The sequence below is a fragment of the Erythrolamprus reginae genome, chromosome Z, assembly GCF_031021105.1.
Source record: "Erythrolamprus reginae isolate rEryReg1 chromosome Z, rEryReg1.hap1, whole genome shotgun sequence".
NCBI lineage: Eukaryota > Metazoa > Chordata > Lepidosauria > Squamata > Dipsadidae > Erythrolamprus > Erythrolamprus reginae.
This window is the reverse complement of record NC_091963.1, coordinates 104,829,300-104,901,388: the sequence shown is the minus strand read 5'-3', so window position 1 is coordinate 104,901,388 and position 72,089 is coordinate 104,829,300. Positions and strand designations below refer to the sequence as shown.

Sequence of the window (72,089 nt, the reverse complement as noted above, 5' to 3'; positions counted from 1 at the left end):
ATATCACAAGAAATAACTCTTTTTAGTTGTTAAAAGCCACCTGAGAAGGCTGCCAATGGCAATTATAAGACATGAGATGCTGCAATTGTAAATTTATGATAGTTGCCATGCACCCAAATTGTAATCATATGAATGTGGGGAGTCATAAGTGTGAGGACTAGTCACAACTCATTTTTTTCAGTGTTACCATAATTTTGAACAATTGTTAAACAAATGGCCATTAAGTGAGAACTACTTCCATTTATCATGTCTATGTTCAGTTCCATTTGGAGAACATATTGTTTTTGTAGGATCACATACATTCAATACAGTTCAGGGGTGTCAAACTCAAGGTCTGCAGGCCACATCCAGCCAATGGGTGCTTGGATCTGGCCTGAGGGACTGCGCTGGAAACAGTGAAGGAACAGCCCACGCGGTGCCTATGCCAGTGAAAATGGAGCTTGGGAGGGCCGTATGTGGCCTTCCCGAGCTCTGTTTCCACTGGCAGAGGGTGCAGGAGGCCGTCACAGCTGAAAGTGTAACTTGGGAACTTGTGCCACTACAGACATGAGTAACATCAAGCTGGTCAGACACACACCAGCCGCCCCCTCCCCCAAAGTAAAACTCAACCCTGATGTGGCGCTCAATGACATTGAGTTTGACACCCCTAGTATACCTTACATGGTATCGGACCAGAATATCTCCAAGACCGCCTTCTGCCGCATGAATTCCAGCTACCGATTAGGTAACAGAGTTGGCCTTCTCTGGGCCCCGTCGACTAAACAATGTCGTCTGGCGGGGTCCAGGGGAAGAGCCTTCTCTGTGGCGGCCCTGGCCCTCTGGAATCAGTTCCCCCTGGAGATTAGGACTTGCCTTCTGCAAACTCTTGAAAACCCACCTATGTCACCAGACATGTGGAAATTGATTCCCCCAGCTGTCCCACGTTATGTATGGTTTGCTGAATTGTGTGATTGTTTTAATAAGGATTTCTTAATATGTTCTGGTTTTTAATATTGGTTTTGTAAATTGTACTGTTGTTGGAAGCCGCTCCAAATCCTTGGAGAGGGGCGGCATACAAATCTAATAAACAAACAAACAAACAAACACACACACACACACTCACACACACAAACATACCTCTTATTCTACAGTTATGCTTTGACTGTAATATAGAAGTTTCTCTCTACCCTTTTGGACAATGTAGTACTAATAGAATAACAGTTGGCAGGGACCTTAGAAATTCCCAACTCAGGAAGGAAACCCTACTATTACTGGTTTTAAGTGTGCAAAATGGACATAAGACGCTTGTTTTCAGTGCCATTGTGATTTTGAACGGTCATTAAATAAACTGTTGTAAGACATGATCTGTATTAGGAAACCTCTTCTCATAAACATGATAAATCTATAAATCTTACTTTGAAGCTGGCTTTTTAAATATTTGTTACCACTTAGTTCTCCAATATAAAACCAAGCTTGATAAATTGTCAATATTTTTAATTAGAAAATCATAGAAATTATATACTGCTCAAAAAAAATAAAGGGGACACTTAAACAACAGAATATAACTCCAAGTAAATCAAACTTCTGTGAAATCAAATTGTCCACTTAGGAAGCAACACTGATTGACAATCAATTTCATTTTGTAGCCAGCACATCCAACTTTGTATTCAATGAGAACATTTCATTCATTCAGGTCTAGAATGTGTTATTTGAGTGTTCCTTTTATTTTTTGGAGCAGTGTACATTTCAAAAGCAGAGCTGGGTTCCTACCGGTTTGGACCAGTTCTATAGAAACATTATTTATTTTTTATTTATTTATTTATTACTTAGATTTGTATGCCGCCCCTCTCCGAAGACTCGGGGCGGCTCACAACATGTAGAAACAAATCATAAGCAATCAGACAAATTTAAAATATTTAAAGATTTAAAAAACCCCATATGCTAACAGACACACACACAGACATACCATGCATAAATTAAACGTGCCGAGGGGGAGATGTTTCAGTTCCCCCATGCCTGACGGCAAAGGTGGGTTTTAAGGAGTTTACGGAAGGCAGGAAGAGTAGGGGCAGTTCTAATCTCCGGGGGGAGTTGGTTCCAGAGGGCCGGTGCCGCCACAGAGAAGGCTCTTCCCCTGGGGCCCGCCAACCGACATTGTTTAGTTGACGGGACCCGGAGAAGGCCCACTCTGTGGGGCCTAATCGGTCGCTGGGATTCGTGCGGCAGGAGGCGGTCTCGGAGATATTCTGGTCCGATGCCATGAAGGGCTTTAAAGGTCATAACCAACACTTTGAATTGTGACCGGAAATTGATCGGCAGCCAATGCAGACTGCGGAGTGATGGTGAAACATGGGCATACCTAGGTAGGCCCATGACTGCTCTCGCAGCTGCATTTTGCACGATCTGAAGTTTCCGAACACTTTTCAAAGGTAGCCCCATGTAGAGACCATTACAGTAGTCGAACCTCGAGGTGATGAGGGCATGAGTGACTGTGAGCAATGAGTCCCGGTCCAGATAGGGCCGCAACTGGTGCACCAGGCGAACCTGGGCAAACGCCCCCCTCGCCACAGCTGAAAGATGTTGTTCTAATGTGAGCTGTGGATCGAGGAGGACGCCCAAGTTGCGGACCCTCTCTGAGGGGGTCAATAATTCCCCCCCCCAGGGTGATGGACGGACAGATGGGATTGTCCTTGGGAGGCAAAACCCACAGCCACTCATTAGCAGGAATTTCCTGCCACTTGCCAAACCAGCAATTCTGGCTGGCTGGACATGCCCCCAAACTGGTCCTCCAGCTTGAAATCCATCTACTGGAGCCAAATTTTAGTGAAAATAATACCGTGTACATGCTCAAAGCCTCCTGCACATGCACAGACCAGTTTAATCTGAGAGCGACAGAAATGCGCACACTTGCTACACTCACACGTGCGTGCAAAACACGTACTTCCGGCGCAAATCTGAACTGGTAGGGGAGGTAAGTAGAACCCACCCGTATTTGCAAGTGTATGAATGGTTTCTCAGACTAGACAGTCATTCATGGGATTGTTGAACAAACCTTCTCATTATTAGTAGAAGCTGGGAAGAAGTGATGACCTTGTTATTCATCAGAAAGTTGCTAGAAAGAGAAAGCCACTGCTATAATTGACATATTTTGTTGCTAAAATAAAAATAGTTCAGCTGCTAGACTTACAACAGGTCTTCTTGGGCTTGTTTGGAAAATAATTTTTGATCTGGGCCAGAAAACATAGGCCATCTTGAACTCTCTGTGAATGATGACTTCTTTAAAGGTTCCTTAAGAGCTGGGCCTTCTGCCGCATGAATCCCAGCGACCGGTTAGGTCCCACAGAGTGGGCCTTCTCCGGGTCCCGTCAACAAAACAATATTGTTTGGCGGGGCCCAGGGGAAAAGCCTTCTCTGTGGTGGCCCCGGCCCTCTGGAACCAACTCCCCCTGGAGATTAGAATAGCCCCCACCCTCCTTGCCTTTCGTAAGCTCCTTAAAACCCACCTCTGCCGCCAGGCATGGGGGAACTGAGATATTCTTTCCTCCTAGGTCTTTACAATTTATTTATGCTATGTTTGTCTGTAGGGATGTTTGGTTTTTACAATAAGGGTTTTTTAGTTGTTTTAGTATTGGATTTATATGATGTTTTTTATTACTGTTGTTAGCCGCCCCGAGTCTATGGAGAGGGGCGGCATACAAATCCAATAAATAAGTAAGTAAGTAAGTAAGTAAGTAAGTAAGTAAGTAAGTAAGTAAGTAAGTAAGTAAGTAAGAAAGAAAGAAAGAAAGAAAGAAAGAAAGAAAGAAAGAAAGAAAGAAAGAAAGAATATTGCTAAGGACTTTTGCTTTTGTGGCTCCCATTAATCTTTTTGCATTCTAGAAGTTGCTTAAAGGAATGTTTTTTAAAAAATTGGTAGGTATCAAGGAAATATAAAGATGAAATGTAAACTTGTATCAGCTTAGAAGAATATTGAGTTTTTCTCCTCCCCTTTCCTGGCACTCTACTTTTGGATTGAAGTATTTAGAAGAGACTTCATGATTTCCGGATCCAGCATGCCCTTTTCATAACTGTACCCAGCATGGAAAGATCATTGTATTTTCAGGAGAGGAACAGACATATTCATAACCCTCTTGGAGAACTATTTCATGAGAACAGTCTGCCTCCTTATGTAAGGAAAACAGAGAGGGCATTCCAAGAAAGTGTCAAAGAGAAGTTGCTTTTTCCTAATCTTCCTGAGAAAAAGGAAGTTTTCAGATCTGACTCATCAAGTCAAATGGAGTCCATTAGCCACATATGCCCATCATATTTTGCCATTGGCCTTGTTAGCTAAGTTTTTTTAAAAACAAAGCAAAACCCTTATTGATAAAAGAAAAAAATGTACAGGTCTTGGCAATATCTTCATCATATGAAGTATAACATGTCTCTTCTGTATTCTTTTTTTCCCCTTCCTTCCTTCCTTCCTTCCTTCCTTCCCTCCCTCCCTCCCTCCCTTCTTTCTTTCTTTCTTTCTTTCTTTCTTATTTATTTATACATACTTCTATGCCGCCCTTTTCAACTGACTCAGGGCAGCATACAACATAATAAACACAGTACAAAGTGTATAATCTAATATTAAAGTTAAAACTAAAATTTCTAAAACCCCATTTATCCTAATTACAACCATTCACATTCATCCAGTTGGGTCTAGCCACTCATAACATTGGCCAGAGTTACCTGTCAACACTCATGGGCCCCCCATGCCCACTGGCAAAGATGAGTCTTCAAAGCTTTGCGATATACATTATATATACATTACTTATTACTATTTACTACTTACTAATTATTTATATACACAGGCTTAACATCATATACATGCTTACATTTATGTACTATATTGCATATATTGGCTTTTGTTTCAATCTATACAGCCTTGTTCTTACTTGTTCCGACTTTTATTCGTTGAATCTAACCATTGGTAAAATCTATTCCAAATCTCATAGTATTCTGTCTCTTCTTTATTTTTCAGTTCTATGGTCAGTCCATCACATTCTGCACAATCAAGTATTTTCTTTATTGTTTCCCTTTCTTTCGGTATGTTTTCATTCTTCCACTGTTGGGTATAAACTATTCTCGCTGCTGTTATTTTATGCAATATTACATTTGTTCATTATTTATTTATTTAATGCCGCCCAATCCTGAAAGGCTCTTTATTTAGATCTTCTTCTATAATTCCTAATAGAAATAATTCTGGTTTGCATTGCAATCTCTGTCCGATCATTTCTTCCAACCACCTTTGAATCTTTCGCCAGTATTCTTTTGCTATTCTACATGTCCACCACATGTAATAGTATGTGCCGGTGTTTGGTCACATTTCCAGCATTTTGATGGTAGGTTTTTATACATTTTGGCTAGTGTAGCTAGTGACAGGTGCCACCTGTAAAACATTTTATATAAATTATCTTTGTATGATATTAACTTCCTATTTTTGTCCCACAATTTCCCCCACTTTTCTAATTCAATATTGTACCCAAAGTTCTTTGGCCATATCACACTCTTTAACATACTCTTTCTTCATTTTGTATCCTAGTAAAAATTTATACATTGTTTTGATCATTTTCTCCTCTGTCCCCAATAGACATTTATCTAATGTCAATAATGCCCCACATTTTAATATTTTTCATATAACGTGACTTAATTTGTAAGTATGACCACCATTCTAATTCCAATCCTTGTTCTTTTAGTTGCAGTACCGATTTTAATCCCCCAATTCATCTAATACATCTTTATATGTTACAATTACATCCTAGAAGTGGTTGTGTAATCTTTTATTTCTTAAAGTTATCCATTTTTTGACCCTGGTGGTTGCTGCTGCTTGCTAATATAATTTCCAATCGGGCAAAACGAACCCACCTCTTTTTTTTGGCTTCCTGAAATAATTTCAATTTAAGCCTGGACTTTTCCCCCTGCCATATGAATTTCAACACAATTTTATTGACATTATTTAAGTATTTTCTCTCTAATTTTATAGGTACATTTTGGAATAGGAAACGGTTGCACGCCCCATTTTGGGAAAGTTTGAAAAGATTAAAACTGGTCTAGACCTTGGGTTTCATTGATGTCAGAAGTTTCTCCAAGAAATGCCTCTTAATTATAGCTTTTCCTTTAGAAAACCTATATTTAGGGATGTCCTGGAGAATGTCCTGATTTTCATTAATGGAGTCTGAATTTATTAGACTGAAGTTTACAATCAGCATTACAATGTAGATCCTGCCATCATGGCAATAATCAATTGAAATAAATATTTATTTCACAGCAGAGAGCCTTCTCTGTGGCGGCCCCGACCCTCTGGAACCAGCTCCCCCTGGAGATCAGAACTGCCCCCACCCTCCTTGCCTTTCGTAAAGTTCTTAAGACCCATCTCTGCCGTCAGGCTTGGGGGAACTGAGACATCTCCCCTGGGCCTATATAGTTTATACATGGTATGTCTGTGTGTATGCTTGCTTTTAATAATGGGTTTTTTAGTGTTTTTTAAATTATTAGATTTGTTCTTACATTGTCTTTGTTATTGTTGTGAGCCGCCCCGAGTCTACGGAGAGGGGCGGCATACAAATCTAATAAATAATAAATAATATTATTCTGCTTGCTCCATCATTAGATAATTGATGTTAACATATTAAGATACAGAAATTTAGTAGCTGGAGCAGTGGGGTTATGCAGTGAACCAGAACACATAGTTGTGGGGGATTAGTTGTAGATTCTATTGGCCTGTAAAGATAGCATGATGCTATTGAGGATTTACTGGGGCTCATTTTAATGAGACAAATTATCTTTCATGGAACCTAAAGATGAAGATGTTACGGCTATTCATATCGACACATTGATTAATATGGTTATCGGTCGCTGGGATTCGTGCGGCAGAAGGCGGTCTCGGAGATATTCTGGTCCAGTGCCATGAAGGGCTTTAAAGGTCATAACCAACACTTTGAATTGTGACCGGAAACTGATCGGCAGCCAATGCAGACTGCGGAGTGATGGTGAAACATGGGCATACCTGGGTAAGCCCATGACTGCTCTCGCAGCTGCATTCTGCACGATCTGAAGTTTCCGAACACTTTTCAAAGGTAGCCCCATGTAGAGAGCATTACAGTAGTCGAACCTCGAGGTGATGAGGGCATGAGTGACTGTGAGCAATGAGTCCCGGTCCAGATAGGGCCGCAACTGGTGCACCAGGCGAACCTGGGCAAACGCCCCCCTCGCCACAGCTGAAAGGTGGTTCTCTAATGTGAGCTGTGGATCGAGGAGGACGCCCAAGTTGCGGACCCTCTCTGAGGGGGTCAATGATTCCCCCCCCAGGGTGATGGACGGACAGATGGGATTGTCCTTGGGAGGCAAAACCCACAGCCACTCCGTCTTATCCGGGTTGAGCTTGAGTCTGTTGACACCCATCCAGGCCCCAACAGCCTCCAGGCACCGGCACATCACTTCCACCGCTTCGTTGACTGGGCATGGGGTGGAGATGTAAAGCTGGGTATCATCGGCATATTGATGATACCTCACCCCATGTCCTTGGATGATCTCACCCAGCGGTTTCATGTAGATGTTAAATAGCAAGGGGGTCCCACAGAGTGGGCCTCCTCCGGGTCCCGTCAACTAAACAATGCCGGTTGGCGGGCCCCAGGGGGAGAGCCTTCTCTGTGGCGGCACCGGCCCTCTGGAACCAACTCCCCCCGGAGATTAGAACTGCCCCTACTCTTCCTGCCTTCCGTAAACTCCTCAAAACCCACCTTTGCCGTCAGGCATGGGGAAACTAAACATCTCCCCTGGGCACGTTGAAGTTATATATGGTATGCCTGTATGTGTGTATGTTAGTATAGGGGATTTTCTTAAACTCATAATATTTTAATTAATTGGATTGTATTGGATTGTTTTTCACTTGTTGTGAGCCGCCCCGAGTCTTCGGAGAGGGGCGGCATACAAATCCAAATAATAAAATAAAATAAATAAATAAATAAATATATATGTTTTTTTTCTGCCTTGATACTATCATTCATTAGAATCGCAAGGGGTATAGTGTATAAATGTAAATGTAAAATCCTCTTTTACTGTTTGTATGTGGTATTTCTGTTTTGTCTTTGGGTTTTTTTGTATGTATAAAGTTATTTGTGTAGCAAGTAGTTTTTTTTCTTTGTACTGTTTTTAATGTACGGTATATAGATTAATTAAAATTATTTTGAAAACAAGATGATGTTCTCCAGAGGGAGGATTTGTGGAAAGTTGTAATCCTAATCCTTCAGCAGATCTCAATAATGAGGGGCAAAGACAAAATTAAAAAGCACTAGCCAGCATAATTTTGTGCATGGGAAATAGTCAGGAAACACATGTGCATTGGCTTGCATCTGCTCGAGAATGCTGGCTGGACTTAGGTAGAATTTATGTATGAGAGACTGCAAGCAGCAAAGTAACTTTCACCAGAAAACTTTATAGGGCAAGGCTACATTCTTGAAAAACTACAGTTCATGAGAAAAACCTTCACTGAATTAGAAGAGCAGGATGTGATGTTTTCAGAAGCACACAAAGTGTGTGTTGTTCTTAGTTCTCTTGATGATGTTTGGAACATGTTAGTAACAAGCCTTGAGTCCATGGGTGATGACTGTGATTATAACTACACTGCTCAAAAAAGATAAAGGAAACACTTAAAAAACAGAATATAACTTCAAGTAAATCAAACTTCTGTGAAATCAAATTGTCCAATTAGGAAGCAACACTGATTGACAGTCAATTTCACATGCTGCTGTGCAAATGGAATAGTTGTGCAAATGAAATATTCAATGAGAATTTTCCATTCATTCACATCTAGGATGTTTTATTTGAGTGTTCCTTTTATTTTTTTTGAGCAGTATATAAGCTCTGTAACGAGGGAACTTTTGGAAGAAGAGATAAAAGACTAGAAAGAGGCAATAGTAATTTGCAACTCAGTCAGAAAGGAACTGCATTCCAGAAAGATAACAAGTTGGGAGAGAAAGTCTATAGAGTAAAACACTCCTTTGCATATGGCTCTATTTAGGACACCCAGGGAAATTGCCCAGTAAGAAGATTAAATTATACAACCAGGAGAGGAAAGTACAATGACAGAAAAAGAAAGACACACAGATTTCTATGATGACAGCCGCCAGGAAAAGCACTGAAGATATTTGGTTAATTTTATTTATTTATTTTATTTATTCGATTTTTATGCCGCCCTTCTCCTTAGAGTCAGGACAGCTCACAACATGTTAGCAATAGCACTTTTTAACAGAGCCAGCATATTGCCCCCACAATCTGGGCCCTCATTTTACCCACCTCAGAAGGATGGAAGGCTGAGTCAACCTTGAGCCGGTGATGAGATTTGAACCGCTGACCTACAGATCTACAGTCAGCTTCAGTGGCCTGCAGTACAGCACTCTACCTGCTGCGCCACCCCAGCTCCTGGTTGGTAGACTGATGGCCAAATGGGCATGTTGTAAACAATTCAAAACTTTTTTCCAATCTGGGACCAGCTACCAAGAAATATATAAGGCTAGCAGATAGTGATTATTCTTTTATACATGGGCAAGGAACAGTATACAGTGTTCCCTCGATTTTCGTGGGTTCGAATTTCGCGAAAAGTCTATTCCACGGTTTTTCAAAAATATTAATTAAAAAATACTTTGCAGTTTTCCCCCCTATACCACAGTTTTTCCCACCCAATGGTGTCATATGTCATCGCCAAACTTTCATCCGTCTTTAATAAATATTTTTTAAAATAAACTTTAATAAATAAACATGATGAGTAATAATCTAAATGGTTGCTAAGGGAATGGGAAATTGCAATTTAGGGGTTTTAAGTGTTAACGGAAGGCTTGTGATTAGTGATGGGCGAACCCAACGGTGTTTGGGTTTGGCAAGTTCGGCCGAATTTTACGCAAAATTTGGCCGAACCCGAACTCGAACCTGAATCCAAATGGGGAATCCCTCCCATGAAGAGATTCCAGGGGCGGAGCTTTGACGTCACCGGAAGGTTGCTCAGGATGCCAAGGTGATCACTTCCTGGATTCCATGGAATCCAGGAAATGATCACCTTGGTGTCCTTAGCAACCTGCCATTGATGTCAAAGCTCCGCCCCAGAATCTTTTTGTGGGAGCGATTCCCCAGCTCCTTCAAATGGAGGTGTTCACATAAAAATAAACATTGTTATTTTTACGAAAAAGGACACTGCAGTGGCGCTGCGAGCAAAGGGTGGTCCTTTCACGTAAAAATAAACATGTTTATTATTACGTGAAAGGACCGCCCTTTGCTTGCAGTGTTTATTTTTACATGCAGTGCTTATTTTTATGTGAAGACCTCCCTTTGAAGGAGCTGGGGAGTCCCTCCCACAAAGAGATTCCGGGGGTGGAGCTTTGATGTCACCGGGCAGGTTGGTAAGGACACCAAGGTGATCACTTCCTGGATTCCATGGAATCCAGGAAGTGATCACCTTGATGTCCTTAGCAACCTGCCGGTGACATCAAAACTCCGAATGCCGAACACAACCCCGAACTTTGGAAAAATTTCGGGTTCGTGTTCGGCTTACCGAACACTGCAAAATTTGGTATGGATCCGAATTGTGCGGGTTCAGTTCACCCGTCACTACTTGTGATGCTGTTCATAGCCAAAAATAGTGTATTTACTTCCGCATCTCTACTTCGTGGAAATTCGACTTTCGTGGATGGTCTCGGAACGCATCCCCCGCGAAAATCGAGGGAACGCTTTATATCACCATGTATTGGTAAGTTGTTTGATTGGGTTTTATGTGTGCCAGATTTTGATCACAATTTGCTGAATGTATCTTGCTTAGACAATGAAGGGTATGATGTAATTTTTGCAAAGGGTAGATGTAAGGTCAAAAAGAATAACAGGATGTGTGTACAACAGGGGTGAAATTCAGAAGGTTCTAACAGGTTCTGGACAAAGTGCTAGCAGACATTTTGAGTCGTTCAGAGAAACAGCAAATACCACCTCTGGCTGACCCCAGAGTGGAGAAGGAATGGGGATTTTGCAGTATCCTTCCCCTGCCACACTCATCAACCCACACCCACAGAACCGGTAGGGAAAAAAATCCACTCCTGGTGCGCAAGGTTTGAAACTATCCTAGAATACAGCTCATCTGTTTGGAACCCATACCGCATTTCTGACATTAATACCCTCAAAAATGTCCAGAGATACTTCACCAGAAAAGCCCTTTACTCCTCTACCCGTAACAGAACACCCTACGAAACTAGGGGATGATACTATAGAGCCCGGTAGTGAATTCCACGCTTCGACAACTCGATTACTAAAGTCGTATTTTTTACAGTCAAGTTTGGAGCGGTTAATATTAAGCTTGTATCTGTTGTGGGCTCTTGTGTTGTTGTGGTTGAAGCTGAAGTAGTCTTTGAGAGGCAGGACATTGCAGCATATGATCTTGTGGGCAATACTTAGATCATGTTTGAGGCATCTTAGTTCTAAGCTTTCTAGACCCAGGATTGTAAATCTAGTTTCGTAGGGTATTCTGCTTTGAGTGGAGGAGTGAAGGGCTCTTCTGGTGAAGTGTCTTTGAATGTTTTCAAGGGTGTTAATGTCTGAGATGCGATATGGGTTCCAAACAGATGAGCTGTATTTGAGGATGGGTCTGGCGAAAGTTTTGTAAGCTCTGATAAGTAGTGTGAGATTTCCAGAGCAGAAGCTACGTAGGATTAGATTAACAACTCTTGAGGCCTTCTTAGCGATGTTGTTGCAGTGGGCTTTTGCACTTAGATCTTTAGTTATTAGTACTCCGAGGTCCTTGACCGAGTGGGGATTATCTGTGATAATTTGTTTATTAAGTTTGTATTTGAAGTTCTGATTCTTTTTGCCAATGTGTAGGACATAGAAACAAAAAAAACACACAGACACACAAAAGAAACATTTGCTGGTTGAGATTTGGAGTTGCCATGTGTTGGATCAGTCAGAAACTGAGTCGAGGTCTTTTTGTAGAGTAGTTGTGTTATCAGTGGTGTTGAAGCGTTTTACGTCTGCAATTAGACGATTTTACATTCAAACATTTAGATTTGAATATAAAAGATTGTGACAATTATTTGGATTGTGCTATTTGCAAAGAAGAAAAATTGAAAGTTAGGGAAAGCTAGGGTTTTTTCAGTTACTACATTGTTGATTTAATTGGTCCTCTGTCCATGTTTGCTTTGCTTTGCTAATTGTTGATGTTTTCTCAAGTGTTTCGTTATTTACTAAAATAATAAAAATGTTTCAAGAATTTAATTTAATTTATTCGACTTCTATGCTGCCCAATCCCATAGGATCCCGTAACTAATGTTCATAAATAGAAGCAGGGGTGGGCTACTGCCTGGATGAGGGGGACACGCAGTGGGGTAGCGAAAATGGAGCGCCACCCCAAAGCACCCAATTTGCACTGAAAGATGTTGAAAGAAAACGCAGGGTGTCCTGCATAAGCCACGCCCACAGTGTGGTAGTAGAAAATTTTGGTAGTCCTTCACTAATTAGAAGGTATAATCAATGTGTAGGTCACAAACAGACAGTACAGAGTCAACATTTTTTATAACACATAACACATAAAAATATAAACCCCTACCTTCCGGCAGAAAATTGAGTTCTTGAATACAGAAATGGTGCATTATAGACTATGAAATATGCATTACTAGCAGATGCAGGAATGAGTAAGTTGTATTGGGATGAAACAATTTTAACTGCCAATTATTTGGTCGATAGTCTATGGAGTTCGGCAATTAATCAAACTCCATATTACATGTTGTATAAAATACAACCATCTTTGGCACATTTAAGAATCTTTGGCAGCAATGCATGGGTGCCCATTCCCAAAACAATTAGGAGAAAGGACAGCCAAAGGCAAGAAAATTGAAATTTATAAGTTATCAATCAGGCTCAAAGACATGTAGATTTATAGATGGACACAAAAATGTTATTATCGCACATTCTGCAAGTTTTTCTGAACATGAGAATTGAGAAAAGATACAGCCCAGTAGTGGATTGCTACGGGAGTGGTAGTGGATTGTGCACTGGTAGCGGCTGCCATATTGCGCAATTTGCACGGGACCACTCGGGTGGCAGCCCTATGGGCGCCGCCATCTTTTTTCTTCAGTTTTTTTTTGTATCTTTGTATTTTTAATATGTATTCAGGTAATGTCAGAGAAGCAGTGAAAAAAAATGTAATAGACCTAATTTACCATCCATCGGAATGTAATTTGGCTAACCTCATGACAAAGCCATTGGGTATACATAAATACAAAGATCTTTATTTGTTTATTTTATTTTATTTATTTATTTATTAAAATGTGTACAAGATAGTAGATATGTTGTAAACATAAAAAAAAAGCAAAATAGGTCATTTTTTGTCAAGTGGACCAAGTGTCCACTTGACTGATTTTTTGCAGCCTTATTTGAAAAGAAAACATCAGAAAAACAACATATATGATAGAAAAAATTGTGCTCTTTCTAATGAAATAACAATGAAGATGATTGAAGGTGAGAAAACAGAGAGCTCTTTCTCTTCACCTTCAATTATTTTCATTAGAAAGAGCACTTTTTTTCTATCGCTCTTTGTTTTCTCACCTTCAATCACCTTTATTTTTATTTCATTAGAAAGAGCACAGTTTTTTCTATCACATATGTTGTTTTTCTGATGGTTTCTTTTCAAATAAGACTTTGATTTCACCTGGTCCACTTGACAAAGAATGATCCTATAGGTAAATTTGGACAATAGGAGAGTATGACAAGGACAGTAGGCACGATGGTGCACTTATTTATTATTTATTTATTTAATTAATTTATTAGATTTGTATGCTGCCCCTCTCCGTAGACTCGGGGCGGCTCACAACAATAACAAAGACAATGTAAGAACAAATCTAATAATTTAAAAAACGCTAAAAACCCCATTATTAAAAGCAAGCATACACACAAACAAACAAACATACCATGTATAAACTGTATAGGCCCGGGACAGATGTCTCAGTTCCCCCATGCCTGATGGCAGAGATGGGTCTTAAGAACTTTACGAAAGGCAAGGAGGGTGGGGGCAGTTCTGATCTCCGGGGGTAGCTGGTTCCAGAGGGTCGGGGCCGCCACAGAGAAGGCTCTTCTCCTGGGTCCCGCCAAACGACATTGTTTAATCAATGGGACCCGGAGAAGACCAACTCTATGGGACCTAACCGATCGCTGGGATTCGTGCAGCAGAAGGCAGTCCAGGAGATATTCTGGTCCGATGCCATGAAGGGCTTTATAGGTCATAACCAACACTTTGAATTGTGACCAGAAATTGATCGGCAACCAATGCAGACTGCGGAGTGTTGGTGTAACATGGGCATACCTTACAGACCTCTTAGGAATGGGGTGAGGTCGACTGTAGACAGTCTAAGGTTAAAATTTTTGAGGTTTGGGGAAGAAACCACAGAGTCAGATTGACCACTCTGTTGCTGAAGTTGTATTTTGTGCAGTTGAGTTTAGAGCGGTTTACATTGAAACAACTTGGTTTAAATACTATCCAGGTATAAATTGGACAGGTATTAAGATATTTAAATTTAGTAGCTGGAGCAGTGGCGTTGTGCAAGGAGCCAAAACACATAGTTATGGTTGATCGGTTGTAGATTGCTCCTATGTGGGGCAATTTGTAGTGTGATTGGTTGCTGTAGGTGTGGAAGGGCAGTTTCCCTTCCCCCCCATCATTTCTCCCTCTCTCTCCCCCCCCCCCTGTGTGTGCGGTCTGTGTCCTCTTTAATTTACTTTATGGTACTCCTCCTGTGTTGATTTATCTGATGATGCTCCTGTTTGCCTGGATATCTTATTTGCGGTAAATGTATTTATTTATATAAAACTACGAATTCATGTCAGAGTCTCTGACTTTGTTTGGACACCTGCTGTGCAATTCCTGTTCACTCTATACAGCTGCTAAAAGTAAAGCTAGCCACTAATGAGGGAACAATGACTCTTCTTTTTGGAAGCTGAAGAACCAGAAAGCTCCATCTCTCTCTTTTTTATATAATATATTTTTATTGGTTTGCACATTTAAAAATAACATAAAACAAACATAAAACGGTGCACAGTGCATGTGCCCATCACCCAACTGACAAATCCACCACCACCACCAATTGCGGGGGTTCAAATATTTACTAGTTTATATTCTTTTATTTCCTTAGCTCTACTTTGCATTTGTTTACTATTCAAAGAGTGATTGGAGTTTATTTTTCACATTTTCGTCACAAATTCTACTCAACATATAATCTTTCACCTTATTCCATCGTACCATCAGCTTCTCCAATTTATTTTCATCAAAATTGTTTAATCTTATTTCCATAATTTTAAAATGAATGTGATCCACCATGTACCAGTACCAATTCTGTAATGTCCATTTTATAGACTCTTTCCAACCCAATACCACTACCGCTTGAGGGCTTTCTAATGCTGCAGTTTTTATTTCTTTGAAGTCTCTTAATTCCCTTTGTTTAACTAATATCGCTATTTCTTTTGTAATTATCCACTTAATATTTAACATTTTATTTATTTCATCTCAATATCATATAAACACAGCGGGAGGAGAGAAAGGATTATTTTTTTCTTAAGTCAGTTTCCCGGTTCAACTTCAGTTTATTTTATTTATTTATTTGTCTAATACACCATACGTATTGAAGAGAATAGATATGTAGTCATATATATATAAAGAAAAGGATAGAACAAAAGATATAAAAATAGAGGAGAAGATATATGAAAGGAAGAAAAGATATATGAGACAAAGGAGAGACAATTGGACAGGGGACAAAAGGCACACTGGTGCACTTATATACGCCCCTTACTGACCTCTTAGGAACCTGGAGAGGTCAATCATGGATAGTCTAAAGGAAAAATGTTGGGGGTTAGGGGTTGACACTACGGAGTCCGGTAATGAGTTCCACACTTTGACAGCTCAATTGCTAAAGTCATATTTTTTATAGTCAAGTTTGGAGCAGTTAATATTAAGTTTGAATCTGTTGCGTGCTCTTGTGTTGCTGCGGTTGAAGTTGAAGTAGTCATTGGCAGGCAGGACGTTGCAGCATATGTTACTTAGATCATGTTTAAGGCGTCATAGTTCTAAGCTTTCTAGACCCAGTATTATTAGTCTATTTTCGTAGGGTATTCTGTTTTGAGTGGAGGAGTGAAGGGCTCTTCTGGTGAAGTATCTTTGGACATTATATATGGACATATTATAGGTAACTGTACCAGTACAAAGTGAGGGTGTCTTCTTCCCAAAGCAAAACTGCCTCCATCCTTACATAAGGGAATGTAATGTACTGGGGAGAGTTCTGGTGGAAGGGTGAGAAGATCTGTTTGAACTGGTTTGTTCTGCAGCTTTCATTCCTTTTGGCTTCCTGTTGCTTTATTTTCACTCATGGTTGCTGGAGAGTAGAAGTTGGGAGGGGTGAGTTCCTATCGGTGAGGCCTGGTACGGGCGCTCCAGCAGTGGATTGCCGATGATGCAATTTTGGCATGACACCTCCAGTGCTGTCTGTGCCAGTCCGTGCACGCCACCATATTTATTTTGAAATTTTTGGCAATTTTCTTGCTCTCTGAAATAAAATTGTCCCTCTGAACATGCACGGGAGTGATATCGCGTAAGGGGATGCATGCGAAATGTCTCGAACCTCGATGCACACCAGTAGGAAAAGGTAAAAGGAACCCACCCTTGAGAGGGGGATATTTATCTATTGAAAAGATTGGTATGCCCACCCACCTCTCTTAAGCAATCCTAATGGGGCTCACAATAACCCATTTGAACGTATGACCTTTAAAAGCCGCACCATCCTCAGAGGACCAAACCAGACTGTGACAATGATTTGTTATCCTCTCTTGTTTGATCTGAGCTGCCCCCCCTTCCCGGGCTCAGCTTCCCCTCCCCGCTCCAAGCAAGCAACCTTTCTTTAATATTGTGCCTTTCCCATGCTGCACCAGTTCTGTCCCCCAAGTCTCAGCTCTGAGCGGAAACATCTGAGCATCTCAGGAACCCCCATGTGTTTCCCTGTTGCTTGGTAACCGGGGATTTTGCAAGAGAGATGAATTAAGCCTTTCATCCTGCTCTCTCGTGATTTCCCTTCTTCCACGAGCCCAAGCGTCCCTTTCCCTGCGTATACTTGTGCACATGCAAGCACGCGCGTGCGCATATATGCACAAACACACACACACGCACACCAGAAAGGGCAGCACGTTCTAAAAATAGCTCCTGGTGGGAAAGTGCTGAGTGCCTGAATGGAGGGAAATCCTAATGAGGTTCCGGAAAGGAAACACCTGGGGCTGCCATAGCATCAAATGTAGTGGAAGCTAAAAATACATTGGCAGTATATAATCCGAAGCCCTTTGAGATGGAGGCGGTGCTGTTGTGGGCAAAGAAGAACGGGCCGTAATTCTAGATAAGCCATTTTCATTACCTTTCCGAGGTTTAGAGCGATAATAAAATCCTGGGATTACTGATCTCTGAACAAGCCATCTGCTTGCATGTGAAATGGCTCATCTAGGGTGTTCGTTCAAGTGTGCCCATCTTGAAAGAGAAGGGCAAGGTGAGCAAGATTTACCTACTGGACTGCAGACGACCCTGAACCCCCATTAAAGGCAGCATCGTTTGTTTGTTTATTTTATTTTATTTTATTTATTTTATTTATTTTATTTATTTTATTTATTTTATTTATTTTATTTATTTTATTTATTTTATTTATTTTATTTATTTTATTTATTTTATTTATTTTATTTATTTTATTTATTTTAGTTATTTTATTTATTTTAGTTATTTAGTTATTTAGTTATTTAGTTATTTATATTTTATATTTTATTTATTTATTTTATTTTATTTTATTTTATTTTTATTTTATTTTATTTTATTTTATTTTATTTTATTTTATTTTATTTTATTTTATTTTATTTTATTTTATTTTATTTTTTATTTTATTTTATTTTATTTTATTTTATTTTATTTTATTTTATTTTATTTATTTATTTATTTATTTATTTATTTATTTATTTATTTATTTATTTATTTATTTATTTATTTAATTCATTTATTCATTCATTCATTCATTCATTTATTTTGTCCAATACACAATGAGGGTTTTTAGTGGGTATATACACACACACACACACACACACACACAGTAAAATGCATGATGAAGGTTATAGAGGAGATACTCATAGTAAAATATATCTAAGAAAGAATAGAAGAGAAGATATAGTAATAGAACATATCAATGAAAGAATAGAAGAAGAGATATAGGGATAGAAGAAAGGTATAGGAGATATAGGAGAGCAATAGGTCAGGGGACGGAAGGCACTCTAGTGCACTTGTACTCGCCCCTTACTGACCTCTTAGGAATCTGGATAGGTCAACTGTGGATAATCCAAGGGTAAAGTGTTGGGGGTTTGGGGATGATACTATGGAGTCCAGTAATGAGTTCCACGCTTCAACAACTCGGTTACTGAAGTCATATTTTTTACAGTCAAGTTTCGAGCGGTTAATATTAAGTTTAAATCTGTTGTGTGCTCTTGTGTTGTTGTGGTTGAAGCTGAAGTAGTCGCCGACAGGCAGGACGTTGCAGCATATGATCTTGTGGGCAATACTTAGATCTTGTTTAAGGCGTCTTAGTTCTAAACTTTCTAGGCCCAGGATTGAAAGTCTAGTTTCGTAGGGTATTCTGTTTCGAGTGGAGGAGTGAAGGGCTCTTCTGGTGAAGTACCTTTGGACATTTTCAAGGGTGTTAATGTCTGAGATGCGATATTGGTTCCAAACAGATGTTTCATGTTTTTAAATCTGGGGGCATGACATGACATACCTATTTTGCATGCAGCTTAACATACGTTCAAAAAACGAAAAAGGTCTCCATTGCTTCCAGGTGCTATAAATCTGCTGCCTTTGGAGGCATAAGGAAAGAGGGAGGGAGAAGAAAGACTCACTCCTGGCCATAAAAAACGCTGGATGCACTTCTTCACAGGTGTCCTCATACTGGTTACTAATAATCATGCTGCCACTGTCTATTTGTCTTTAAAGCACAAGAAATAATTATATTCCTCCAAGCTTTCATTCAATGACACCATAATTCTGTTTTTAATCATGCCACCACTAGCTTGTTTCCAGCTGTTTGTTTCCAGCCGGGTCACCTCAATAGCATTTTGGCTCTTTTTATTGCTGCCTTGATTCAAAACTCCGGTGCCAGAAAAGCTCCTGACATTTTAGCATTTTAAAGCCACCCTCTCAGTGGAAATATAAACCCCCAGTGGCTCTTTTAAACCGTAAACCTGAAAGAGAACTTTGTAAGATGGTAACAAGAGGTTTTGGAAAAACAGGTGCTGACCATAGCAGCCTTCCTGCAGAATTGACCTTCTCTCTTTTATTTCCCATTATTTATTTATTTAGGTGTCAAGTTCAGTTCTTCTTAATTGAGGCATGATCCCGGCCAGCTGCCCAGTAAATAGGTTATTGTTGCAATACAGCCAAAGGGCAGACAAATACGCCAGGCCTACATTGCAGTTTCAAAAACACAGGGAAGAAATTGAATTAGCATGTTCCAGCAAGCTCCAGTTGTGTGCCATTAATTCCTGGTGTGAAGTTCAGGGAAACCAAGGTAGCTTATGTTATTGTAAAGCTTACTTTTCTCTTAGAATTTGAGGATCAAGGCTGTCTTAATTAAACAAGGAAGAGTGGCATTTGCCACTTGTGGGCATTTCCTATAAAATGTAGCAAGAGCCATTAAGTCAGGTATTTTTAAAAGAGGTTTAAAAATTTAAGGAAGGAAAATTTAGGGATTACCCATTGTAATCTCCATTTCTACAAGGCCTTCCGGTAAGCATCATTGGTTCAGGAATAAAAATCAGCAAAGCCTAGTGGCGTGATGGTGAACTACACGTGTCGCAAGTGGCATGCAGAGCTATCTCTCTGGGTACACCAGCTGTCACTTCCAGGTTCTGACGTGTACATGCATGATGGCCAGCTACTCTTTGTACAAGCAGGAATCGGTTGTTGTTGTTGTTGTTGTTGTTGTTGTTGTTGTTGTTGTTGTTATTATTATTATTATTATTATTATTATTATTATTATTATGTCAGTACAACACAGCAAATGAGATCACTATGCTGGATTTCGTATTTCATCACCAGTTAGGCACTTCCCAAGCACCTAGGACTGCGTGATGTAGCGGCGAATTATATTTGCTGATCCCAGTAAAGCGGCCTTTTGCAATTGGGCAAAGCTAGAATGCCGTATGTCAGGACACTCTCAATGGTGCTGCGATAGTAGGACAACAGTAGATGCTGAGATAAATTTATCTTCCTGAGCATTCTCAGGAAGTACAGCCTCTTTTGTGCCTTCTTCACAAGCATATTAGCATTCATATTCCATTGTGTTTATAAAGCCTATTTCACTAAACATTGCAAAGCTTGCATTCAAGCTCACAGGAATGCTCTCACAAACTCTCCCATCTTCCAGAATCCCAACTGTGAGTTTAAGATGGAAGTAGACATTCTTGGTTCTATTTTAATTTTTTGAATGCGCTGGACCACCTGACACAATGCATCATTGTGGGCTTCTCTGGATGGAGGAGCAACATAAAGATCAGGATCACTATGAGCACTTCACCTGTCAGATAAGCCGAGGGTAAAATCCAAATTGATGGGCTTATCTTGAGCGCTGGGACCTCCCCAGGTATGTCACTTTTTGATGCTGATTAGAAATAAATTAGACTTGATGGTAGGGTTGATATTAGATAAGTTCCTAAGGCAAAAGAGTTTAAAAAAAATCCATATCAAGATGCATGCTGCAGTGATTTTCAACTGTTTTTGAGCCGTGGCACATTTTTTACATTTACCAAAATCCTGGGGTACACCACCAAACAAAATGACACAAAATGACACTCTAACACTAGTGGTGGCAACATTTGCCCCCATTCCTGACTAGGATTAGAAATCAGGAACATGGGGAGGAGTAACAGCTTCAACTACTAGCCGCAGCCACACAATGACAAGTGCGCAGCAGCCCGAGTGGAGACCTTCCTGGGTGTGGATGAGAGGCAGCCTGCTATTGGTTCATTGCTAGTGGTCGGGATGAATCCTAGAAGGTGATTGGTCAGTGAGCGTTCTCTCTGCCTCCACTCTCCCTGTCAGGGATTGTGAGGGGAATGTTTATGTTCGGATGGAGGCGGCTGTGGGTGGGCCGGATAAATGGCCTCTGCGGGCCGTATCTGGCACACGACCATAGTTTGGGGACCCTTGTTTAATTTCCCCATGGCACACCTGACCATGGACCTTCCTGGGTGTGGATTGGAGGTGGCCTGCTATTGGTTCATCGCTAGTGGTCGGGATGAATCCTAGAAGGTGATTGGTCAATGAGCGTTCCCTGTGCCTCCACTCTTCCTGTCAGAGATTGTGAGGGGAATGTTTATGTTCAGATGAAGGTGGCTGGTGGTGGGCCGGATAAATGGCCTCTGCGAGCCGTATCTGGCACACAGCCATAATTTGGGGACCCATGTTTAATTTCCCCATGGCACACCTGACCATGTCTCATGGCTCACTAGTGGTTGAAAAACACTGTGCTAGAGTGATCAAGCTGCTTTGGCATCCAAGGAAGATAATATGTAAGCACTTCTCCCTTTTTCTGGCACTAAAAACACATAATTATAAATGAAATAGCTAACAATTTGCTACCCTTTCATGGTATCCAACTAGCTGAGGTCTGAGAAGATCTTCCTTAACAAGCTTTTCCAAATTATACGCTGACCTCTTCCCAAGTCATACAGAGTTGTTAATTCTGTCCCCTTCTCTGCCCTCTTGGCTTAGAGAGAAAAAGGCTTTTTTTGTTGTTTTTACTGCATTCATGGATACTTTTTTTCTAATGGGAAAAATATGTTGAGAGGAAGTAGTTTCTATTTGTGAAATGATGGAGAAGATATAATTTAATTTGGATGGTCTCGGCTTCATGGTCTCTGCACCTTTATACATGTTAAAGGATGCCACATTTAGTTTGACATGTCCACATTTTAATCTTAATTTTTAAGTACCCTATTCTAAGATATTTTATTTTAATAAGATTCTCTGAAAATGTATTGGCAGGCAAGGAAGAGCTTAAAAACAAACAAACAAATAAACAAAGACTAAAGCACAGTTAAATAAGCCTAAATAATCACAAAAGGATAAAACCAATTTGGCAACAAAGTCAAATGAAAAGCCACAAAAACATGTGTTTATTACTTGTGTGGTAATTTAGATTGCACAATGTTTTAAGCAGGTTCAAAATGGATGGCTATTTTGATGGGTAAACCCGTCTGTTGTTTTGGTAACTTATGTTACCCATGCTATCATGTTAAGCTCTAATATAATTGATTCATTTGAGTGTAACTTATATTGAATGCAACATTTTTGTTTTGTTGACTTGATTTCAGAACTGAGGATGCCTCACTAATATTACTACGACTTTAGTAATCGAGTTGTCGAAGCATGGAATTCACTACCGGACTCTGTAGTATCATCCCCTAACCCCCAACACTTTACCCTTAGACTATCCACGGTTGACCTAACAAAGTTCCTAAGAGGTCAGTACATAAATGCACCAGAGTGCCTACCGTCCTATCCTATTGTCACTCCTATATCTCATACATCTTCTCTTCCGTACCTATATCTTTTTCTTCTATTCTCTCATAGTTATATTTTACTCCTTTACTTTCTCCTCTATTCCCCCTTTAATACATTCTACCTGGTTATATCTTCTATAATTGTGTATTATTGTGTATTGCACAAAACAAATAAATAAAATAAAATAAAATATTTAATTTACATACTGTTGTATATGTTGAGCTGACGTTATGCAATGGAAGATTGTAGGAATTGCTAAACTTGTGCCTTACACGGTGATGCACTTCGTTATAAAGAAAAAGGGAATATGACTTTATCATAGTGATACCTCGTCTTACAAACCCCTCAACATACAAACTTTTCGAGATACAAACCCGGGGTTTAAGATTTTTTTGCCTCTTCTTCCAAACTATTTTTACCTTACAAACCCAAGCCGCCGCCACTGGGATGCCCCACCTCTGGACTTCTGTTGCCAGCAAAGTGCCCGTTTTTGCACTGCTGGGATTCCCCTGAGGCTCTCCTCCATAGGAAACACCACCTCCAGACTTCTGTGTTTTTGCGATACTGCAGGGGAATCCCAGCAGCAAAAAACCGGGCGCTTTGCTGGCAACGGAAGTCCGGAGGTGGGGTTTCCCAGCGAGAGGAACCTCAGAGAAATCGCAGCATCACAAAAACACGGAAGTCCGGAGGTGGGGTTTTGAGGACTTCCGTGTTTTTGCAATGCTGCAATTTCGCTGAGACTCCCCTCGCTGGGAAACCCCACCTCCGGACTTCCATTGCCAGCGAAGCACCCATTTTTGCACTGCTGGGATTCCCCTGCTGGGATTCCCCTGCAGCATCACAAAAACATGGAAGTCCAGAGGTAGGATTTCCCATGGAGGGGAGCCTCAGGGGAATCCCAGCAGTGCAAAAATGGGCGCTTCGGCTGGCAAAAGGGGTAAGTTTTGGGCTTGCACGCATTAATCACTTTTCCATTGATTCCTATGGGAAACATTGTTTCGTCTTATAAACTTTTTACCTTACAAACCTCGTCCCAGAACCAATTAAGTTTGTAAGACAAGGTATCACTACAGTGTATATGTATCAGTTAATGATAGAGCATTATTATATCCTGCTTTTCAGTCAACTTGAGAATTGTAACCAGTAGTCCCTAATTCAGGTTTATTGTTAATGATGGTGAGCTTGCTGAAATTGGCCTACATCTATACTCTGTATGCTAATAAGGCTAGTTCAGCAAAGAACTGTTGATCTTGTTGTCTATGCAAATATATGAGTACAATTTATGAAGACATGCTTTGCATTATAATAGGAGCCACAGCTAGTAAGAGCCCTCATCTATCTTTGCAATATATTCACAGGAGCATTAAACAAAAACCTTAACAGATGAATGCAAGTGAGTAATTCATTTCATCTCTTAGGACCAGATTACCAAGGGTCCTGGATATTGTTCCCAGACAGAAGAAGCCTGATGCTAAAAGTAAATGCGATATCCAATTTGGTATCTTGATTAAGCTACCAGGTCTTAAGTACAAAGCCAGCTGGGTGTCAAGCCAAAGCCATCATTTTATTTGGAGATTTGGGCCTGCCATGTATTATGCATTAGACTGTATTTGTGCTGTGGAAATGTGGGAGAGGTTGCTGCATGAGGGAAGTAGAAATGTAGCCATAACAAATTCCTTTTAGTTTCTCAAAGTCATCCTTTGTTCTACACCTGCCCGGAAGTGGATGGGAGCAACGGACATGTTGGCATGAAGGAGACTGATAAATATGATGAACTTGGGGATGTGGGAGCAAGAGAATGAACTTTAAACTGGGTGGGAAAACCCTGGTAATTGTAGATTCTGGTTTCTCACAGATGTACCAACATGGCTCTGCTAATAAGTTGGAACTTTGAGGAATGCTGTGCCTGACTCTGATTTAGTTTCGGATGCTATTTGGCACCCTGACACTGGGTGACCTTGAGTTAGTCACTTTCTTTCAAACCCAGGAAGGAGACAATGGCAAACTACTTTTGAAAAACATTGTCAACTTTATGGAGATGTTCAGGCAGCCTCTGAGAACTGGAGACAACTGAATGGAAGCAGGAGGGTGAGGGAAAGGTAATTTTTGACTGTAAGTCATTTCTGTGATCTCACAAGATTAGTTCCTGATTTATTTATTCATTCATTCATTCATTCATTCATTCATTCATTCATTTATTAGATTTGTATGCCGCCCCTCTCCGTAGACTCGGGGTGGCTAACAACAATAATGAAACAACATGTAACAAATCTAATATTTAAAATAATTTTTTTAAACCCTTATTTAAAAAAACAAACATACACACAAGCATACCATCCATAAATTGTATAGGCCTAGGGGGAAGGGTCCCCCATGCCTGATGACAAAGGTGGGTTTTAAGGAGCTTATGAAAGGCGAGGAGGGTGTGGACAATTCTGATCTCTGGGTGGAGTTGGTTCCAGAGGGTCGGGGCTGCCACAGAGAAGGCTCTTCCCCGGGTCCCATCAAACGATATTGTTTAGTCGACAGGACCTGGAGAAGGCCAACTCTGTGGGACCTAATTGGTCGCTGGGATTTGTAGAAGTATTATAAGTATTTGTATTAAAACTGGTGGTATCCATAAAGATCAGCATGTCCCCAAATTAGTATCCACCAGGTTCCCGCCTATCTTGATTTTTAAATAAGAAAAAAAATAAAATCACAGGATAGCTTCCAACATCTTGTTTATTCACAGGTTGCCAAACAGGTTTTGCCTGGGAGACAGGTAATTGTACCCTGCCTTCTGACATTTTACAGTGAACTCATAACCTATTCCTAACCTTCAAAATGACCCCGTCTGCTCCTGAGAGATACCCTATTTTGCTTTGTACTGCATTCTTTATGAATCCATCCAATCCCAAGATGTGATTTATTGCTTTAAGGCCTGTGCTTGTACAAGATGCTTAATCAGTTGATATCTTGTGTGGGCTCATTGGGGCCTATCTGCTAAGAAGTTCCAAGTTCAGGTGGTGGGACATAGGGAAAAGAAATTGATTACTGCCAAAAGAAAGAAAGAAAGCCATTTCCACACTGCCATAACTTCTGAGCCTGAATTTGTAGGCTGTGCTAAATATTAGTGAATGCTACAATTTTACTTTCCTTTGGATTTCACTCAAAAACCAAGCTTTGTAATCTTACTGTATAAATCTACACTTGCAAAAATAGTCACCCTTTGGGATTTCCCATACATTTCCGATCTTAGGTTCCACCATCTGTTCAGATGACATAGCAAACAGCAACATCTAGTTACAATCAGACATCTATGACAGGGTAAAATGCCGATTTGTATGCACTAGTTAAATGAGATTTTTATTTTGACTTAGTATGTGATGATAGTCACTAATTTTAGGTTGATAGTCTTGAACTATGGCTGAAGCTCTGAAATAAGTTATAAGTTATAAGACTATATAGACTATCCATGATTGACCTATCCAGGTTCCTTAGAGGTCAGTAAGGGGTGTGCATAAGTGCACTAGTGTGCCTCTCGTCCCCTGTCCAATTGTCTCTCCTTATCTCATTTATCTTTTCTTCCTTTCATATTTGTTCACCTATACTTTTATATCTTTTCTTCTATTCGTTTCTTTAGTTATATTACTATATATCTATTCTCTTCAATGTGTATTATGTATTGGACTAAATAAATAAATAAGAGTTCTTTTTAGAAGACTACAGACCCCTCCAAAAAACACCTTGTATGATTAATATTGAGAGTTGACATTTTTGACATTACCATCAGTCGGATTGAACTGCTGGAACATTTGATGTCATTTTATCAATACTCTGATTTTTAAAGACATCTTGGAATTTTGTAATGTATTGAGACATCCAAAAGGCTGCAACATTTTTAGCTACTGAAAGAAATATGTAACGACAAGGCAGCAAACTTTGTATAATCGTTTTGGCAAAGAGAAACAGCTGTTGTACACAAAACTGGTTTTGTGTGAAAGGCAACAATTGCTCTTGCATCTCCATTTGTGGCTATTATTTGTGGCTCATAAAGAGCCCCAATTTGTGCTGCACTGATAAATAAACAAATTGTGAAGTGATGTGATGATATTAAAATAATAAATTAAAAAGCAATGATTCCCTTCATCCTGAAAAATAATTTCATCCCACCATGCTGAAATTAGATTTATAAAATCCATGGTGGATAATGAGATGAAATAGAGTATTTTACAAGATTTTGTATGTTTACAAAAAAAGGATTGGGAATGATCAAATACCTCATATATGCCTCAGAGTTTTAAGCTATGATTTGCTGAATAACTCCAAATGACTGGGTTAATATATGATTCAAAGCCACAACAACTTGGTTCACCTGCGTCAAACTTGTTTATAAAACTACAGATGCAGTGTTCATACATTGCACCAGGCCACAATGAAACAAACTGAATTATGGTTTAGTCTAAAGTAGAATCCAGCCATAGTTTTGGACATTTTCACAGATAGCCTGAGAAACACAGACTGAAATCTAGAGGATATTTTTGATTTTCTGCTTCTTGGGGTGGTTATAAATCCCAACTGACAACATTTTAAGTTGTCCTACACTTGAAGAACTGTATTGTCCAAGTTATGTTCATCAGGTGATGACCTTGAGGATGCTGACTGACAGACAGTATTCCGAGGCAGTGACAGATGTTTGTCTATCAAGGCACAAAGAGGAAATATCTCATGTGAACTCTGCATTGGTGTCAGGAAAAACATCTGACCAGTAAATGTTCAGGCTCCTTTCAGTTGTCCCAATCCATCCTGATAAAAGGGATTATAGAATCATAAAAGGAAAACACACTGTTAGAACATGATACATAACCTATTAGCATTTGCATGGGTATGCAATTTATTTATTTATTTATTTATTTATTTATTTATTTATTTATTTATTTATTTGTTTATTTATTTATTTATTTATTTATTTATTTATTTATTTATTTATTTATTTATTTATTTATTTATTTATTTATTTGATTTGATTTGATTTGATTTGATTTGATTTGATTTGATTTGATTTGATTTGATTTGATTTGTATGCCGCCCCTCTCCATGGACTCGGGGTGACTAACAACAGTGATAAAAACAGCATGTAACAATCCAATACTAAAACAACTAAAAAAAAACCCCTTATTTATAAAACCAAACTTACATACAAACATACCATGCATAAATTGTAGAGGCCTAGGGGGAAAGAATATCTCAGTTCCCCCCTGCCTGGCGGCAGAGGTGGGTTTTAAGGAGCTTACGAAAGGCGAGGAGGGTGGGGGCAATTCTAATCTCTGGGGGGAGTTGGTTCCAGAGGGCCGGGGCCACCACAGAGAAGGCTCTTCCCCTGGGTGCCGCCAAATGACATTGTTTAGTCAACGGGACACGGAGAAGGCCCACTCTGTGGGACCTAACTGGTCACTGGGATTCGTGCGGCAGAAGGCGGTCCTAGAGATATTCTGGTCCGATGCCCTGAAGGGCTTTATAGGTCATAACCAACACTTTGAATTGTGAGCGGAAACTGATCGGCAACCAATGCAGACTGCAGAGTGTTGATGTGACATGGGGATATTTGGGGAAGCCCATGATTGCTCTCGCAGCTGCATTCTGCACGATCTGAAGTTTCCGAATCTTCCCTATGATGCATTTTCTTTGGGGAAGTGATGTGACTGATACCCATTTTCTGCTGGCTCCTCAGTTGAGATCAATATTTATTTAACTTACTCATTTCCATGTCTCTCCCTTCCTTAGGAAATGTGTCCCCATAAGCTAATAACAGATTGGAAATTCTTATTATTACAAAAGATGGTATAGATCAGTGGTTGTCAATCTTTCTAATGCCACGACCCTTTAATAGTTTATTATAGTTATAGTTTATTAGATTTGTATGCCGCCCCTCTCCGAAGACTCGGGGCGGCTAATACAGTTAATACAGTTCCTCATCTTGTGGTGACCCCCAACTATAAGTTTAGCGTCAATTATTCCAACAGATCTTTAAGCTGATTGGCAAGAAGTCAGAGGGACACCCCCCCCTGTAAACGCCTGATTGGTTGGATTGTAAAAATATGTTCCGAGATGCCAGAATAGAAGCTTTAGTTGCTAACACCATTGGAAATTTGTCTTTTCCCATGGTCTTAAGCGACCCCTGTGAAATGGTCATTCAACCCCCAAAGGGGTCCCAACCCCAAGGTTGTGAACCATTGGTATAGATGATATTACATCAATGGTGGGTTCCTATTGGTGTGCACTGGTAGGAGCCCAGTGATGATGTAATTTTCTGCATTTTCGTCAGGGTTTAGATGGCTTCTCCATATCAAAAAAGCGCTTCCGCCCGCTCTCATGTTAATGCCAACTGCTATTCTTTGTCCGAAGCACAGCTGAGAATCTCCTCAACTGTGTTTCGGCTTGTAATATTGTCCTGAGCTTGTGCGGAAGTGAAATTGCATGGTGGGATGCATATGTGTGTGTGGATATGCACCGGTTGTGAGATGTAACTGGAATCCACCCCGTGTTTGTATGTATGTTTGGTTTTGTAATAAGTTTTTTTTTAGTTGTTTAGTATTGGATTGTTACATGCTGTTTTTTTATCACTGTTGTTAGCCGCCCCGAGTCCGAGGAGAGGGGTGGCATACAAATCCAATAAATAATAATAATAATAATAACAACAACAACAATAATAATTACATGTGTACTATCATGGTAAGAGAATAAGTAGTTTTTATATCCCTCCCCTAAAGTTGGACTGATGGGATCTAAAATTAGCCATATATGAATACATAAGTTTGAGGAAAGTTGATCTGAAATTATATTCAAGTTCTGAAAATGGAATTTGAGTCTGTCCATCCATCATTTGAGGGGGGGACTTTTTGTGGACCCTCAGAGGGGTCCACAACTTGGGCACCATCCTCGATCCATAGCTAACCTTAGAATATTATCTTTCAGCTGTGGTGGGGGGACGTTTGGCCAGGTTCGCCGGATGCGCCAGCTGAGGCCCTATCTGGACAGGGAGTCTCTACTCACAGTCACTCATGCCCTTATCACCTCGACGTTCAACTACTGAAATGCTCTCTACATGGGGCTACCCTTGAAGAGTGTTTGGAGACTGCAGGTAGTACAGAATGCTACTGTGCAAGTGATTATTTTATTTTATTTTAATTTTATTTATTTATTTATTTATTTATTCATTCATTCATTCATTTATTTATTAGATTTGTATGCCGCCCCTCTCCTTAGACTCGGGGCGGCTCACAGTATACAATGAAACAATTCATAACAAATATAATAAATTTAAAAAACTTTTAAAAACCCCCATTATTAAAACAGACATACACACAAACATTCCCAAGGTATGCCCATGTCTCTACAACACTACCGATTGGCTACCAATTAGTTTCTGAACACAATTCAAAGTGTTGGTTATAACTATAAAGCCCTACATGGCATGGGACCATCTTCTGCCTCATACATTCCAGTGGCCGGTCAGGTCTCACAGAATTGGCCTTCTCCAAGTCCCATCAGTCAGACAATGTCGTCTGGCGGGGCCTAGGGTAAGACCTTCTCTTTGGTGGCCCCAGCACTATGAAATTAGCTCCCCTTGGAGATCCATACTGCCTCCACTCTCCCTACCTTCCCTAAACTTTTAAAGACACACCTCTGCCGGCAGGCCTGGGGCCATTTAAATTTTAATACCCTATGAATGAATGCATGATGGATGATGGATGAATGTGTTGTTAACCTTTAATTATGGGGATTTTAATATGTAATGTATTGTGGTTGGCTCTGGACCAGCTCCTGCCCCAAGGAATGTGGAGGTGGATGCAGGAGAAACATCAACATGTCATAGGCCTGTTTTATTGCCGACAGAGTCAGGTAGTGCAGTTTCCTCGGACGAAGAAGAAGGTGGGGGTGACTTGGAAGAGGGGGGCTTGGCACACAGCCCAGGAAGCCAATCTCCATTATCTTCGGTCGATTCAGATGAGGAAGACCCACGCAGGCGCAGAATTATGCATAGAAGAGACCAATTGAAGAAATATTACAGGAGATAAGAGAGGCCACCTGTGTTTGGGTGGGGCTCCAGCAATTAGAGCTGTTGATATAAATAGCAGCGTGCTGGCTTGGCTGTCGTGGAAGATTATCTGATCGTTGTTTCTTCAGGACCGTGCCTTGCTGTTCCCGGACTTTGTTTGTTGATTTTTCACACCTTTGAAACCAAAGCAGAGCAAAGTGTGTGTGTCTCACTTCGTGAAAGAAGGAGGGCTGTGACGTTTCTTCACAGCTGCTAGCTAAGTACTTAAGGACTGATTAAGGGGATTGTACAGCCTACAAGGTTGTTTTGGGATGAGTGCTCTTTGCAATACAAAAAGGGTGCTTTGTTTCTTTTTAATTTTTGTGATAAAGAACATTGTTTTTGAACTTTCAGGTGTGTGTGTGTCTGAAATTTTTACCCTTGAATTTTCGGGAGACTCATACCATAGAGCCCAACAGAACAGTAATGTTATGTAGATTTCTACACGCTGTGAGCCACCCTGAGTCCCAGGAGAAGGACGGCATAGAAATCAATCAATCAATCAATCAATCAATCAAGCAAACAAACAAATAAATTTTGCTCTTGTGACTGAGAGCTGCCAATGAACATATCATCTCTTTATTTATTTTTAAAAAGCCATTGATGGCCTTCATAAGTAGATTCATTTTTCTTTTAGTTCTTAAAACCATCTATGAATTTCTACAAATTATACATTCTCTGAAATGAATATAATTCTTGCTTTTAATTCCTCAGATGCTCCAATTTACTGGAGCATTTGGGAGAAAAAAAAAATAATCAGGCCTAACCTGGTGCCCTCTAAAAGCATAGGGATTATAGTGCTTAAAATTGGTTGTTAATGCTTTTATTTTTCACTCGCATTTTAGTTTTCCTTTCCCTATTCTAAACATCTATCATATATGAATTAATAGTCAATCGTATTCAAGTGAAAGGTGAATCATTTTTTCTTGTCTCTCCCTGCAATTGTAGGTATAATTTTTGTGGAGGTACTTAATGCTCTATTTTTATATATTCCTGTGCTGTTTTTTTTTAAAACGAAGTAAGGTTTATACTAAACAATTCATATTTATTTATTTATTTATTTTGTCCAATACACAATGAGGGTTTTAGTGGATATATATATATATATATATATATATATATATATATATATATATATATGGTTGTTTTTTTTTATGTCGGATCACCCTGGTATATTGAAGGAACGTCACAACTCCTTTTTGCCTCTAGGCCCAACCCAGGACCATTTCAAGGCAGTTAATTTATTCATAGCCGACAACTATATTCTGTATGTATCAAATGTTTTTAGCTGAAATTTTAAAATTAAGGGAGACTAGGATGGCACCATTTCGGCCTTGTTCTGGCCTCATCAGCTAGCCACACCCTTCCTTACTGGGATTCGATCTGGCAGCCTCTGCCTTGTAAGGCAGAGAATTAGCAGTTGAGCCACCAGATATATGTGTGTGTGTATATATATATATATATATATATATATATATATATATATATATATATATATATATATATATATATATATATATAGTGTGGAGATATATATATATCTCCACTATATATAAATATATATATATATTCGTAGATTTTCACGGGTACAGGTATGACGGTCTTGATACATTCGGGTTTCTTCCCGTGTAGGATTTTGAAATTTCTGGCGATGTTTTGACGAGGTCTCACTCGTCATCTTCAGGCTGGTGTTTCTGTCCTTGTTCTAAGGCGAACACTGCGAGACCTGAGCTGCCTTCCTTCTATAAATACTGGTGGCTGGTGTGGTCTGATGGCTCAGCAATTGCCTGTTGTGTAGAAACTTCCTGGTGAGTCAGTGGGGTAACATCTGGGGTCGTTGATGTAGCTGAGGTATGCTGATTAGTTAATGGTTGTTGATTAGGCGTGATATCCTGAGTAGTTGGAGCTTGCAGGCTACTTGATTGTTTTGCAATATGTGTTCTGAGTCTAGTTTCTGTTTTTATGGCTGGGTTACGTTTGAGGGCTGGTTTCCAGATGTCTGGTAGGCGGGAAGTATCATCCCGCTCGTTCATATTTTGGGGATGTTTTTCTATCTTGATGGCTTATATATATATATATATATATATATATATATATATATATATATATATATACACACACACACACACACATACACACACACACACATATATCTTGATGGCATATATATATATATATATATATATATATATACACACACACACACACATATACATGTGTGTGTGTGTGTGTATAAGCCATCGAGATAGAAAAACATCCCCAAAATATGAACAAGCGGGATGATACTTCCCGCCTACCAGACATCTGGAAACCAGCCCTCAAACATAACCCAGCCATAAAAACAGAAACTAGACTCAGAACACATATTGCAAAACAATCAAGTAGCCTGCAAGCTCCAACTACTCAGGATATCACGCCTAATCAACATCCATTAACTAATCAGCATACTTCAGCTACATCAACGACCCCAGATGTTACCCCACTGACTCACCAGGAAGTTTCTACACAGCAGGCAATTGCTGAGCCATCAAACCACACCTAGCCACCAGTATTTATAGAAGGAAGGCAGCTTAGGTCTCGCAGTGTTTGCCTTAGCACAAGGACAGAAGCCTGAAGATGATGAGTGGGACCTCATCGAAACGTCGCCAGAAATTTCCAAATCCTACACGGGAAGAAACCCGAATATACCAAGACCGTCATACCTGTACCCGTGAAAATCTATGAAAACATATACACACACACACACACACACACACACACATAGTAAAATACATGATGAAGGTTATAGAGGAGATACTCATAGTAAAATATATCTAAGAAATAATAGAAAAGAAGATATAGTAATAGAACATATCAATGAAAGAATAGAAGAAGAAGAGATATAGGAATAGAAGAAAGGTATAGGAGATATAGGAGACCAATAGGACAGAGGACGGAAGGCACTCTAATGTACTTGTACTCGCCCCTTACTGACCTCTTAGGAATCTGGATAGGTCAACCGTAGATAATCTAAGGGTAAAGTGTTGGGGGTTTGGGGATGACACTATGGAGTCTGGTAATGAGTTCCACGCTTTGACAACTCGGTTACTGAGGTCATATTTTTTACAGTCAAGTTTGGAGCGATTAATATTAAGTTTAAATCTGTTGTGTGCTCTTGTGTTGTTGTGGTTGAAGCTGAAGTAGTCGCCGACAGGCAGGATGTTACAGCATATGATCTTGTGGGCAATACTTAGATCTTGTTTAAGGCGTCTTAGTTCTAGGCTTTCTCGGCCCAGGATTGAAAGTCTAGTCTCGTAGGGTATTCTATTTTGAGTGAAGGAGTGAAGGGCTCTTCTGGTGAAGTATCTTTGGACATTTTCAAGGGTGTTAATGTCTGAGATGCGATATGGGTTCCAAACATAGTTTTACATCTTTCCACTGTACTAAAGTAATGGTTAAAAGCCAGATGACTTTCTTATTTATTTGTTATATTTATCTCCTGTCTTCATTGAGGACCTCAAGATGGTATAAATAGTGCCCCCACCTTCCTACAATAAGGACTAACTTATGATATAAGTGGACTAAGAGAGAATGATTGACTCAAAGCCATCCAGGGACCACCCGTATCTGAAAGCAGACTTGAATCATGGTCTTCTAGTGCCACTCCAACACCTTGATTACTGAGTGATTGCTAGTGCTTGGTAGCATGTAAACATTTCTTCCCAAGAGATTCAACCTCAGTGTAGGAGTGTGGATATCATATATAAGCAAAACCTGCCTTTCCTGGGTAGTGCATTGACATCAGTGGTGAAATTTACTTACTTTCCTTATCGTTTTGTGCCTGCGCACTTTGCGTTTCATGCTAGCTTTGAGTTTCATGCATGCTTTGCATTTTGCACATACGCTCACACTGCGCTTCACGCACACCATTCTCATCCATGCTTTTTCACCTTCTGCACAGAAGGCCTAGCGCATGCGCAGGGAGTTAAAAATAAGAAAATGGCGACTTTCAGGTGGGTGGGCAGAGCCTAGCGCTGCTACCGCTACCAGTTCTCTGAATCACTGGTGGCGGCCACCGCTACCGGTACGCTCAAACCAGGCATTTTGCCCGATTAGCAAGGTATTTTTGAGCCATGCAATCAGTGAAGGTCTACCAAAATTTTTACTACCACGCGTGGCTTATGCAGGACGCCCAACATCTTTCAGTGCAAATTGGGTGCTCTGGGGTGGAGCTCCATTTTTGCTAACCCACTGCACGCAATGCAATAAAAACGTATTACCAGATCATTATGAGAGTCAGAATAATGCAGGCTGGACAGCAGGCAAGTCTTTTTTGATTTACCGCTGGGCCACATCTGTAGCTGAAGGTTTAAAATTACATGTGGATTGAAATAAGATGTTATGAGAGAAAGAAACCTGTTCCCCAGATTGAAACGTTCTCCATGGATACATTTATGAATTTAATTTAGTGGACATATGCAGAAAGTAACATACAATTAAACAGAAGTATATCTTTTTAATAAACTCCACATTTTGTTTGACTATTTTTGGATCAATGCTTCAGTTAGTTCAGAAATGATATTGTCAATCCTGGAGTACCTTGGCTTTGGTATTTTTATTTATTTATTTATTTATTTATTTATTTATTATTATGATTATTATTTGTTATGATTATTATGATTATTATGATTATTAATTGGATTTTTATGCCGCCCCTCTCCAAGGACTCTGAGGACTTGGATTGCTTTGGGTCTGTTACTTGGGCCCATGGACTTTTATAGAATGCAGAGAGTGATAACAAAAATTTAAGCAAAACTTGGGTTTCTATTTTGTTGTATGAGTAATCTTATAGTAGCATATATACTACTATATAGTAGTATAATAGTAAGCATTAATATTATTACTATTAGTCTTCTCATCGTTCCTATCATTCATTTCCTCCTACTTATGACTATGTGACTGTAACTTGTTGCTTATATCCTTATGATTTATATTAATATTGATTGTATTATTATTATTATTATTATTATTATTATTATTATTATTAATTAGATTTGTATGCCGCCCCTCTCCGTAGACAAATAAGATAGCTTATTTGTATCCTATGACAATCATGAAATATTAATTGTTAATCATGTACCTCATGATTCTTGACAAATGTATCTTTTTCTTTTATGTACACTGGGAGCACATGCGGCTATGACAAATTCCTTGCGTGTCCAATCACACTTGGCCAATAAAGAATTCTATTCTATTTTGGAAAAAATTGACCCCCACCAAAATCATGCTATAAGGATTACATCAAGATTATTCTGAAACTAGAAAATGATCCTATGGATTCTGTGAGCACTTGCCCAATATTTTTGTTAAAGATTGGTGCCAGGTTTTTAACAGGTACTTTCACATGATGATTACAGAAGGTATTAACTTCAATAACTCATTCAGTACAACCTGATTTTATAAAGATATGTCAAGCATCTGATAATGTTGGATTACCGATAGATATATAAGTGTTCCATGCCGATAAAAATGGAACAACTGTTTTAGCTTCATAAAATAGAGAAAAGTGCTTTGCTATTCCATTAATTACATTTTTTGTAGTAACATGGATTTCCAGTGATATACTTAGTACCAATATTTGTTTGTTTATTTAAAAAAATTACATTGCTGCCCACAAGGATGACTTCCAGTAGGAATCCCATCATTAAAATTGATTAGACATAATCAAATATTTAGGTGTTATTGAGGCAAGAAATTAAAAAGCTTAAAGAATATTAAGTCAGTCCTGCATGGTTTCAAAACGAAATTAATTCAAATATAATCTTTGATTTGCCAGAAATTGTTTTAAAGAATTTGGGTGTCAACTTAAATTTGCTGAAGTACAAAGTAATTATTTGTTCATGTCTTTCCTAATGTCTGTAACTTGTTAGAACAGTTCAAAATCTGAATGTAATTTTGAATTACAAGTTACAATGTACCATTATATTAAGAGTTATGGATATACAGTATGTCAAGAATGGATTCTATCCAGTGTGATTCATATGGAAAGATAATGCTATTATGGAATTAGGATTGAATGTTAGTACGTATGGTTTTCTTATATAGTAGTTTTTGGACTGTAGATTTTATTGATTTTTTATTGTTCTTTTTATCAGTATTATATTTATAACTTGTTAGCTGCTCAGAGTATGTCTTGGAGTGAGCAGCATATAAATGCGACAAACAAACAAATAAATAAATACTGCACATTTATGGACAAGGATTATTGATATGTGTTAATTCTCTGCTTATGAATTAGCATTTTATGAATGCAATGGAAGGATTAGCCAATGTACTCAAACTTTAATATATTCTCTCTCTCTTTTTCTGTATGATAAAGCAGCAGAATTAAATTGGTAAAATATGCCATTTAAAAAAAAAATTAAATATATATTTTTTAAATCTTTTGTCTATCTTATATTTTTCCATCAAGACCTATAAAGCCCTTCATGGCATCAGACCAGAATATCTCCGGGACCGCCTTCTGCCGCACGAATCCCAGCGACCGATTAGGTCCCACAGAGTTGGCCTTCTCTGGGTCCCATCGACCAAACAATGTTGTTTGGCGGGTCCCAGGAGAAGAGCCTTCTCTGTGGTGGCCCTGACCCTCTGGAACCAGCTCCCCCTGGAGATTAGAACAGCCCCCACCCTCCTTGCCTTTCGCAAACTCCTTAAGACCCACCTCTGTCGACAAGCATGGGGGAATTGAAATATCTTCCCCAGGCCTATACTGTTTATGTATGGTATGTTTGTGTGAATGTTTTTTAAATTATGGGTTTTTAGCTTTCTAATTATTGAATTTGTATTTTACACTGTTTTTCTGTTGATGTTGTGAGCCGCCCCGAGTCTGCGGAGAGGGGCAGCATACAGATTAAATAAATAAATAAATAAATAAACAAACAAACAAACAAACAAATAAATAAATATAAATCTGTGCAAATACTCAAAATCTGACTTTTCTTTCTCTCATTCAGCTTCCATGTTGTGGGGGTAGGGGTGCTCACAGAATTCATAGGATTTTTTCCCTAGTTTTAAAATAATCATATATTTAAAAAGTGCCTGAAAACTCATTTCTATCTAAAGAAAATGTGCCATTTTTCTACTCCATAAATAGAAGAAGCTAACCAGACATCTTCCTTCAAAACTTGTCAGGTGGGATAACTGCTTGGCCACACTTGAAAGAAATAAGCAGGCCATAAGGAATACACCTAATTCCATTATTTTCAGGCTTCATTCACTCTTTAGTTTTTCGTATGAGGCAGCTGCCTGGCTCTGCTAATGATATAATCAAAGCCAAGAAATTCTGGAGCTGTCTTGGTTCTTTTCTTTTTCTCTCTTGGGTGCTTTGTTGTGGTATCCTTTTTTGGGGAGATGATGGCCTCTTTTCCCCCAAATAACTTGCCCTATAGCCCTGGTTGACATCTTAACTTCATATAACAATGCGGCATCTCAGTTATGCTTAAGTTTAAGTTTAAGTTTAATCAGATTTGTATGCCGCCCCTCTCCGCAGACTCGGGGCGGCTCACAGCAATAGCAATACAATGTAAGACAAATCCAATATTTAAACTAATTTAAAAAACACCACAAATTAAAACCAATCATACACACTAGCGTACCATGCATAAATTTTATAAGCCTAGGGGGAAGGAACATGTCAATTCCCCCATGCCTGACGACAGAGGTGGGTTTTAAGGAGCTTACGAAAGGCTAGGAGGGTGGGGGCAACTCTGATATCTGGGGGGAGTTGGTTCCAAAGGGTCGGGGCCGCCACAGAGAAGGCTCTTCCCCTGGGTCCCATCAAACGACATTGTTTAGTTGACGGGACCCGGAGAAGGCCAACTCTGTGGGACCTAACTGGTCGCTGGGATTCGTGTGGCAGAAGGCGGTCCCGGAGATATTCTGGTCCAGTGCCATGAAGGGCTTTATAGGTCATAACCAACACTTTGAATTGTGACCGGAAACTGATCGGCAACCAATGCAGACTGCGGAGTGTTGGTGTGACATGGGCAAATTTAGAAAAGCCCATGATAGCTCTCGCAGCTGCATTCTGCACGATCTGAAGTTTCCGAACATTTTTCAAAGGTAGCCCCATGGAGAGAGCATTACAGTAGTCGAGCCTCGAGGTGATGAGGGCATGAGTGACTGTGAGCAGTGACTCCCGGTCCAAATAGGGCCGCAACTGGTGCACCAGGCGAACCTGGGCAAACGCCCCCCTCGCCACAGCTGAAAGATGTTTCTCTAATGTGAGCTGTGGATCGAGGAGGACGCCCAAGTTGCAAACCCTCTCTGAGGGGGTTAGTGACCCCCCCCCCAGGGTGATGGACGGACAGATGGGTATTTCATCAGAAAGTATCTTGCTTGTAACCCTCAGACATGGGACAAAAACTGGTACAAATAAAATTTGAGAAATGACTTTTCCCGGTATATAAGCCTATTTCCCATGATCAATATATTTCTTACGCTAAGGCTGCTGCCAGGACATAATCCTTTCCATCACAAGAGGCTGGAAGATGGGTTTTAGATGGCTCTCAGATGTACTGCTCACTAAGCTCCAAGTTAGTTAGAATAATTAATCAATGGAACGGCTTGCCTCCAGAAGTTGTGACTGCTCCAACATTGGAAGATGTTGGATAACCATTTGTTTGAAGTAGTGGGGGGTTGGACTAGAAGACCTCCAAGGTGCTTCCAACTCTGTTGTTGTTGTTGTTTCAAGGAAACAGGAGATGTAATCCAAATTGCAGATGTCCACAGGGGGCAAGAGATGAATCATGCATTGTGATATTACAACATAAATCGTTACTTATGTACTTGCAGCAGATATTTCAGGCAAAAGTACAAAAAGCTGAAGTTTGTCATTGTTAATTGATACTGCTATAGTGTGTCTTTGATGCTGTCTCCCCATCTTCTTTTGGATTTGCCCTGTGTTCTTTGACCTATTTTAGTTCATGCTTTATAAATTGATTTATCATGAAATTGATTTAAACTAAATGTCAACCACTCTAAACTTGATTGCAAAAAATACGACTTCAGCAACAGAGTAATCAACGCCTGGAATGCACTACCTGATTCTGTGGTTTCTACTCCTAACCCCAAAACCTTTAACCTTAGACTATCTACAATTGACCTCTTCCCCTTTCTAAGAGCGTGTGTAAGTGCACCACTGTGCCTACCATCCCTGTCCTATTGTCTTCTTTTGTTACTTTTTATCATTACTTATCTAATGTTTTATTTGTACAAATTACAAATAAATAAATGAATAAACAAACAAACAAATAAATAAAACAAGAAGCAATGGGTGGAAACTAAACAAGGAGAGAAGCAAGTTAGAACTAAGGAGAAATTTCCTGATAGTTGATGTTAGAACCATGTGTGTCAAACTCACTATGTCACGTCGATGCCACATGATAAATTTTGATGTTTTTTGCCTTCATGGAACTGGGGTGGGCATGGCCTGCAGGTGATGCATCGGGGCTAAGGGCTGCCAGTTTGACAAGTTTGTTTTAAATGTTTGGCACTGGTAGCATAGGATGGGGATGAACATGCTTTGTATGAGATTATTCTTTGTGCTGATTGGTACTCCCTTATGTTGTAGGAGTGAAGCAAGTTGTACTAATATTTGCTCTGTCTTACTGCATAGTAAGTTAATCTCATTTTGTGAACAGCTGTCATCACAGCTGATACTAAATTCCTGATTCTGGAAGGCCACTAGCTATCCTGAGACATTCTCTATTAAATCAGCGTGTCAGGGCCGGCAGGAATGGAGGCAGACTCAAACAGAAAACAGAAAACCTTTATTTCAGCACCACAGAACAGAACAGAGAACAGGCAGCTTGACAGCTCCTTTTATACTGGAGCTGTCAAACTCTGAGCCAATAACAAGGTTCCATTTTCCTGCTCACTTGCATCAGAGCCAATTGGGCTCAAGTACCAGCAGGCACATGATACCGAAAAATTGTGCATGCGTGAGAAACCTCTCACGCTATTTTTCTTTCGCGTATGTGCAGAAGCAAAAAACCCACCAAAAATCGCACACAAGCGAATGTCCTCTTGCATGATTTTGCGCATATGGAGAAGCAAAAAAAACATTATAAATGGTAAAAAAAAAATGGTGCTGCACACGGACTGAGAAAGACAGCACCAGAGATGCCACATGCAAATTGCACAATCGATGGGCTACTACTGGACTATCGCACTGGTATGCACCAATAGGGACCCACCTCTGCCATGAAGTCTCTGTCCATCCTAGTAGTTATAATCATTTTAGGCTGAGAGAAGAGGGCTGCAGCACAAAATCTATTTCTTGGTTATATCTAGGCAACTCCATTAAGTTCAGAACCACCATTTTGAGACTGTCTCAAGTTTTCTGTTTCCTTCATATTCCTTAGTTTGGTTTCATTTTTCATTGTCTGCTGATGATCTTGGAGAGCTAGCGTATTATTCTCTTCTCCTAGAAAGACAATAAACTTGGACTTGATTTTAATGCCTTTTGTTGGGAAGTAACCTCACTTTATCATAGTGTGGCAAATGGAGATCCCTTGCAAGTGGTTGGGTGACAGGCTACAATAACTATGTGATTCTCCAGGGGTGGCCTGATAACAGCGTTCCAATACTTGAGGGGCTGCCACAGAGAGGAGGCGGTCAGGCTGTTTTCCAAGGACCTGGAAGCAACAGATGGAACCTGACCAAGGAGAGATTCAACCTGGAAATAAGGAGAAACTTTCTGATAGTGAGAGCGATCAACCAGTGGAACAGCTTGCCTCTGGAGGTTGTGAGAGCTCCAACACTTGAGACTTTCAAAGGGAGATTGGACTGCCATTTGTCCTAAATGGTTTAGGGACTCCTGTTTGAGGTTGGGTTGGACTAGATGACCTAAAAGGTCCTTCCAACTCTAATGATAATCTAATCTAATCTTGTGCTTCATACTGTTTTTTGGTATATGGGTAATTATTTTAAAAAAGACCAAACATAGCTGGCCATCCATCTCAACCAGTCTTCTTGCTTTTGTAACTGATTCCATATTTTCCATATTTTATAGGTTATATAGATTATTATATAGATTACAGATTATTATAGATTCCATATTTTCTCACGTTTTCAAATATACCTTTGAGGACCAGAAACTTATAATCAGGAACACCATAATAGTAGGATACTAAAGAAGCCAGCTTCTGCATGCCCTGCCATCTTCTCGGAGAGGGGCGGCATATAAATCCAATAAATCTAATCTAATCTAATCTAATAACTACGTGTTACATGTACTGTACATACACTCTTCAACAGAAGAAGAGTCTATTTGGGATCAAATTCTCCTCCCCTAGTCTGTTGGGCCAATTGCAAGCAGGGTTCAATTAGGCAAACAACAAATATGGAAGCTCCTCCTTATACAACAAGGGCCGGTTTGGAATAGCTCTGCTTCCTCCATCCTTGCCTTCCCATTCTCTCTCTCCCCCTCCCTCCCTCCCAAATGCCTTTCAAGAAAGTTTTCTCACAACCCTCTTTCTCCATTTCGTTACCCCATTCGTTCCTCCTATCTACATATCTTGCCACACACGGCAATTATTTAATTTTTCTGTAAAATGCACGTCGGCGATACGGCGACCTTCTTCTCCAGGCTGGGGTTTCCAGGCTTACATTCAGCCCTGAACATTGATACAGTGGTGGGTTTTAAAGCTTGCTGTTTGGGGGATGACTACGTGTGTGTGTGTGTTCACGGGCGACATTCGTCCCAAGAAGCCTACGGTTCATTTGTCCCGCGGAATGTTAGCGTTTTATCCACCCGAGAAAATTCTGGGGTTCGGGTGCTCGCACGCGCGTGGATTGAGGATGATTGCGCCTTCCGGATGCCTTCCTTGGGTTGCCTCTCTGTTCTTACCACCCCTTCCTATTTCGGCAGTCAAGCCATTTCTCCCTGCTAAGGGCAAAATTCTACTTGCATTCGGCGATGTGTGTTCGTGTGTGCTTCTGCGTGTGTAGGGGCGGGCTCTCGCTCCGGTGCCAGGCGGGGTTTTCAATCCCCAAAGGAGATCAGTCGTTCTCAGAGAAACGGGGAAACCCACCCTCGCTCAAACGCCCAGTGGCGGGAGGACGGCCGCGCGCGCGTACACGCGCGTGCACACACACATACACATACACACACACATACACTGGTTCTTCCACTGAGCAGCACACATCTACCTTCTACCCCTCGGGAACCGTGACTTCTCACTCCCTCCGCAGCGATTTCTCCTGAGCTGCCCAAATTCTGACCGAGGGGACCCGGTAGTGTCCGTCTCCCGCAGGCATTCGCACAGCGAGTCCAACCTTGACACGCGTGGCGGTGATCAACTGGCAAATTTCCCGCGTCTTGCCCGGGCGTGATGGGGCTCCTTGCGGAGGGCTGGGGTCACCGATTTCGCGTTCCGGGAGGCTCCAAAGCCTGCGGATTCAAGGGATAACAAAAAAAGAGAAGGCGAGAGGTGGGGGGGGGGGGGAGGGAAGGAAGGGAGAAAAGCCGCAATGCCTGTTGCTTGGACGGGGAGCGTGGCGGATTCTGAAGACGCCCCTTCCACCCATTCGCCTTGTTTCTTCGCCCCTTGGGCTGCAGGTCTCCGGAGGACCGAGAAAACCAGTGGCTGGAGGCAAAAGGCGGCAGCAGGTGAGTCCCATCTTTCCTCCGCCCCGCGCGTGTGGAACAGACGAATGAGGCGAGCAAAAGGGGCTCTCCGAGGGCCCGCGCTCCCGAAAGCCAGAGACAGTTTCAGAAAGGCGGCGGAGGCGCTAGGCTGCAGTATGAACCGGCTGCTGCAACTTTCCCGCATCCGTGAAAGTTGCATCTGAGGACAAACTCTTCCCTCCCCCCTCCATTCCCTCAGCCCCCACATAGACAACCGTGAACCTGAACCGGTATTTACTCAGAAGCAAGCCAGCCTCGCTTACTTCCGAGGAAAATCGCAGTGACCGGGGCTGCACATCTCAGACCGCTGGGAATCCTGCAGAGGAGCCATCGCGGGGCAACGGAGTCACGCCGCAATCCGAGGCAGCTCTGGCTACTCAGACGGAACCTCCCCCGTGGGCCTTGTGGCTGGTGCAGGCAGCCCAGGATCGCATCCTCCGCGATCTTTGGAAAGGAGTGGGAAGCTCCGAGGGGGAGGGCTGTCGAAGGGCCACGGTGCCTGAATTTTCCGGAGGGGGCGGGAAGGGGGTGTGTGATTTTTCGACCCTACTTCAGGACCCAGGTAAAGGGCCGCCAGCTGCGGAACGGAATCCTGAGCCTGATCCAAGCAGGCTTCATGTTTCCGCCTTTCGTTCCGCTCCCTGTGCTTTCCTTATCTGAACTTCTAGGAACGACGTAGCTTATTGTGCTATTGTCAACTAAAGCTGGGGAATCTCCTTACACTGAGCTAGCGGCGAGTGTGTGCGCGTGTGCCCCGCGCGGTTTCTATTGGGGAGAGAGCTGCTCTGGTGCCCCCTTGTGGCTACCTTTCATATAAAATTATTTTATTTTATAAATAAAAGACTGGCTTTTTAACCTTTAATTTGAGGAAGAGCGGGCAAGGGAAGGAAATCAAGGTTTCGACCGTGAGAAAGCTGATTTTCACCTTCATTCGCACTTGGTCTGATGGAAATCATTGTAGCAACATGATTTAAGTTAGTGTTTTTTCACAGGGGGGTAAGAGTTTTCAATCACCCTCTGTTGTTTGATATAGCTTTTCCACATTCTGGCAAGTTGTGCTTATATTTAAAAAGAAGCTAGAGGTACTGCTTTGTGAGTTATTTCATAGTAGCATACTAGAGAGCGGCCAGTTTGTAGCCGTTCCTCCTAGCTCTTCATCAAAGTATCAGGAACATGTGCATGAATATATAGACACACACAGAGAGAGATTTACACACAGAGAAAGAGAGTCTTACACACATACAGACACAAACACACACACACCAATCCTGTAAAATAAATAGACTAAATGGAATAGCAAGAATAAAGTACTGAAATGCCACACCATTTTTAAAAAATGAAACGTAACATGTTTTTCTTTCCTTCGAATTTGATTCTCAGCGTAGCCTTCTCTAATGACTTTTCCCTTCCCAGACATGTGGAGCCACATCTCCCATCATCCACATTCTGAAAACCATAAGGCTGGAGGTAGAGGTGATAGCCCCATGCGCGATGCAAGGTTGAAGAGAAATGATGCATTTGTAAATCACATGGTGCAAACCTCATTCAAATTTTTTCCCCATTCATGTGTGCAGGACTTTCTCCCTACATAGGCATATACATTACAGCATTAGCTTGCTGCCCCAGAAAATGTACTCATACATCTATCCCTGTTTGTAGAAGTACTCATAATGTACATCTTGGAGATGTATGTACAGATGTATGTATTCATACATCTTGCATGACATACTCATGTACATACAGATGTACTCATACATCTATCCTGTTTAAGAGCAATATTATACTAGGTGGTGTTTTTTTAAAAAGAAAAATACCTCCTTATTTTATTGCAGAGGAGTTCCTTTCTGCAGATTAGGACCAACAAGAAAAAAAGACATCAGAACAGCCACAGCATCAAAAAAGGAAGGAAGGAAAAAAGGAGGAAAAGGAAAAAAGGAAAGAAAAATAAAAAAAATAAAAGGGTGTGTGTAAGAGATGGTTTTGTTCTGCTAAACCAAAATCTGCAATTCGATACCTTCTGGAGTTAGGCTTTAAAAAATTATTAGCAAAAGAAATTGGCAGAGATGTGCCTGCTGCAGTCTGGAAATGTCACAGGACAAACACTCCAGGAGATACGGATGCTTTTTATATTGGTTCCAATGGAGCTGTGAACAATGTCTATTTCATGTAAAAATAGCATCCTTGCACTGGGTCACCTCTTCCTGACAACACTCGCAGAAATAAAGGGGTCTTGCGTATTGTGTACATTAAGCAAAGCTCATGTCCCTGCTCAGGGGCTTATTAAACAGCCGGTTCAAGACAGTAAGAATTTAGGGAAATTCAAAACGTTCAGTGCAGCCTATCTAAAACATTTTAATTGCCTCTCTTGTTCAAAAAGCTCCCAAGGCAATTTGCAACATTCATAAAGATACCAAGGCTGGCACCGGGTAGTACAAATGAAGTAATTAGGTTTCAATGCTTCGCATCAACCTCCTCCTCCTTCGCATCCTGTTGGGACTACAGCTCCCACAATCCCAACCAGCACAGCCATGTTGGCTGGGGGATTCTAGGATTGCGGTGATATAACATCTAGTAGGCACTTGATTGAAAACAATGAGATTTATTTCTGAATGGAGTTGCCTTTGCTGTCATTGCTTTGTCAAAACATTAATTCAGGTGCATCTTACATGGAATCCTAGAAAAAGCTTGCAGGAGACAAGGTTTGACAGGGAAAGAACATTAATGTAGCAGACAAAAGTTTTCTTGCGGAAGAATTACACATAAATCCCAACTTTATAAACGCTTGCCTGTCAGACCTACTACAGGTTTGGAAGAAGAAGGGCCTCATATTTGAGCAGGTTCACATGAGAAAAAACGGTCCTATAAACATCAGGATCCTGGTAATCTCATACGATTTAGACTGACTTGCAGTTGAAATGATTTGGCATTCCAATGTTCACTCTACCTTGTGCCCATAATTTTCAGACTTCTGATTTGGTGTCTTCAAAATGTTAGGGGGCACTCATCATTCCTAGAGGCCCAGGCATGGAGGGCCAATCTCTTGAGTGTATAATGCAGAGGATATTCCAGAGGGTAAATTCTGATATGTCTCAGTACACAGATAATTATCTCCATCATTCCTTCTCCCTATTTTCCATCATTCCTTCTCCCTATTCAGCAGAATTCTGAAAGAAAGGAAAGAAGCAACAAAATTGCTCCTTCCATAAACCTAGCTTGCACAATTTCCCCATGATGAAAAACCAGGAACTACTACTACTATTACCTACTGGGAGTGCCTACTGCCTTTAGTAGGTGTAAGGTACGGGCATCTTCCTCTGTGTCTCCAAGAAGAGAGTGGAGTGAGGCAAGGTATCATCAACACTGTTACCTATAATAGATGGCAGAGGTGTTACTGGGGACACATCACATGATGGCATCAAGTAGGGCATCAATAGCTATTTGGACAGTTCTGCCCTTTTTACCTACTGCTCTTCCATTTTCATACGTAGTGCTCTGCCTTCGCAGTTTTGTGTTGCTCAAATAGGATGCTTGCTAGATTTGTATATGTTCTGACTCTACTGCTGCTGTCTTCAGGGATTCTGGGCTCCCGCCTTCTCAGTGATGACCTTCCTCCTTTGGGACAGCTTACCCCTGCATATCTGGACCACCCCCTCCTACCTGTAAAAACATGGCTCTTCAGGAAGGCATTTGGAGATGAGTAAGATCACGCTACCCCCAATATGATGGGACATTGGATTATAATTGTACTAGTTGCATTTTGCTTTTAATCTTATTCTTTTGATACGGAAAGCCACTCAGGAAATGCAGCTGCACACCATTTGTTACAATAAACATTATAAATAAATCTAGTTAAAAGTTTAGAACTAAATTATTAGAGGGTGTACACATTTAATAGTGGCTTCAAAGAGATAATATCAGCTGCCGAGAGACAAAAGCAACAGTCACTTATGTTTGTCTTAAATCCCAAAAAAATAAACCTATTTTACTTGAATGTCTATTCACCTGATTACAAAAATGTAAATTAAAATTTAAAATCTGGCAGCTGCACCGTTACTTATTTGTTGCTCACCTTTGAATAAGTACATAGAAGCAATTTGCTGATTTTCTGCCTTCCCAAAGTTTGTGGCACACCAAGGCTCTGAAAAGGTTAAAAATTGAACCAAATTCAGACCTGACCTGTCTCGTTTAAGTAGTATTACCTGATTGTTTGGAAGACATTTTGACTCATCACCGCTGATCACAAAAAGGCTACCAAATACAAGCTGCAAAAATTCAGATGATCCCAAAAGGGCAGCCAAGGGGTTATGTGGTAACCTCTTGGTCATCAGGCATTTAGTAGCTCAAATCTTGTAAGCTTAGTTACTGGAGGTTGTTCTACTGTTCCTATTTATGCCAACCAAAAGCAAAGGGCCAGGCTAACACACTCTATTATGGTTGAAATGTTGCTTTGAAAAGAAAAATTATTTTAATAAAGATTTTTTTTGTTTGGCTAATCAAAATGAGTAAAGTCACAGAAGTGTTTCTTAACCTGAGCAATTTTCAGGTGTGTGGACTTCAACTCCCAGAATTCTCCAGGCAGTGTGCTGACTTGGAAACTCTGGGAGGTGGAATGGACACATGCGAAGATTGCTGAAGTTGAGAAACACTGATCCACAGAATACTCCCCATTTCTCCTTTGACACCGGCAGCCACTTTAGCTCTCAAGCCCAGCCCCTGTGCTCTTTTCTTGATAACAAGGCTGTGCCTCCACTTACTTCCTTACTCTGTCAATAGCTTTAGTTCCTCTACTTCCTGAATTACATCAGAGCTTTGCTGTAAATGGCTGCCCTGACCGGCTAAGGTCCCTTTAGCTACTGCCTTGAAAACAAGGAAGTACAATATACAATATGTGTGAAAGCCGTAATTTCCTAGACCTAAAGCCCCTTAATACACATTAATTTCAAAGGGGCTTGCTCCAAGCCTCCTTAGTAACCAGAGTGGTTAATTGGCCAATCTATTGTAGGCAGGGATTTCCTCATCACTCTGGGTGCTTTTAAGCACAGCAATCCATCATTTATAAGGACTAAAATTGAATCTCTTTCATCATTTAATGGGATTGCCTTTTTGGCAAAAAATGAAAGGGAGGAAAGACCCAAACAACTTTGCTTGGCTCCTTTGGTGGAATTCTAGACTCTTAGCCTTTTATAGTTCTGCTGCAAGAGCTCTCCCTCTCTGGCTTCGTGGATTGGGCACAGATCCATCGAGTACATCTGGGGAAGCCACTGATTGCAGAGTATTCATTTAAAAAGTACAGTACGTGCCATAACATTTTGCTTCCTGACTGTTGCACACACCTTCTTTCCTTCCTCTTTCGGAAGAAAAGTTACAAATATTCTCAGCGTTCTTAAAGGCGAAAATATAAAAATATGCAAGCAGAAGCTAATAATCAATAAAGTGCATTGAGAGGGAGTTTTAGCCCCTGGTTCCTGATTACAAAGATAATATGCAGCATTAACCGTTAAGTCTAATTTATCAGGTTTGAGTGTAATGTATTATAGGAAAACAAAAACAGGCGGTCCTCAACTTGTAATAGTTCAATTTACAAAGCCTCCCAAAAAATGAGTTATACAGTGATACCTCATCTTACAAACGCCTCGTCATATAAACTTTTCGAGATACAAACTCAGGGTTTAAGATTTTTTTGCCTCTTCTTAAAAACTATTTTCACCTTACAAACCCACCGCCGCCACTGGGATGCCCCACCTCCAGACTTCTGTTGCCTGCGAAGCACCCATTTTTGTGCTGCTGGGATTTCCCTGAGGCTCCCCTCCATGGGAAACCCCACCTCCAGACTTCCGTTGCCAGCGAAACACTCGTTTTTGCGATGCTGGGATTCCCCTGGTGGGATTCCCCTGCAGCATCGCAAAAACACAGAAGTCCGGAGGTGGGATTTCCCATGGAGGGGAGCCTCAGGGGAATCCCAGCAGCGCAAAAACGGGCGCTTCAGCTGGCTAAAGGGGTGAATTTTGGGCTTGCACGCATTAATTGCTTTTCCATTGATTCTTATAGGAAACATTGTTTCGTCTGACAAACTTTTCACCTTAAGAACCAATTGGTCCCGGAACCAATTAAGTTTGTAAGACAAGGTATCACTGTGGTTGTTTTTCATGCTTATGACCACTGTAGCACCTCCGTATTAATGTGATCAACCTTTAGATGCTTGGCAACTGATTGATATTTATGGTGGTTACAGTGTCCAGGGTTACGTGATCTGTTTTTGTGACCTTCTGACCAGCAAAGTCAAAGGGGAAACCAAATTCATTTAACAACCGTGTTATTAATTTAAGAACTGAAGTGATTCACTTAACAAATGTGGCAGAAAAGTAATATGGGCAAAACTCACTTAACAAATCAGCAACAAAATTTGGGCTCAATTGTCATAAATCAAGGACTGCCTGTATCATAGTTGCTAAATTATACTTTCATACAAGTTTTCCCCATTAAATTTTCCCTTTTCAAGGCTAAAACCTATGGCAATTTAGGATGAAGTTGGATCAGTAGATATTACTTTCCACGCCTTTTTTAAAAATAGTGGGAGGAAACAACTTCTGAGATGGATATGGTGATTCTTTTTTGTTTATTATACTTATTATTTTATTTACTTGCTAATTGTAAAAAAAAATCTGAATGATGCTGACATGACAGATATTTCAATCTGATTTACAGTAGGGAAATTATTTTGGACACATTAGTGAGTGACTCATATTCAGAACTGGAAAGGCAAATGCCTGCCTCTGTTGGTTCTGCTGTACTGTCTTATCTGTAGGCAATTTAACATACTGTATTTTTCAAAGACGCACTGGAGTATAAGACACACCTAGATTTTAGAGGTGAAAGCAATGAAAAATATATTCTAAACCAAATGGCGTAGTAATATATTGTTTAATAACATACCAGTGTAGCAGAATACTTTTTACAAACATGTATACTTTTTACAAACTTTAAACTTGACAGCTTCAAGACTGGTGGATTTCAACTCCCAGAATTCCTGTTCCAGTCATGCTAACTCAAGAATGGGAGTTGAAGTCCACAAGTCTTGAACTTGCCAGCTGTAAAACTAGTGGACTTCAATTGCCAGAATTCCTCCTCCAGTCATGCTAGATGGGGTAATTAGAAGGGGAAAAAAGCCCAATTTTTGCAAAAAATGTGCCGTTTTCCATCTCTCCCCCCCTGCAAAAATTGGGTGGGCAAAGGATCTTGGAAGCTTGCAGGGAATATCTGGGTGCTGGGGGATGGCAAAAACATCCCCATTTTCCCAGACCCTTTTTCCACCCCATTTTTGTGAAAAAATAAATTACTTTTTTTTTTTCAAACGTGGGGCCATTTTTGCCATCTCCCAAGCACCCAGGGGTTCTCTGCAGGCTTTCCAGACTCTCTGTCCAAAAATGGGGTGTGGGGGCAGGACTTTGGGACAGCAAAAATGGATGCATTCAGTGTATAAGATGCACTGACATTTCCACTCTCTTTTAGAGGAGGGTGCATCTTATACTCTGAAAATATATGGCATAGGTGCAATCACTTGGAGAGTTTGCAAGCCATTCATATGGTAATGACACACACCCAGTTATTTTTCTCTTTCCCACTGAAATCCAATAAAGTTGTTCCAATGTCTGAACCGATACCTGGTGTTTAAAATAGCTCGAAAGAGAGTGAACACATTAAAGCTTAATCCACAAGACAAGAGAGATGCTCTTGGAACTTGATAGGCAGTGACATTTCTGTCCAAGACAAAGGTTGAAACTGCTCCGTGGGTATATTTCACAAACAGCTGATTTGATGCCAATAGAACTAGGTCTACCTCTCAGCAGATTTCTATTTCCTGCTAATGGTTATCTTCCCAACCTCAAACTCACCTGATTGTTTTTTTCCCCCCTTTTAGAATTTATTTTGGAATTTACAAAATATTGTATGGATCATCAAAACTTTTCAAGTCTATGTGTGCCTGTCTTACAGGGTTTTCCCCCCCTTCAAACTACAGTCTTTTCCGACCAGCAGTGGGTTGCTCCCAGTTTAGCCTGGTTCTGCGAACTGGTAGTGGTGGTGGGAGGCATGTGCAGAAGCATTGTGCACACACATGAGTTTGCATGCAAACATTGTGTGCACACATGAGTTTGCACGCAAGCCAGTAGCAACGGGTTTTACAACTCACTACTAGTTCAGACAGAGTGGGATTGTGTTCCTTGGAGGGCAGGAGCTTTATTCCTTATTTCTTCGTTTAAAATATGTTGGAATAGGACAAGGAAAATATTCAGAAGCAATGGTCCAATCTTTATTTTCTTATATAACATATCATCTGTAAGCTCCCAAAATAAAGGACGTGCCTTTTCAACAGATCTTTCAATTTTAAATATAAAGCCTACTCCAGAAATGGGGCTTATAGAAAATCTTCCTCGCCAGGCTCCTGTGCAACTGATTTTTTTAAAAAAATATTTTTTAATTAAATAGAGGTTAATTGGGAATCTGACATATTGCAAAGCAAAGTGGCAGATTCCAACCTCATTCTATTTCCAAGAATGGGTTTTTTTAGAAAATAAAAGTGGTAAGTAACTGCCACCTACTCAGGAAAAAAAAAAGATGGGGCCAATTTGTAGTGATAAACATTTTGTAGGACCAGATATGATGGTGGAAAATATAACCTTCCGTTTCGTAACTGATGTGATCCGTCATGGGAACCATTCTGTGAAGTGTACCCATGACAGACCTTTGGAAAAAATCTGATCACAAAATGCTCTCAGAATTCCGAGTTAGTTTTTCTCCAACTTGTTAAAAGTCTTCTGTTTCCTTTCAGAATGACACTTAGGAGTCTGCCCAGAGGGATGCTGATAACAGTCCCTCGTACCCAGTTAGAGAGTAGAATGGATAACTGAAGCTTCCCAACAAAATATGTTCTGGATATTATAGAGAAAATCTCTACAGTGAATGTGAAATACTTTACATCCTGGTCGTTACCGTAATGGATTTATGTTGTAGCTACATTGTGCTAATCTTTGGCTGTTCTAACAGGCTGCCTGCACTATGCTTTCTTCAAGCCAGCTAATTCTCCTGTCAAAAAACAATTGAGATCCCTGTAGCCTGAACAAAGAGTTGATGGCTGATTCACATAATGTTCTCAATTCCTGGTCTAGTCACCTGAGCTGATGTAGGTTTCACCTGCAACCAGGACAGGGTTTATCCATCTGCTAGGTGGTGGAATTCAATACTCCGGTGTGGCATTTAGGAGTTGGTAATCTTGCCGGAAACTTGCTTTTCACATTATGGCATTGTGAATAGAATTATAGCCTTGCCTCTATCTATCTGTGTATCTATCATCTACCTCCCTCACTTCCTCCCTCTATCATCTCCCATCTTTTGAACAGGAATTGGCATCCATTGTGTTCTTTCCTTTGTTATTCCCCACAACAACAATCCTGTGAGGTAGGTTGGGCTGAGAGAAAGTGATGGGTCCAAAAATCATCCAGTGAACCACAATGGGCAAAATATGGAAGGAGGCCCTCTTAATATGTATATGGGATTCTCAAGTTATTATTATTTCTTCGATTTTTTATGCCGCCCTTCTCCTAAGACTCAGGGTGGGTTACAACATGTTAGCAATAGCACTTTTTTAACAGAGCCAGTATATTGCCCCCACAATCTGGGTCCTCATTTTACCCACCTCAGAAGGATGGAAGTCTGAGTCAACCTTGAGCCGATGATGAGATTTGAACCGCTGACCAAGTTAAGTTGGAAAGTGTTCATTGGGTATATTTTTTAAAAAAATAGCTAATATCTGGGAGCATTTTGCTGGAGAAGTGTAACAGACAGATGAATTTATTTATTATTTATTTATTAATTGGATCTGCATGCCAATTAATAAATAAATAATAAATAAATTGTCTGCAAATTAACCTAAGTACACGGAGGTGGCTCCCATGTACCTAGAGATATATTTTAATCATCTTACTAACTGTGTGCACATTAAACTAAGTCATCTTATTCAATGAATGGGACAGTGCTCTTTACTATCTTGGTCCTGTCCCACAAGACCTTAGTCCCATCAAGGTCCTAAGCTTGCCTAAAACTCCATGTGTCTCTCAAAGTAGGCACAGCCACTCCACTCTCCCTGGTTAGCAGAATTTAGAATGTGAACCCATATTTGAAATTGTAGTTAATAGAAAATGGTTTCACATAACAAGTTCAATTTTGGGTAAACCTTGATCACAGCTCCAACTACCCCAATTAATTATGGAAGGTGACTTAGTCTTTATGTGAATGTAATGAGATTCATTCCGGTTGATGGGATACACTCTCGCACTTCAGTTTTGTCCAATGTGAATCAATTCTGCGTTAATTATAGAAAATATACCTAGACCACGTACCTTTTGTTTGGATAGTGGAAATTCTAAAGTGTTGGTTCATGCCTAGCTTTCCCCCGCCTGTTCTGTCTTCCACAGATAGCACTCCCTAAGTCACAATCTCCAAGACTTCCTAAGAAACAGAGAAAGCACTGGAAGGAACAGATGACAGAGTGGATACACAGTCACCTGGTGCCCCAATATGCCTTTTCTGGACTGGTTCCTCTACCACTCAGTTGCCATGTGGTTGCTCCTCCAGAGTTTTGTTTTGATGGCCTTTTGTTTCCACTCAGCCACCACGTTTCCCAAGGGGTGTTACCCCTCCACCGAAGATGGCTTCAAAACCTTTCGCTGCAGTAAAGCTCAACTTACAGTTATCCCAAAAGATATACCCAATGATACCAACAAGTTATACTTGGATTTTAACCAGATTTCCTTCCTTCCCAATGACGCCTTCCAACATTTGCCACTCCTAGTAGAACTAGACTTGTCCCACAATGTCATAAGTCGCATAGAAGTTGGAGCCTTTAGGGGCTTGTCAGAGAACCTGCATTCACTGGACTTGTCTTCTAACAAGCTGGTGTCGATCAACAGAGATGTCTTCAGTGCACTAAAAGCCAAAGTCAACTTATCCAACAATCCTTGGCTCTGCGACTGCACACTCCAACAGCTCGTTGAAAGAGTAGAGCTGGTTGCTGGTACCTCTGATGGGATTGCGTGCGATGCCTCTGCGCGGAAGGAGCACATTGGCAAGCCTTTTCTGCAGTTGATTGGAGACATAGATTTCTGCAACATCTATAAAAAGACCACAGACATCGCCATGCTGGTCACCATGTTCGGCTGGTTCGCCATGGTGATCTCATATTTAATCTACTATGTCCGGCAGAATCAAGAGGATGCCCGACGACACTTAGAGTATCTCAAGTCCTTGCCCAGCAAGCAGAAGAAGTCAGAAGAGTCATCTACAATTAGCACTGTAGTGTGACCAAAATTAATAATCCTTTCACCCTCACAAACCCCCAGGAAATTATTGTCCATTGGAGTAGATAGGTTTTACATCTACTTCCGGTGGATCGTGTCTGCTAGATGCTTGAATGCACAATGGCTGAAAAGACTGTTATTAAACAAAGAATGAAATTTTTAAAAGACTCAAGGAGGTAAGGCCTTGCTTATATAAAAGGCCTCTCTTACTTTCATTCCTGAGCAATGAAAAAAAACCCACAAGTAATCATAAATCATAGCCATGGTTGAATTCACTGGCACAATTCAATGTATGGAATAGTGCCATGTTATGTATCAGTTATTTCTCAGTGCTGCTAATGGAGGCACTGTCACACCCAGACTTTGCAAAACCTCCCAGCTCTCAACTTGTATTATTCCGTGGAGGAAGTTCCCAACATATAATGTTCTAGAAATGCCAAGAATTGGGAATGAGATGATTCTGTTGTTTTCTCTTGTTGTCCCAAGGATTTTGCTGCAACCCTAACTTACTGGAGTCAAGAGCTTGCCCAACCTGGTTCCCATTAATTGTGTTGGGTTTTTAGGAGCTGTCCTACACAGTGGTAGTAATCTAAGTTTTGGGAAGGCAGAATAACAACAACAATAGTAATTATTATTATTATTATTATTATTATTGTAATAATAATTGTCATGATCATTATTAATAATATAATATTAATAAGAATTAAATATTAATAATATTTATTATTATTATTGTAATAATTATGATCATTATTAATAATATAATATTAATAAGAATTAAATATTAATAATATTTATTATTATTATTAATAATAATAATCAAGTACTGTTATTCATGTGCAAATAATCCCAAATTCAAATACTGATCCTATTCCTTGAACACAGAAGTTGAAAACCACTTTGAGTTTCCTCTCCAATGCTCCATATCAATATGTTTTTTAAAAATTCTTATTTGCAGGAATCTTAGTATATTAAGTATAGAGGGAGGGAGAAAAAGAAAGGTCAAAGAATATTTTAAGTCACTCTTGCCATTTTTACTGCTCTTGTAAGATTCTTTATGGGGCCTATTTAGAAATGAAAAGTGATGCAGCAAAAATTCAGGAAAGGGCACAGAGAAAACATTCATAATCAACTTGGTTGAGAGAATATCAGGAACAGAAGGAGCTGCAGACAAGGTACAGTATCTGATTCTGCAACCAGGTCAGCTAGCTTTGAAGTTCTGTACACAACTGTTTTGTGTGTAGGCGAAGAGGCAGCACATGGTTTCAGCTGTTTCAGAACTTCTTTGCCCAGCACATGGCTTGGTGAAGCCTTGTGCTAGGTAAGAACCTTGTCTGCCGGCCTGGGTTGTAAGAAAATAGAATCTGCCTTGACTTCACTTAATCAAGAGGAGATTATGCTTTTCACTCATTTTCTTTCTCGTTAAAAATGGTTGCATCACGACACCCGTAAGGGAGGACTTCAAAAAAACCTAACAGTTGAGAGCTTTGTTCATTCTGATGAAATAACTTAGAAAACTAATGATTATTACACAGAAATCATCAAACCAATAGCCAACATTATTTAGCTGGGCACCTATAAGCAACTTATGTCACACGACCAAGAAATGTATAGCAGTTGTCTTATTTTTTTTTTCTCCTTCTCTCAAGGGGAACACTGCACACTTTCTTTGGCTAAATTTTATGGACTTAAAAGTGGAAATTCAAACACATGTCAGTAGTTTTTAAAATGGGTCAATTTTTAAATATAACCTGTAGCAATAGCTGGATATCCATTTTGCTGGAATGCTTCACCTGCTCATGAATATGGACTTATGGATCACTTATATAAATACTTTGGATAAGTAGTCAAACATGAACTGGAAGATACATCTACAATATATGTAAGGTATAGAATAGAATAATGAGGGTTATGTTCTTCAATACCTTTTTTTAAAAAACAAAAAACAAAACAAAAACAGTTCTAGAATCAAATATGAGAATAACTTAACTGGATTCCAAAAGAGCATTGCTTTCTTTCCATTTGTCAGCAACAGAAATATAAACCTGTGAAACAAAGGAGGGGAGGTGGGGAGCCATTCACATCTTGCGTTTTGTTATTTCTTCCCTCCTAGAAATGGGCCTCCTTGTGTGAATAAGAATCCAACACTTGAGCAATGATTTAAAAAAAAAAAGTTTTTATAACAGCTTTCCTCAAGCCAGCATTTTCAAGATGTGTCAGATACAACCCCCAGCAGTCTCAATATGTAGCAGGATTGGGGATATTAAGAAATACAGTCTTACATGGTGCCTGTCTGGACTGTGGCTCATACTGGAACTCTAATACAATTCACCCTCTGTGGTCAGCATTGTTAAAATAGGGCCACTATCAGTATGGCTAGTGCTTGATGCCTGTCTGTCAATTCACCCTCTGTGGTCAGCATTGTTCAAATAGGGCCACTATCAGTATGGCTAGTGCTTGATGCCTGTCTATTCTTCCTACCTATCGTCATGAATGTAAGCCAGATATTCTCACATCTCAGCTGTGACACCTTCCATAACTCCAATTATATGAAATGTGATCAGAATTGACATAGTTGAGATCCCTGCATTGTGCTACTCGCATAAATAGGTTCTTTTTAAAGGAAACAAAATTATCAAGAAGTAACACTTGGACTGGCTCCAACTAAAACGTAATGTCAATAGAAAATGTAAACAAATCCGATGTCTCCTGCTACCCAACTTTGCCCACCTTTGTGTATCAATATCAATGAGAGATATATATATATATATAAAGGTGGTGCCATTAGTTAAGAGTTCCCTAAATACCGGAAGAAGCAAACAAATATGGAGAACTTTAGGGAAGTTTGCTTGGAGACTGTTTTTATTTAATCTGGATATTGGGGTTCTTAATATTGGAGATGGAGCAGTGGGCAATGAAACCATCTATGTGGCATATCATTCAGAACTGCCATTATGACCTGGAGGTCCACCTGTATTCCTCATGTGCCTACCTGGTTTGTACTTGAGGGAATTCTGCCCTGCCAGGTTACTAGACCATCTTACACTCTGCTCTGGCCCATGAGGGTAAGAGGTAGAGATTGCATCAACCTGCCATACTCTCAAGTGCCCTTTACTGAGAGCTTGCCTCCTCAAGAGCTTTATGGTCTAGTTTTTCAAGGCAGAGCTTTTTGTGGGTGGACAAGTGTGGGGTTTTGTTTTTTTTTTGCAAGTCCTACCTACTTTGTAACAAAATTCTTCCCTTGATTTTCAAGAGGTTCCGTCTTCTGTTTCCTTACCAATAAAAGCCAAAACGCCTTCATTGGAAGAAAGAGATTGTGCTGCCATTGTGTACCATCAAACAGAAGGGGCGCTGGTCACCAAATGTCCAGACGAGAACTGACCTGCTACTGTGACCAAGTATCGAGGAAACACAGGATGAGAAGAATGTACACGCTCTCTTTCTCCATTGATAAGCAGCCTTATGCCTTGAGCTTTTCAAACTTAGTACCTCTTCTCTACATTCCCAGTATGCAGTTGGACTCCTCTAATGGGATGCTGGTAGTTTACAAAGAGCTGCGCACAAAGAAGATCTTGAGAAATCAGAATGCTCACTGAAAACCTTTACACATGCACAAAAGGGAGAAAACAAAGAAGCTATGTAATAATCAAAATATTTCCTGTTTTCCCTTCCCCAACAATGTTATTTATTTAATTTTCTTTTCCCATGAAAAAAAGATAAATAAACAATAATTAAGCAGGATGTACTGGATGGTGTCATGTTCTCTGGAAAAAATTCCTTGTTTTCACACAGCTGAACTGATGGGATGGACCAAGATACGTGGGTCCCTTTAGTGGGCAAAATCGATCGATAGATGATTGATTGATGGATGGATGGATGGATGGATAGATAGATATCAATTTTGTAGTCCACTTAGATATAGCCACATACCAAATAAAAAATACTACTAAATATTAATATAAATGTCTCCTGTTTTTGCTACAAAATTAGCTCAGTTTTGAATCTGAGAACCTAACATGCTGTTGGAAAGGTATGGATCTTCTGATTGCTTCCAAAAAATTCTGCAAAGGGAAGTGCATACTAATTCGATAAATAAGAAAATCAACTACATTTGTGTTGGCATTATGAAATTAATATGAATTGTTCAAATTAGTAGTCCCCCAAAAAATCAGCTTAGAAAATTGGCTAAAGTACAAGGTGGATGACGTACGTGAGATGAAAGAGGTCTTGATCTTTGTTTCCACTAAAATAACTAGTCAACAGGAAAATATTAATTTTTAAAAATAAAATTGCTAAGTAACAAAAGAAAAATGGTGTAAAGTTGCATACATTCCACAACAAAAATGAAAGAACAGTAACATAGATGACAGCAACATCTGAAGCTTAAAATACATGGCCTTGGCACTTCCTATTTCTCCTCAGGTTACGGGTTATATTCTTTGTACTGTACTTAAATTACTACATATATCATCATCTTTTCATGTGTATGCAAAACACCAGCTACATCTCGGAAAATTACTGCCATTGAGAACATTCTACACACAATAGTCTAGAGCAGTGTTTCCCAACCTTGGCAACTTGAAGATATTTGGACTTCAACTCCCAGAATTCCCCAGCCAGCATTCGCTGGCTGGGGGATTCTGGGAGTTGAAGTCCAAATATCTTCAAGTTGCCAAGGTTGGGAAACACTGGTCTAGAGCTTGATTCTTGATTCTCTTACTAGTATCATGTATATAAACATTGTTATATCTTTGTGTACTACCAATATGTACTTGACAAAATAAATAAATAAAATAAACTACTCGATATTACGGACAAATCATAAGAACATAAGAAGAGCCATGCTGAATCAGGCCAAAACCCATCGAGTCCAGCATTCAGTGTCACATAGTGGCCCACCAATTGTCCTTGGGGATCTTGAGCAGAAAGAGAAGGCAAGACCCTCCCTTTCCCCTGACCCCCAACAAATGGTACTCAAGGGAATCCTGCCTGCCCCAACCAACATAGAGGCTGCACATGGACATCATAATATCATCAGACAAGAAAATCACTTTGCTACAAAACCCAAAGCTTCTTTCTGGAATCGCTCCCTTAGGATTGGGATAGGATGTGCCCAGAGGTGGGCTGCTAAGGTGGAACAGTGACATGTGCTCGCCCCCATGGCTCTGAGTGCTAGCGGAGTCCATGGCAATTATACTACTGCAACAGCCTGAGGCACACCTGCGTGTCTGCACGTGGTTTCTCTATCTGCCCAGGTGCAGTAGCATAATTGCGCTGGACTCCGCTAGCACTCAGAGCCATGGGAGCAAGTACACATCACCATTCCACTTTAGCAGCCCACCTCTGGATATATATATATATGGTGCAGAGCTGAAGGAATTGGATACTGTAGCCTAGAGAATAATTCTCTGCCTTACAAGGCAAAGGTTGTAGGTTCAAGTCCCAGTGGGTATGGCTAGCTGATGAGGCCAAAATAAGGCCGAAATAGATCTATCCTAGTCTCCCTTAATTTTCAAATTCAGCAAAAAAAATGTGACACACACACACACACACACACACATACATTAATTAATTAATTAATTCAAATTTTTTTAATGCCGCCCTTCTTATTAGACTCAGGGCGGCTTACAACATGTTAGCAATAGCGCATTTTAACAGAGCCAGCATATTGCCCCCATAATCCGGGTCCTCCTTTTACCCATCTTGGAAGGATGGAAGGCTGAGTCAACCTTGAGCTTATAATGAGATTTGAACTGCTGACCTGCAGATCTAGCAGTCAGCTTTAGTGGCCTGCAGTACTGCACTCTACCCACTGCGCCATCTTGACTCATGCCTACTACTTCAGAGATGTTTAGGACTTATCCGTGGAGCTTATTTCCTTGTTCTCCTGAGAAGTGCAGAGATGGGTGGCTTCAGTTAACTAGTTGTAACTGAATAATTTTGGCCTTGACCCCTCATAATCACAACTCCAGGGCCTTATAACTGTCTCGTGCAGGAATGAGAACCAGGGTGAAATAATCCCTAAAACATAACTTGTGTTTAGCTGGACTTTAACAAAATGCATGACTAATTAGGTCCTCAATTTTAGAAGTAGCCAGGCAAGAGTAACTACTTTACTGAGTCCTGTTTGGATTAAAATACATGATACCCGAATTTCAACTCTTGGGTCTGCAAAGATACTGTTATTCTTCTAAATTACTAAATGACTCCCTGGCTTCCTTTTTATAGTGTTCAAGGCTTAGAAACAAGATATTACTATTTCAGTCAAGAACATGTAATACTATCTTATCCTTGAATGAATAAAAGAAGCCTTTGGGGATTTGTGAATTGGAGAACAAGGTCATATCAGAGCCTTTGTGATAAGGTTACCATCTTCCTCGTTTCTTGTGCCTGCAGAATTCCCAGTGAACAAGGTTCAAGTCATGCCGGCTTGAAAATCCAGGAACTGTAATTTCAACATATTTGGAGAGCAACAGGCCCAAGAAATCAATATTACGCCTTGGCTATCAGATTAATGTATTGTTATCCATGCAATAAATGGGACAAATGTATAAGGATCTAGCAAAGAAAGTCTTTTATTTTAATTACTGGTATTACTTTGTCAGGAGCTGGTTGCACAATCCAGCTTTGTTTCTAAGGGTTTAAAAAATAATTATTTTCGAGAACAAACTGACATGGAAAGGAATAGCATTTGTATTCTATACTTTTGAGATAACGAAGGTGTGTCTTCCAGGGTTAGTTTGTCTTTAAAAACCCACTGTAGCTATAGCAGTGGGATATATTTTGCTTCCTTTCTCTAACTCTTCTTGGAATGTTATTCAAGTACAGTGGTACCTCATGATACCAACTTAATTGGTTCCAGGAGGAGGTTCATAAGGTGAAAAGTTCGTAAGACGAAACAATGTTTCCCATAGGAATCAATGTAAAAGCAAATAATGCCTGCAAACCCTTCAGGAAAATCCCAAACTTTAGAAGGGAGGCGAACAGAGGGCAGGGAGGAGCAGCTAAAGGGGGCGGGTGGAAGAAGCAAGGCTAGGCTAAAGGGTGAGTGGGAAGGAAGAAAGGCAAGGGGAGCGCGCCTCCCTTTTCTTTCTTCAAAAGACACCCTTTCAGTGCCTGTGCAAGCACGCTGTTCTCCTACTTTTTTAAATGCAAACTCTTTCCCCCTCCAAGCCGCCCCTCCCTTTTCTTTCTTCAAAAAAGGGGAAAAAAAGAAACCCCTTCATCCCAGCAGCAGAGGCTTGGGTTCGTAAGGTGAAAATAGTTCGGAAGAAGAGGCAAAAAAATCTTAAACACCGGGTTCGTATCTCGAAAAGTTCCTTAGAAGAGGCGTTCGTAAGATGAGGTACCGCTGTATCTTCTGGATCCTGTGAATGCGAGTATTCCCTGGACCAAGAGGCTGGAACCAAACTGATATTTTGAAAGCTGAAGGAGATTGTGTGCTTTGGGTTCTCCATGATGATCTGTGACTAAGCTTCACATCTTACAAGGGTGTATCCATCTACCTTCTCTGGGTCATTCTGTTCAATTACCCTCCATTTTTCTTAACATTAAAGTTTTTTCCAGACAGCATATTGTGTCTGGAGTAGGATCATTGAATTATTTGTGTCAAGAGTTTATGAGTTGACCAAACAGACAATTCTAAGTTGTTTGTTTGTTTTCTTGGATCTCCATGATATTCTCAAGACTGAGCCCCAACACCAAATTCAAAAACATCAGCATTCTTTCTATCTGGTTATTATACCATGTGTGTGCGTGTGTGTGTGTTTGCGTGTGTACCTCAGCCCTTCTTTGAAGAATGAGTGACTAACACAGGAGGGGAAACATCAGTTGGGCTGTTGCAATAGGGGAAATTTGTGCACCAAATTGTTATACTGTACAACACTTTTTAATCTGAACCATGTCGACCTAAGCAATATTTTAACCCATTGTATTTTAACTATTTTAAGGGTTATTTAAGGTCAACTGGAGCCACAGGTATCTATCTATTAATTTGCTTTCAAAAAATATTAGGTTTAAATCCTTGGGCATTGAAAATTTGGGGAACACACATCACTGGAAATAGCAACTACAATAATTTCCTCATAAATGAAGGATAATTGGGTAACTGAACGGAAGTCAAGAAACAATTACTTTAGCTTTTTTTGTCAAGAACATAAATATTTATTAGGAAAGATACAATTTCTCAACTGCCATGAATATAAATGTATTTTACAGTCATTTGATGAATTAATAGCTAGTACTTTTTTAAAGCTACAATTCTAAGGTAGAAATTATGATCCTTGCTTCTATAAGAAGTAAATATAGAAATAAAATTGGATTCTCTGTACATACATTCTAAGAACAATGTTCTCTAAATTATACTGTCTGGGATTGTCTTCTGTTAGACAGGCTTATATAGAGTATCTTGGCATTAAATAACTTTCTCCAGCTTTGCCCCTTCGAGATACTGGTTGTGGGTAAAAGAGTTTAGGCCAAATATTTGGAGGCAACTAGGATGGGTTGTCTCAAGCTAGATTCCTAGACAACTATTGATCTTGTAATTAATGTGTTGTGGTTAGCTCTGGCCCAGTTCCTTCCCCAAGGAATGTGCAGGTGGATGTGGGGGAGACATCCACATGTCGCAGGCCTGTTTTGCTCCCGATAGAATCTGCCGATGAAGCCTCCTCTGACCAAGGAAGCATGAGTGACAGGGAAAAGGGGAGTTTGGCAGACAGCCCAGGAGGAGATGAATCATCTGTATCATCCTTGGATTCTGAACAGGAATTAATGACACATCCACGCATGCGTAGAGTGATGCATAGGAGACAACAACTGAAGGATTATTACAAGAGAAAATGAGGCCACTTGTGGTTTGGTGGGGCTGCTGTAATTAGGGCTGCTGCTATAAATAGCAGCGTGTGGGTTTGGCTGTTGTGAAAGAGTATCTGATCACAGTTCTTCAGGAATCGTGTGTTGCTGTTTTCTGGAGTTTGTTTGTTGATTTTTCACGCCTTTGAAACCAAAGCAGAGCAACATGTGTGTGTATGTGTGTGTCTCTGTGTGTGTGTCTCACTTTGTTGGAAGAAGAAGGAGTGTGAAGTTTCTTCACAGCTGCTAGGTAAGTACTTAATGCTTAAGGGAAATTGTACAGACTACCCGGTTGTTTTGGGACCAGTGCTCTTTGCAATACAAAAAGAGTGCTTAGTTTATTTTGAATTTTGTGATAAAGAACATTGTTTCGAATTTTCAAATGTGTGTGTGTCTGAAATTTGTACCCTTGAATTTTCGGGAGGCTCCTACCAGAGAGCCTCGCAGAACATAATGTGTCTATTCTGATGAGGAATCCTGAAACAGTAAGTGTAAAAGAATATAAAGATAAGAAAATGGGGCAGGGTGGCAGATAGTCCTTAAAAAATACAGATATTAGCAAGAGCTAGTATCTGATGGGAGACCAACATATGAAATTGGGTTGTACAGATACTGTACATAAAATAAATCAGCATTGAAGTCTGCCTTATCACCAAGGTTGATATGATGAACTAAATTTATATCATGGTTCTCATAATACTCAAAACTAATAATTATAGTTTAGTGTTATGTTTAAGCAGACCACTAATTCTTGTATAGATCTTGGTTTTAGCATATCTGCATTATAAGTGAATACCGTGATATATTTTTATCCTATTTTATAATTATTCTATCATGACAGTTGCAGGATTCTTTAATACAGTGTTTTTCAACCAGTGTGCCGTGGCACACTAGTGTGCCGCGAGACATGGTCAGGTGTGCCGCGAAGAAGGAAGCTCAGGTTCCGGTCTCGCAACTTTTTGCTGTGAGAGTGAGAAAGAGAGAGAAAGAGACAGAGAAAAAGCAAGAGAGAGAGAGAAAGAGTGTGTGAGAGAGAGAAAGCAAGAGAGAAAGAAAAGAGAGAAAGAGAGAAAGCAAGAGTGAGAGAGAAAGAAGGCAAGAGAGAGAGAAAGAAAGCAAAAGAGAGAGAAAAGGAGAGGAAGGGAGCGAGAGCGAGAGAGAGAGAGAAATGAGCAAAAAGGGGAGAAAAAAAAGAGAAATGAGAAAATGATTGAGATAGAGAATGAGAGGAAAGAGAGAGAAACAAAAGAGAGAGAGAGAAGTGACTCTTGATTTAAAGCATATGATAAAAAGCACCCAAAGAATAAGAGAGAAAAAAACCCAGCCCTCACCTGTTTTTGGAAATGGTTCAAGAGTGTGTATACACACACACACACAAGGGATGGAAAAAGAGAGGAGAGTGTCTTAGGGTGTCATTTTGGTTGGTGGTGTGCCCCAGGATTTTGTAAATGTAAATGTAAAAAATGTGCCGCGGCTCAAAAAAGGTTGAAAATCACTGCTTTAATACACTGATTGTAATAATTTTCCAGAAACTGGCTGAAATTGTGCCTGTTTTAGAAGATCGGTTTCACAATATGCTGACATCGGATACCTTAACAGGCAGCAATGTTCTATTTATTTATTTATTTATTTTGTCCAATAAATAATACACATTGAAGAGAATAGATATGTAATAATATAAATAAAGAAAAGAACAGAAGAAAAGATTTAAAAGTATAGGTGAACATATTTGAAAGGAAGAAAAGATAAATGAGATAAGGAGAGACAATTGGACAGGGGACGGAAGGCACACTGGTGCACTTATGCACGCCCCTTACTGACCTCTAAGAAACCTGGAGAGGTCAATCATGGACAGTCTAAGGGAAAAATGTTGAGGGTTAAGGATTGACACTACTGAGTCAGGTAATGAGTTCCATGCTTCGACAACTCGGTTGCTGAAGTCATATTTTTTACAGTCAAGTTTGGAGCGGTTAATATTAAGTTTGAATCTGTTGCGTGCTCTTGTGTTGTTGCGATTGAAGCTGAAGTAGTCATTGACAGGTAGAACGTTGCAGCATATGATCTTGTGGGCAATACTTAGAGTTCTGAAAAAATGTTCTGAAGAAAGGTTCTATTTAATATGATAAAAGTTCAATGAAGGGTGTGTTTTTTTTAAAAAAAATTGAAAACCATAACAACACTGCATTTGACAAATGGCTCCCCAATCATGACAATTTGGATCATACTGCATCTCCACATTGCCCAACTTTCCACATTGAGATTCATGCTGTATCTCAACATTGCCCAACTGAATTGCACTACAACTCCCATAACCCCCCAATCACTATGGCTACTTCTGAGAATTCTGAATGTTAGTTCCCACATCAGGAGAGCCTTCAGACAGGAGAAGTAACCTCTTCGTGACATCCTCTTGACCATATAAGCCATTTCATCAAGGTTCTCTGTTTCTCTAAGGATACAATACTGACCACGATAGCTGTCACTATAAAACAAGTATGCAACTTTTATTAATACACAAATTTGCTGATTTTCTTCCTTCTACCTCTTCCTTGTTATCTTTTTGTGTCATTGTTTAGACTTCAAGCCTGAGGACAAGAACTGCCTTACTTTTCTTATCAGCAGTGAAGCTGGTTATAGGAATCTTTTTTTTAGCTGAAGAATAAAGTGTCAACTTTATTATGATATAAAATATTTATAGCCCATCCACAACCCAGTGGATTTGTACGGGGTGAAAATGCCTAAAGAAATAATACACATTAATCAATTATAAACATGCACTCCGCATTAATTGGATGCTCTCGGATTCTCAAAAATAATGAATCTTGGGGTTTGACAAGTGTGACCAGTAACCCAGGAAGCCAACTGGGAGAGTTGCAAAACAAGCAGTGTGTTTCATCGCGGAGAGGAAAGCCTGCTTTTAATTACACCGTTCCTTCCTGTCGGAGGGGTGACCCGGTCAAATCATCAGTCTTTGCACAATTTCTTTGACAATTTGGAAAAAGCCTTTTGCAAAGTTGGCTGGGGTTATTGAGGGTACATTGAACAAAATTAGAAAACAATGCAGACAACCAAGAGGTACAGAGTACCAAAGGGGTTGTTTTCATACTGAGGCAGAGGGATTTCCCCACCGCTCCCCTATTCAGGAGTTCATAAAAGAGAGATTCTGCTGGCGTGTTTCAATCGCCCGTAATTACAGGGTAATTAGTCCAGGAAGACACACACCACACGATAAAAGGAAAACCCAAAAGTTTTTATAAACAGAAAAACAGAAACAGCTCCCTTTTTAAATGTCAAAGGGATTTTCTGGTACACACCATGCACAGGTTAAATGCAATCCAATTGCTCACCCAATAACTGGGAAATTGAGTCCAATTCTAAAGTCCAGAGAGTCCACACACAATCTTGAACAGCACAAAAACCACGATCTTGATGAAACAATGAATCAGATAAACTGCCATGAGGCTAAAACACCAGGGTGCACTTTTATCTGTAGCACTAATTACAGCAGCCCCACTCAACCACAGGTGGCCTCATTTTCTCTTGTAATAATCCTTCAGTTGTTGTCTCCTATGCATCACTCTATGCATGTGTGGATGTGTCATTAATTCTTGTTCAGAATCCAGGGATGATACAGATGACTGATCTCCTGGGCTGTCTGCCAAACTCCCCTCTTCCCTGTCACTCACGCTTCCTTGGTCAGAGGAGGCTTCGTCGGCAGATTCCATTGGGAGCAAAACAGGCCTGCGGCATATGGATGTTTTCCCCACATCCACCTGCACATTCCTTGGGGCAGAAGCTGGGCCAGAGCTAACCACAACAGAAAGGGGCAGATTCTTCTCTGAGATTGTGCTCATTTCATTTGTTTAAACCCATTATTTTATTTTATTTTATTTTATTTTTATTTATTACTTCATCATAGTTATATAGCTGCCTACCGTACAAAATATGACATTTGGTGATGTACAATTAAAAAAACCCCTATAAAACAGTAGTGCGAAAAATGGAACACAATTAGATATATTAAGGCTACCCAGAAATGTTTATTTATGTTGCAATAAATAAAATGCCAGGGTATAGAAGAAGAGACTTCTTTGTCATTTCCCTCATGCAAATCTAGATAATTTAGATTATCAACACACAATTCAGAATCATTTGGGACTTTGGGAGGAAGGACTAGAAAATCCAGAAACTGGGAATGGAATGGAATATCCTGGAGATGGGAATCCTTAACAATCTATAACGGTGTCAAACTCTTGGCGTCACATTATCAGGTGACATATCACAACTTCACCCCCCCTTTGCTAAACCAGGAGTGGGCGTGGCCAACATGTGACGCATTCAGCCCACCAGCTGGAAGTTTGAAGCCCTGATCCAGTGATGGGATTCAAATTTTTTTACTACCAGTTCTGTGGGCGTGGCTTGGTGGGCATGGCAGGCGAAGGATACTGTAAAATCCCCATTTGCTCCCGATGAGCTGGGACTCAGGAGGCAGAGAATAGATGGGAGTGGGGCAGGCGGGGGTTCCAACTTATCACTGCTACTGGTGTGGATGCACGTGCAGCTCCAGGTGATTGATGGATACACATATGCGCCAGAGTGAGATTTTACTTCTGCACACACACAGGAAGCAAATCTCATAAGAAGATGCATGGGTGCGTGAGATTTCAGTGATTTTTTTTGCTTGCACATGAGTGAAAGGAAAAAATCACCGAAAATCGCTGAAATCTCTCTTGCGCGGGTATCCTCTCACAAGATTTTGTTCCCTGGTCACTTGGAGCTGCATGCACATCCCAGTTTATGCTACTGGTGCGCAGAGCACCACGTACCAGTAAGCAACCCACTCCTGGGGTGGGGACAGGGAGAGGCGGTATTTACCAAGTCTTCGGAAGGAGACGGTGTTGTGGTTAGCTCTGGCCCAGCTCCTGCCCCAGGGACTGTGTATGCTCCCGGTGGAATCTGCTGATGAAGGCTCCTCTGACCAAGAAGACATGAGTGACAGGGAGGAGGAGAGTGTGGCCGACAGCTCAGAAGGAGATCAATTATCTAGCTCCTCGTTGGATTCAGAACAAGAGTTAATGATACAGCCACGCATGCAGAGAGCGAAGCATAGGCAACAACAACTGAGAGATTATTATCAAAGAAAATGAGGCCATCTGTGGTTGGGTGGGGCTGTGGTCATTAGTGAGGCTGCTATAAATAGCAGCCTGTGGATTTGGCCATTGTGGAGGATTATCTGATCCTTGTGTTTCGTGCCTGCCTTGCTGACTTCGACCTTTGTGTGCTGATTTTCCCCCGCTTTAAAACTAAACCAGAGCAAAGTGTGTTTCACTTTGTGAAAGAAGAAGGACTGTGAATTGCCCCACAGCTGCAAGCTAAGTATCTCAGAACTGATAAGGGACTTGTACAAATTACCTGTACCAGTTTGTTTGGAGACGAGTGCTCTTTGCTATACAAAAAGAGTGCTTAGTTTATTTGAATTTTCGGTATAAAGAACATTGTTTTGAATTTTCAAACGTGTGTGTGTCTGAAATTTGTATCTGTGAATTTTCGGGAGGATTCTACCAGAGAGCTCGACAGGACAGGCAGCAATCAAATCAAATCAAATCAAATCAAATCAGATCAGATCAGATCAGATCAGATCAGATCAAATCAAATCAAATTGTCTGCTAGCAGTTCTCCAGAACTGGTCAGAACCTGCTGATACCCACCTCTACCCTGATCTATAATAATATACAACTTCTTTGGCCCCTTCCCTGGTCCCTTTATCCTTTAAAAAATCTGCCACCAAGCTCAGGCAGCAAACCATCAATTTACACAAGGAGCCAATTTTCATCCCCTCCCTCCAATATGCCAGAAAATGAAAGATGAGCAAATCTCTTTCTCTTTTTATATGACCATTTCATTCAATTCCCCAAACTAATATGCCCCTAAAGGGCCAAGAATACTAGGGTTGCTCCTTCCACTCTTTATTTATTTATTCAATTTTTTTATGCCGCCCTTCTCCTTAGATTCAGGGCGGCTTACAACTTGTTAGCAATAGCACTTTTTAACAGAGCCAGCATATTGCTCCCACAATCCGGGTCCTCATTTTACCCACCTCGGAAGGATGGAAGGCTGAGCCAACTTTGAGCCGGTGGTGATATTTGAACATTCCTTAGGCAAAACAAATCAGATTTTGATCATATAAAGTTGTGGTCCAGCCAATGGATGGAGGGAAACATGACAGGAATTTCAGGTTTTTTGAGTCTGTGCAGTTTTTAACGTCACCATGCGTATCCTCTGGTTGGCATGATTGTCAGGGAAAATCAGATTTAGGTCAAGGGGAACTACTGAGGTCAGGTTGACCTTAGCATATTTGAACTCCATCACCCTAAAATAAACCACATTCATCCCTTCTTGTAATCTCCTGCACAGATGAATAGTAGCCTTCTGTGTGAGTCATAGGAAAGGGGGAAGAAACTATTATGGGTGTTGGAAGCTTTAACTTCCTCCTCTTATCATAAAATAAGAGGCCAGCATTTCATTTCATAATTCATTTCGATCTGTGGTTGCACCTGAAAGATAACCCTGCACGGATTCTGCTAAATTCAACATCAGATTTATTCCTATTAAACAAAGAGCACTGGTACATCTAAGAAGAAACCTAAAGGCATCAGAGTTTGGGTAAGTCAACAATTATTCTTTAAAAGCCATTAAAGAAGGTGGCTTCTGTGCGCTCTATGATCTAAGACTGAAAAGAGTGACTGAGAAGATACATGGCTTTAAGCCGTGATCAGGTTAACCATGGCTTCTACAATTGGTTCAATTTGCACAAACTGCCAAAATAAACCTAGATGCATGTACCTCTGACCTTTTTCGAGCAAAGGCAGAACATGGAGCATTTGGAGGAACATGTTGGACAACAGGACAGACGTGATCCTTGTTGGTGAAAATATCCAATAAGGAAAATGTTTGAATTTATTAATATGTGGGAAGCTGCACAGGTCATTTGTATTTTTTATATTGTTGTAAGCCGCCCTGAGTCCTTCGGGATTGGATAGCATAGACGTATAAATAAATAAATAAATAAATAAATAAATAAATAAATAAATAAATAAATAAATAAATAAATAAATAAATAAATAAATAAATAAATAAATAAATAAATAAATAAATAAATAAATAAATAAATAAGTAGGTAGGTAGGTAGGTAGGTAGGTAGGTAGGTAGGTAAGTAAGTAAGTAAGTAAGTAAACAAACAAACAAACAAACACACACACACACACACACACATACATACATAAATATGAATGAATGAATGAATGAATGAATGAATGAATGAATGAATGAATGAATGAATGAATGAATGAATGCCTATTTCTGGAATTAGTTTCATTGGGTTTCTTACCTGCCATTGGTGATCTTATAACTCAGGGGTGTCAAACTGGTGGCCCATGGTTTGGATACATCATATGCAGATCACATCTACTCAGCCACACAAAGGAAAAAAATATATAGAGAAAAGTCACATGACAGCAACATGATGCTGTGAACTTGACACCCATGTTGTAACTAAAGCAGAATGGTAATACAGTGGCATATAACTGCATTGCCAGTGTGTACTTTAAGGAGAATTCTATAAAGGTGTTCAAAATAGCATCAAAATAGCAAAAAGGGAAACAAGAGACTAGTTTCAACCATAAAATGAGTAAATTTAAAGGTCTTCAACAACCATTTCTTTTGCAACAAATGAATTAAGTGGTAATCATTAGTGAAGTTGTTTATATGCTATTTTCATCAGCGTAAACGTTTGTTTTTGCCACCAGGTGTAAATTCTTCACAAATATTGTTTGAAACAATATTTCAGTTTTAGTTTTTCATTCCAAGAAAATGAATGGAAAACTTGTTTTGAAATTGATTAGGATAATAGAAGGGGCTACAGTCCTGTGCACACCTATGAAGACTAAACTCTTTGAATATAGTGGGGATTCTTTTTGTCTCCAATTCAAACTGGCAGAGGTCTTTAAATAATTCCTAATGGGACTTGCTATCTCTTCATTTGTTACTTATTTTCATCATCCAGCAATAATTGAAGGAATCTAAATATTGTCTTTGTGATAATGATTAGATTTTAGAAGCTACCAATTAATTGGAAGAGAAATAATTTTTAGCTAAAGAATAATCTTACCTGTTCTATATATATCCTAAATACTAAATATCTTGAATAGCCGAATGTCAAACGTGTTGGTTCCAGATTTAGTCATCTGTTGATATCATGACCATCTTAAATATTTCAATATTTCTTTCTAAATATGGTTAATTCCAGATCCAACCCTTCTGCCGCACGAATCCCAGTGACCAGTTCGGTCCCACAGAGTTGGCCTTCTCCGGGTCCCGTCGACTAAACAATGTCATCTTACGGGACCCAGGGGAAGAGCCTTCTCTGTGGCGGCTCCGACCCTCTGGAACCAACTCTCCCCTGAGATTAGGATTGCCCCCACCCTCCTTGCCTTTCGCAAACTCCTTAAAACCCACCTCTGCCATCAGGCATGGGGAAACTGAAAC

At 40.2% G+C, this 72,089-nt stretch overlaps 1 protein-coding gene across 1 annotated transcript; it reads left to right on the top strand.

Annotated features, from left to right (window-relative positions):
• The first annotated feature begins 53,838 nt into the window (after nt 1-53,838).
• Nucleotides 53,839-54,926, top strand: LRRC3C (leucine rich repeat containing 3C). The gene has a single exon (XM_070767461.1). It carries the CDS (start codon nt 53,917-53,919, stop codon nt 54,697-54,699), a length of 783 nt encoding a protein of 260 aa, XP_070623562.1. The 5' UTR covers nt 53,839-53,916; the 3' UTR covers nt 54,700-54,926.
• Nucleotides 54,927-72,089: the final 17,163 nt, after the last annotated feature.

Excerpts from the sequence above, each read along its gene's own strand:
- LRRC3C (XM_070767461.1), top strand. The coding sequence starts at position 53,917 with ATGCCTTTTCTGGACTGGTTCCTCTACCACTCAGTTGCCATGTGGTTG.